Below are 65,781 nucleotides of genomic sequence, written 5' to 3'. Positions count from 1 at the left end.
CACAACGACACGAGGTGGTAGCCGTCCTTGTCCGACGCAAACAAACTAAGGTGATCTTGGTGTCAGTGTACGGAAAACCCGGGAGTGCACGGCTTAACTTCGGCTGGATCCAGCATCTCTGTCGGCGATACCTACATGTGCCAGTTCTGGTGGGTGGCGACTTCAATGCCCCGCACACAAGCTGGAGTTACGCCAACGACTCTGGTCGAGGCCGACAGGTGTACAGCCGCTTCAGGGACTCATCTTACGTCCTGCTGAACGAGGTCCACGTCTCCACTCGTCCGCTCACGGCTCCTAATACACCGGATCTTACATGGTGGCAGGGACATGGCCTTCCCAGATGGACAGCGGAACCGGACTGTTGGGGCAGTGATCACACGCCTATTCACATTCACCTATCCCATCATCTAGTCAAGAAACAGCGCCGTATGACTAAAGTGATTAACTGGACGGAGCTTCGAACCTCTACCACCTTAGAAGGTGCCACGGCGGACTGCATTATGTTGGAACTTAAACAAGTTGTGCATAAGCATACCACCGAACAAACAGTGGATCAAAATCAGCCAAATCCGGATCTTCACCTCATTCGTCTCTGGGACCAACGTAAGCAGGCGGAACTCCAAGCCCGCTCAATTCCTCACAACAAGCAGCTTCAGTGGGAGGTGAATCGCTTAGCTGCTGAAGCAAAAAGTATGAGACGCAACTGAGCGGACAGCGATGGAGAGACTGGTGTGAATCCTTTGGCTCTTCCACTTCCTCTAAGAAACTCTGGCGCACATGCATGCCATGGAAACCAACAAGGCTGCCACTCCTCGGCCGTGTAACATACAACTGGCCATGGGATTATCCAACGAGGATTTCGCCAGGCATGCGGCCATGGCCTTTTCCCACAACATGATAGCCCCGCAACCACATGCCCGGCTTCCTACGCTGTGGATGACTGCGGCATAACGTCACCAATTACCAAGGCCGAGCTCATCGCTGCAATCGAGGCAACTAAGAAGAAATCCGCCCCGGGACATGATGGTATCACTTATGAAGTGTTCAAGAACCTTGAGGGGCCGGCGGTGGACAACCTCCTAGGGGTCCTAAATGAAGTATGGACGGATGGGGAAATTCCACAGGAGTGGAAGCATGCTATCATTGTTCCGATCCCTAAATCCGGGAAAGCAGCTAAAGGCCTCACAGCTTTACGCCCCATATCGCTCACGCCTACCATATGTAAAATATACGAGCGCATCCTAGCCTCACGCATCAACTGGTGGCTTGAAACGAAAGGACTCTACCATGAATCTCAAATTGGCTTCCGACAGCTGTTGAGTGCAGAGGACGGCCTACATCGACTGGCCCAAGACATCACAAAGGTGCCGGGACGCATCCAATGGATATGCAGCATTGTGGCAACCGACATCTCGAAGGCGTATGATAATATTCATCATGCCGCCATCTTAGATGCTCTGGTCAACTTACAATTCCCACATGGGATTATTAAGGCCATCCTCAACTTCTTGACCAACCGCACCTTCTCGGTGCGAGTGGCAGGGGAAACTTCTGCTCCCTTTACCGCTAACTGTGGGGTGCCCCAAGGCTCTGCCCTCGCGCCCATTCTTTTTAATATTGCATTCATCCAACTCGCATGGAAATTGGCACAACACAAGCACCTCAAGTTTCTAATCTACGCTGACGATGTGACGCTTTGGGCCACCCATCTGGACCACACTCAACATCAAGATATACTTCAACGAGGGCTGAACACTCTCCACCAGTACACCCAAGCCATTGGCCTGGAATTATCCCCATCTAAATCTTGCTACATGCGCGTCTGCAATAATGCTGCCCGCAAGAAGCTAGGGACAGACGACCTCGATCTGAAGGTGGGTCAACAAACACTCCCCAAAGTTGAAACTATGAGAATTCTCGGCCTCCAAATCCACAAGACCGGCAGTGCCAAAGAGTGGCTCGTATCCATAAAGAAATCAGCCCACTCTATGCTCCACCTTATCAACCGCATCTCCCAGAGACGTGGAGGTGCTTGTTCTGCGATTGCCACGTGCCTCGTGAAGGCCATTTTACAGCCTAGGATAATCTACCAAGCACAATTTCAGAACCTGACAGAGACGCAATGGAACTCGCTGGAAACTGTCAACCGGGCAGCGATGCGCAGCATTACCGGCCTCCCGATGCATACGCCTATTAAGCTGTTACAGGAGCATGCTCACCTGAATACACTACGACAATTATGTGATCAACGCACACAAGCCCGGGTTGCCAAACATCAACTGTACGCTTCAGAATGTCATAAGAAAACGTCATACATTGAGAAGATACAGCAGCTTCCCCCCTGGTGTTTCTCTTGCCTTACCACCAATAAGACCTCCCGCCGTAAGGCACGTCAAAATCCCAAGGCCCATAATCCAAACCCTCCTTCTCTGGATCACTGTATCCTGTACATGGACGCTGCATGTACGCAAAACGGAGGAGCTACTGCATTCGTCAGTCGCACTCATCCCCACCTTGACGACCAGAAGAAGTTTGCTACATCGGACGCACCTCCTTTGCTGCTTGAGCTACAAGCCATCTATGAAGCCCTTCTCGCAGCCTCCAAAGATCACTCCATTGATCAAGTGACCATCTTCACTGACTCCGCTCAGGCCATTAGGCACCTGAAACAGACCGAACAAGCGATGAACATTGTTCAAAAGATCCATCGTTTACGACACCATTTCGCGGGCATGGTCGTCATCGACTGGGTGCAGGGCCACGGCCCTGCAGAGGGCAACATAGCGGCTCATGAGGCGGCCAAACGGGCAGCCCAATCAGAGGACCTGCAGAGCCACACCCTCCCCATGGACATCGTGGCGACACTTCTGGCCACTAAGACCAGGATCCGGACAAGCACGCGAGCTCTCATACCACCGTGCACCACCCGGGTTCCCCCTGGTCTGTCCCGGCTCCAGGAGGTGTTGCTCCGGCGCTTTCGCACTGGATGCGCTATCACACCGGCAGTCCTCTCATCCTGGCGAGGGGACCACAGCCGCATCCCTCCCGCCTGCCCCCACTGCCCCGCTCCGGCGGACCAGGTGGATGTTCGCCATCTCATCTGGACCTGCCCGGGGATACGGGCGGATCGGGAGCACTACGTCCTCCAGGCGGGGATACGGTGGGACGATCCGGAGGCCTACAAGACATGGACGACCAACAACGCCTGCGCTCGAAGCCTTCTAGACTTCGTCCATACCGCCGGCATCCCCGCTTTCCTTTAATTCCTTTCCCACTTAGGCCTGCGGGCCTTTCCTCTGGGCAATAAACAACAACAACAACCTTCAGTGAGTCAGTCAAGCACGCGCGCTCATGCAGTGCGAGCATCGTTTAGGGGAACGTGCTCTTGCAAGCTTCGACTCCGCTATCAAGTAAAGTGAAATCTCTACCTCGTTGAGTGAAACGCACGTGCTCGCAGAACCAATGAAAGAAAGCAATACAAGTATTATAGCTAAAGGAACGTTTAACGAGACACTGTGGCCGCAAGCTGAATTTTTTCTTCTTTTTTCTTTTCTTCTTAGACGTTTTGGTATCGCGCATCGACAGTTGCTGATATTGTCACGGGTGGTGACCAGTAAACAAGAAATAAACAGGATAAAATACACGTTTAATGTGGCGAACTAGTGCCAAAAATAAAAGGGTACAAAAGATAATAAGAGAGCGTCGCGGGCGTCGAAGTCGGCGTAACAGCAGAGTCGAACGCTGGGGCGAAACCGACTCCGCTCGCCTTGCGGAATCCCTTATGTACCCTCGTGGGTTTCTGGATCGTTCGGCGTAGAAGGTTCGGCGCGTGGAACATTCTAACCTCGAATCAGCAAGACGGTTCTCGAATTCACCAGAACCTTACATTACAGTGTCAACAAAAATGCGCCTCCGCGGCCAGGAATCGAACCCTGGCTTTCAGCGTGGGAAGCAAGCGCGATAACCGTTAGGCCACGAGCGCGCTGCCTGCTTGGCCAGCTGCGCGCGCGGCATTACTCCCCCCATTAAAACGTGCATCGACCCGATGCAACCCAAGAACAAAACAAATAAAAATAACGGTAAACTAAAGAGTCCTTTGGAACATATAAGGTCCACAGTCCTATCTAGCGTAGTACGGCTTCAGTCGCACGACGTGGACGGCTTCCGGTCGTGGTGGGCGGCGTGATGATGTTCTTGTTCCGTCGGGCATCACCTCGTAGTTCAGGTCCCCGAGTCGACGAAGCACTTCGTAAGGTCCAAAGTAACGTTTCAGGAGTTTCTCGCTGAGACCGCGGTGGCGAATCGGTGTCCACACCCACACCCTGTCTCCGGGCTGGAAGTGGACGTCCCGACGACGAAGGTTGTAGCGGCCAGTGTCGATACGTTGTTGGGCTTGAATCCGGAGTCTGGCGAGCTGACGGACTTCTTCTGCCCTTTGGGCAACCACCTGGGCGTCGTCGCTTGCGTCGACAGCCGGTTCGTGGGGTAACATAGCGTCCAGCATTGTCGTTACCTTGCGCCCATGCACCAGTTGAAAGGGTGTCACTCCGGTGGTTTCTTGTACGGCCGTGTTGTAGGCAAAGGTGACATACGGCAACACCTCGTCCCATGTGTTGTGCTCCACGTCGACGTACATGGAAATCATGTCGGCGATGGTCTTGTTGAGTCTTTCCGTCAGCCCGTTGGTCTGAGGGTGGTACGCCGTGGTGCGACGATGGCTGGTGTGGCTGAGACGAAGGACTTCTTGTGTCAGCTGGGCCATGAACGAGGATACACGGTCTGAGATCAGGACTTCGGGAGCGCTGTGCCGGAGGACAATGGATTCAATGAAAAACTTGGCAACTTCCACAGCAGTTCCGAAAGGAAGGGCTTTCGTTTCGGCGTACCGCGTGAGATAATCTGTGGCGACTATGATCCAGCGATTTCCTGACGTCGACGGCGGAAAAGGGCCAAGTAGATACATTCCGATCTGCTGGAAAGGTGCCGTTGGCGGAGGAATTGACTGCAAGAGTCCGGCCGCCCTCGTTGGAGGTTTCTTTCGTCGCTGGCATTCATGGCATGATCGTGTGTATAGGGTGGACGGTTTTGGGGAGCTTGGGCCAGTAATACTTTTCACGAATACGGGCCAGTGTCCGGCTGTAACCAAGGTGTCCGGACGTCGGGTCGTCGTGGCAGGCTTGGAAAATCTCCTCTCGAAGGTCGGTCGGGATTACCAGCAGCCACGTGGAGTTGTTGTTGCCGAAGTTCTCTTTGTAGAGAACTCCTTGTCTAATGGCGAAGTCGGCAGGGCTCGTGCAAAAAACGCGTGGTATGGCACTCCCACGCCCTTCCAGGTGCTCTATTAGTGCACGCAGCTCAGGATCGTCTCGTTGACGTCGGGCCATGTCGTCGCTGTTCACTACGCCCAGGAAACACTCGTCGTCATCGTCGTCGCTGTTGTCGGAGGGTGTTTCGACGGGAGCTCTGGACAGGCAGTCGGCGTCGCTGTGCTTGCGGCCCGACTTGTAGACTACGGTCATGTTGAACTCTTGTAGTCGGAGACTCCATCGCGCAAGGCGTCCTGACGGGTCCTTGATGTTCGCAAGCCAGCAGAGCGAATGGTGGTCCGTGACTACGCGGAACGGGCTTCCGTATAAGTACGGACGAAACTTCGTGATCGCCCAGACAACCGCAAGGCATTCTTTTTCAGTCGTGGAGTAATTTCGTTCCGCCTTGGACAATGTCCGACTTGCGTAGGCGATGACTCGCTCGGTGCCCTCTTGTACTTGAACCAGTACCGCGCCAAGTCCTGCGTTACTTGCGTCCATGTGAATCTCGGTTTCCGCATCCTGGTCGAAATGTCCAAGAACAGGAGGCGCCTGCAGTCGTCGCTTCAGCTCGTCAAATGCCTGCTGCTGCTCCTCGGCCCATTCGAACTTCTCGGCGTCCTTCGTGAGGCTTGTGAGCGGTGCGGAAATCCTTGCGAAGTCTCGAACGAAGCGCCGATAGTAGGCACATAGCCCAAGGAACCTTCGCACGGCCTTCTTGTCCTTCGGCGCTGGAAATGCTGCGACGGCGCGAGTCTTCTCTGGGTCGGGGCGAACGCCTTCGTTACTGACCACGTGACCTAGGAACTTCAGCTCGTCATAGGCGAACCGACACTTTGACGGCTTCAGGGTGAGTCCGGCGGTTCGTATGGCTTGGAGAACAGCTTGTAGTCGTCGCAGGTGCTCGTCGAAGTCGCTGGAAAACACTACGACGTCGTCGAGGTAGACGAAACAGCTCTGCCACTTCAGTCCTGCCAGTACGGTGTCCATGACACGCTGGAAAGTTGCTGGCGCCGTGCACAGTCCGAAGGGCATCACCTTGAACTCGTACTGCTCATCCGGCGTGCGAAAGCTGTCTTCTCTCGGTCCCGTTCGTCGACTTCGATCTGCCAGTAGCCGCTCTTCAGGTCCATCGATGAAAAGTATCGGAAGTGGCGCAGCCGGCCTAACGTGTCGTCGATGCGGGGGAGTGGATAGACGTCTTTCTTCGTCACCGCGTTCAGTTGCCGGTAGTCCACGCAGAACCTAAGTGTTCCGTCCTTCTTCTTAACCAGTACGACTGAAGAGGCCCAGAGACTGCTTGAAGGTTGGATTATGTCGTCGTTCAGCATCTCTTGAACTTGCTCCTGGATCACTTCCCTTTCTTTAGCGGAGACTCTCTACGGTGACCGATGCACAGGCCGCGCGTCGTCTTCGGTAACGATGCGGTGCTTCGCAACGGTGGTTTGGCGTACCTTTGACGTCGTGGCAAAGCAGTCGCGGTATTCGGTGAGGAGGTCACTGAGCTGTCGTCGTTTCAGGCCCAGAAGCTTAGGGTCAATGTCGAGCTGCGCTGGCGACGTACTGTCTTGCTGAGGTGGTGAGGATTCGTCAGTAATGGCGGCGATAGCGGCGGAGTTTCGGAGTTCCTCGACCTGGCCCACGGCTGTACCTTTTGTGAGGCGTTGCGCTTCATTTCGGAAGTTCGTCACGAGAACCACAGTGCGGCCATCCTGAAGTTTAGCAACTCCTCTTGCGACGCCTATTCCTCTTCCAAGAAGCAACTGGAGGCTTCCTTCGAGCAGAACTTCGCCGCAGAAAGCTTCGGTGATCCCGACGGGTACGAAAACACTCGACCGCGGCGGTAAGTTCACGTGGCTTGCGAGGACTCGAACCGCAGACGACGTCGCTATGGGTTCCTCCGGTGGTGAAACAGGTTTTCGTAGCGTTAACCGGTTTGCTCCGAGGTCGATGACGGCGCCATACTCGCAGAGGAAGTCCATTCCGAGGATAACGTCCCTAGAACAGTCTTGCAGAACGACGAACTTCACAGGGCACGTCTCACCGTGGATCTCGACGCGAGCAGTGCATCGCCCGACTGGTGTGATGAGGTGCCCACCGGCGGTTCGTATTTGAGGGCCTTCCCACGGCGTTGTCACTTTTCGCAGGCGGCGAGAGAGCCTCCCACTCAAGACTGAGTAGTCTGCTCCGGTGTCCACGAGTGCCGATGCGTCGTGGCCGTCGATAATGATGTGTAGGTTGTTGGACACCGATGCAGGGACGTCGTTGTGATGCGTAGCGTCGAGAGAGTGGGAGCGCTCCGGCGTTCTTGGAGGCTCTTTACGTCGGTCGTCTTCGGCAACTGCACCTCCAGGTGTTGCCGCGCCTAGTTTCCCCGGCGTGGAGCGAGGGGCGACAGGCTTTCACGTCGGGGTCGGTGCATCGGCGAGGCTGGACGTCGTGGCGACGGTGACCGGAACTCTCGGCGGGACGCTGGCTCAGGGGACTGAGGTCGTCGCAGGTACTCGTCGATTTCCCGAGGGCGTTCACCATAACGTGGCCGCGGGTCGTTCGGGTGGAACCCGTGCAACCCGAGTCGTCGGTACGGGCATCGGCGGTAAGTGTGGTCTGCTTCCCCGCAGTGGAAGCACAGGGGGCGTCGATCGGGCGTCCTCCACACGTCTGTTTTTCTGGGTGCGGGCTGTTCCGGACGGACGTACGGGACCCGCTCTTCTTGTCGTCGGAGGTAGTGTGGCGTTGGGGCGTCTCGTCGAGGCGGCGGCGTGTATTGGTGAGCAGTCGGTGGTGGTCGTCGCGCTACTGAAGCGTAGGTTACCACCGGTTCTTCTGGTTCAGCGATGTCGACAGGAGACTCCGGTTGAATGGCACGCTGCACTTCTTCTTTAACGAGCTCGGTGAGTGAGAGCGCAGCTGGTCGTTCTGCTGCCGGCACCAACTTCCTAAGCTCTTCGCGGACAATGTCTCTGACCGTCTCACGGATCGCAGTGGGGTCAGAGTTGCCGGAACTGATGCTGCAGGTAGATGGTGAAATCACGGTGACGCCATTATACCGCTGGTAATGGCTCGCCCTTGCGAGGAGCGCCCTTTCAAGGTTGGTTGCCTCCGAGATGAAGCTTTCCACCGTCGACGGAGGGTTACGGACAAGGCCGCCGAAAATGTCATCCCTGACACCTCGCATGAGTACCCGCAGCTTCTTTTCATCTGTGGCCTGCGGGTCGGCGCGGGCGAAAAGGCGGAGGACGTCTTCAGTGAAAGATGTCACGCTTTCCTTGCATATTGCCGCGCGCGGCAATATGCTAATGTTCGAACATGGCACGTGCAAAATCGAACGCTACACCACCACGTAGATGGTGCAGCCAGCATAACATGGTCGCGTTTTGAGGACGCGCTCGCGCCCCCTGCCCCAGAGCAACGCGTGGCGAGCCGCAGTTAGTCTCCCCCAAGCGTTCGATCCTGGTGCTACGCCGCCATCGACGCCCGGGAGGCTCTACTGTTATCTTCTGTTTTTCTTTCGCTCTGGGCACAATTTCGCCCCATTAAACGTTTCAATTTGTTTTAAAATTCATCTAATTACACAAGTGAAGAGATATCCACCTGACCTTTTTCTTAATAGGCTCATGTGATTGGCAATTGCCTCTTCACCTAACGTAAATATAATGACAACCTAAACTTTGTAAACTATGCTGATCTCTTTTTCCGGAACCTCGGAATACACACATAAAATTGAAAGAATAAAACACAGAGGACAAGCACAGGACAACCATTTTCTGTGCTTGTCCTCTGTGTTTTATTCTTTCAATTTTATGTATTCATGTTTAACCCGCTCGCCTTCACCAGTCGGAATAAACTTTTCATGCAATTGCTTATTTATTCTTTGTCGTGTGATTTGTCATTTTCCTGTTAGAAGGCAAGTCTAAATGTAGCTCTTTTCCTCTAGTGAAGTAGTGACAGCTGCGTCGGACATATTTTACCCACACTCTTTGCCCCAGATCAAATGCACGGTCTGCGCCCCTGTGCTTGTCACATTGCTGTTTCACGTTCAGCTGTTTTTCAGTCATGTCTTTTACAAAGTGGGGCTTGCTGAAAGACAGCTTCACTCTTGGTTGTCGTTTCAAGAAGAGTTCAGCTGGAGTTTTTTCAGTCACCGAATGAGGGGTGTTTCAGTAACTCATCAAAAAGCCGTCTAGCCCTTCTTGCACTGCTTCTTTTTTCTTCGACCCAGCGTGAGACAGCACTTGCTTTAGCAGTGCCCGCTTTGTAGTCTGTACAAGAGGTTCGGCAGCCCCATTTGAAATTGGGTGGTAGGGCGGAGTCTTTGTATGTGTAATGTTATTTTTCGTCAAGAAACGTTCCAGATCCTGAGATACAAACTGTAGCCCGTTATCACTCACAATTTCTTCGGGGAAGCCGAAGGCAGCGAAGGCACTGCGAAGTTAGGTGATTGTTTGAGTTGCAGTGGTAGTGCTCATCAACCAAGCTTCAACCCATTTGGAATACGCGTCCACTAAAACAAGAAATTTATGTGGACCCTTCGCCGCGAAATCAATATGGACCCTCTGCCATCACCTTGAAGGGTGTGGCCAAGGGTGCAGTGGTTTAGGCTGCGCCGACGGCTGCACGACCTGCATCGGCAAGTCCTGTCCTTCGCCGTTCACAGTCACCACGTAGTCTTTCTTTGTTGTCGAAGTCGCTGTGCAGTTATTCAAAATGTACTCGTCTTCCTCTGATGACTCAGATACTAGATGTGTCGTCAGTGGTTCTTGGTTTACTTGACACATCTTCTGAAGATGGCCTACTTTTGAGCATCGCTTACAGGTGTAGGTCTTGTAGCAGCAATTATCTGACGCATGTGCCTTGCCACAGCGGTCACATTTCTGTTTTGTGACCTTTCGGCACGTCGAACTCTTTGTCTTAAGTTTGGACCTCGCTTCCGTTTTAACGATGTTCGCAGAGGTGCTAACAGCATCGCTTCGGCTTCCTACTTGTAAGGCAGAGCTTTGCTTGGCGGCCAACTCCCTGTCACGAGCGATCTTGCAGGCGCCTTCAAATGTTAAGTCATCCGCCGCAAACAGAGCTCTTTGAGTTTCCTCACACTGGATACCTGCCACTAACCTGTCACGCAGCGCATCCTGAGGGAATTCTTCATAATTGCACTTTCGAGCGAGGTGTTTCAACTCGACAATGAAGTCCTCCACACTCTCGCGATCTAATTGGACCCGTCGGTTGAATTTGCACCTCTCGGCTATGACTGAAGTCGTTGGGGTTTAGTGGTTCTTTAAAAGAACCTTGACTTCTTCGTACGTCTTTTGCCCTGGAAGTGCGGGAACTGCCAAGTTTTTTAGCACTTCGTAGGCTTCTGCCCCAGTTAGTGTTAAAAGCACCGCTAGTTTTTTTGCTGCAGCTATTTCTTTTCCGTTGACGAAAAGTTCAAAGCGTTCCAGGTAAGATTCAAGGTCTTGGATCTTTGAGTCGTATTCGTCGAGTCTGCCTAGCCGCGACATGACTTTGATAGGCACAAGAAATGTACAAGTACTAATCTTGTCGCTGCTTTTCCCGACGTGTGTTCGAATTCCACTGCTGACGTCTGGTCCCCGGTTGCGTTCTCTAAACGTTGACGGCTTCCCATACCTGCTGTCGCTTTCCTTACGCGACGCTTGGCAGAGCAGTGCAGGTGGATCCCATCCTCGTCGCCAGTGGAATAACTACGACGAAGCACGACGATCCAAACCAGAAGAACATTTATGGCGTCCAAGCTCGTTCTTAGGGCTTACAAAACGATCGTGTCCCATGACGAACACAGCCCATGTCGCGAGCGCGATGTCACAGCCCCTCGCGCTACTCGGTCAGCGCTTGATTCTTGCGCTAGAACAGAAATAACAACGACAAGTACACATCTAGAAATTCTTGTGAAAAATCATTACATTAATAAACCTCCGCATCATTATAAATCGAAATGTCTTAAAGAGCAGTGGCAGGATAAAGAAATCTTGTTGAGAAACTATTGACCCTAAAGAATTGAAAAACTATAGAAAAGAGGTAAGCTAGGTTAGGCGGTATGGAGGCATGTTGAACATAGCAGCGTACAAAGGACGAGGACAAAGGAAAGGAACGCACAAGACACACAAGCGCTGACTCATAACTGAAAAATAATACGCAAAGGAAGATGAAAGCATCGAAAAGTACCGCACTAAGAGCGCGTCACTGAAACAGTTTTAAAGGCAGAGTACACAGAGCTTAAAATGCAGGGTACACACAAGTGTTCTAAATCAAAACGGCATTAATTTGAAAGTACAAATTAATTATATTACACAAGGACGCATCCAAAAATACAGTTTTCTCATCCAACAGTCCCGCAAAGTGCGGGGGGGGGGGGGGTGATGGACAGCAGTATTTCGACAAAGGGCACCGCGGGCCGAGAAGTCGGTGCTCAAGCGGCTGGTGCAGAGAGCTCTCCTCGTGTCAAAATACGGCGGCCGCCCGGTCGTACACGCCTAGGTACGCTTAGGTCTCAACACTGCACGACAGCCAGCACAAGGGGTACTCTGGCCCCCCTTGTATTGTTTCCTGCTTTCGTATAGAACATTACATCTCTGTAGTTTAAAATAGGTGAGCGATATTAAACACAAACAAGGCCGGATAGCCAGATGTTGATAGCCGCTAATCTCGCAAGCGGTCGGCACCCGACTCGCGTTGTTCCTTTCGCCACCAGCATGACTTGCGAAGGTAACTCGAAACCGCACGCTAATGTTACTTTGTTTGCACTTTTCACCTCTGCATCCTAGCCACGTCCCCATATATTAACCGCACGCCTCTGGTCAGTCGTCGTGACGAAACATGAGCGTTCGGATGCCCCCCACCGAAGAAGGTTACCGCCTAAGTTCGCAGTCATTCCATGACGGGTCCCACGATCGTCAGCCACCAAAGACCATCCTGCTTGACCCGCATCCTCATAGGCGTATGTTCGTCCTCCCGAAACTTCGAGCAGCGTCCGCCGTACCGATTACACGCCTGTGGCGGCTGACGGTCTTGTTAAACTTGTTACAGAAACCATGTGGCAACCTTCTTTGACGACGGCATCCACACATTTCTACCGCGTCGTATTTACTGGCTATTTACGTGCGCTGATTATGTTGAGAAGTAGCTACATAAGCATCTACATTCCGTGCATATTACACATTTTATATGACACCTCACTTTTTTTTATAAAGCTCATTGAAAATTTTAAGAAATACGAGGACAGATAACCACTTGTTAAGGGTTGTGAATGCGAAAGCATGAATTTCGTTCTTCTACTCCCTTAGTTCGTCTGCGGCGTACTGGCGTGGGTGATTACGTTTCGCTACTGCCGAGGTAGCGTCCGACGGCCGAACGCGCACACTCGTGAAGTGGCCGCGCCCCGGTGAGCTCGGCCGTGCAGCCCCTTCGGAGTTTGCCCGTGCGGGCTTTGCGGCCAGGCGCCCCGCCCCATCTTACCGGCGGCCGGGCAGGCCGCTGCGTGCGCTGCGCCGCCATGGAGAGCGCTTTTGTGGTGGCGTTCCTTGGAACTACGCAGCGCGGGAGCCAATGGGAGCCGCGCGTTCCTTGAAACTATGACGCGCGCCAGCCAATGGGAGCCTATCCATCAGATTCCTGCGACAGGCGACAGGCTCCGCTCCACTGGGACAGGGGAAGGCGCCGCTTGGCGTGGCTTCAAAAGTTGAATCATGACGTCGGTTCACTCCATCGGATAGTTAAGGCTATCGCATTAAAAACAGCTCTTATATTATAAAATCGATATGCCAAGACAAGTTGCATATTCGAAATCTTGCGACAATGTAGAGCAAATGAGGGGTCAAAAATATGCTGTGATCATGAGATTGGAGTATATATGCGCAGAAGACGACGCCAAAAGGTTTGAAATGACTGCAAGACGATACGGCGAGTGAATCCATAAAGGTCAAACAAGCAGGTGGCTTTCAAATTTTCTAGCGCTGCGTCTTTCTCAACTCCAAAGGCCTCTCTAATCCTATTGTGCATTGATATTGTTTTCTAGTTGAAAACAAAACATCCCACGTGTCGTACGACGTGTTGGAAAGCCGGAAACTGCAGGTTTGCCGATGGCACATCGGGAAGTTCAGAGGTTTTGATCGTGGATCATGGTTTTCCGAGCTTCCGCAAAGCTAATAAATATTAAAACTTTTGCAGTAAAAATTGTTGCCGAAATCACAGCGCATATTGTCGATGAAATGCGATAGCATTTTGCTTCTTCATATAAAACGAAACCTTTTTTTTTCATCTGCTTGTCAACGCAGTTGAGCGCTGTCGTTTGCTTTCGCTGCTTGGTTTTCGTGGGCAATATATCAACTAAGTAATCGCCGGGATTCATCGGCGCCACAAAAACAAGGAATGTAAAGGATGCTGAAACATTTATACCCGTTTTCACTTTAAAAAAAAAACATGTTTTACGCATTGTTCATACTCGGCGCGATGTAGTTACGATATTTGGTTGTCGGAGGAAAAAGCGATGCTTTTTTTGTGTTTGGAATGTTTACGTCTTGATAATATACCTTATGTTATGTATAACCTAAAATTTACATACATATTTCTTCATTATTTACATAGAGGGGGAAATTAGCGGAAAGCAGACTTTTTTTTACTATGGTTCTTGGAGTGAAAACGGGTATGATGTCGTTCAATTTCTTTTAAGTGCGAGTTGAAAAAAAGAATACAGATGTTTACGCTTCTTTATAATGCGAAATTACAGCGCAGCTCTTTAGGTATTTGATTTTGTGATATACCGTAGTAGAGAATTTGGCAGATAAATATAAATATATATATATTCGATTTTTTTTCACGTTAGGTTAAGGAAGACGAGGAGGGTACAGTGGGAGCCCCTTAATCCAACGCGATCTGTGTTTGTTTCAAAGTGAAACATTCTTGGTTAGTTGCTCCGGATTTTGTAAAGCCGCATCTGGTGAAGCCGTGGCCTGCGACGTCACATGACATCCCAGTTTCCCCGCTAAATTTAGCTGGAAAAGTGACGCCACGTGACCTCAACACCAATTCAGTCTCCCAGCTATATTTAGCGGGGAACATGGGGTCACATGACTTCGTGTCACATCATCTATAAACAAATTCAGTTTCCCCGTAAATTTGACGTGAATATTTACATCACGCAATCTCAACATTTCGCATTCAGTTTACCCGCTAAATTTAGCGAGGAAACTGAATTGGTGTACAGGTCATATGACGTCAGTTTTACCGCTACATTTAGCGAGCAAACTGAATGCGCAGTGATGCATTATGGGGCATCAGAAACCTACACACGAATTAAGTTTTTTCCCCTAAATTCAGCGGAGAATTGAACTGGTCTATAGGTCTGGGAGGTCCCATAATGTAACGCCCGCGTTTCCGCCGAATCCGACGCCCGCGACGTTTTCTAATTCTCTTCATTCACCCTTTCAGTTGTTAAATTTTGTTTTATTTGGGGGGGGGGGGGGGGGGGTCATAGTTGTTTGCTTCATTAAGCGTTCATTTTTGTTCATTATTCACCATCTATTTGCCTTCGTTCATGAGAGTATGATATGAAATGGCTATGCCTAATAAGTGGCATATTCGTAATATTGCGGAAATCTGGAGACAAACATGGTTCAGAAGTATGCTGTAATGAAAGGAATTAAGCATACCAGTTGTCCCTTCCTAAACTTAACTGATTTGTGTTCACAAAAATAAGTGCTAGCTAGATTTATCCTGTTCGTGGAGTGTGGAGGTAAGTCATACGGCCAGGCAACATGGTATAGGATGCTAATCGTAACTATCAGTCGGCTAATTAACCAAAATACGTTAATTAAAGAAATATTGACAATGAGCGTATGGTTCTAGTCAGAAACATGCTGAGCGTCATTAAGAACCACTAAATCGCTCATTGTTTGTAAGACTTATATCACGAGGGAAGATGGTGGAGCGCTACAGTTACCGCACGTGCAGCAGGAGCAAGGCCATCCGGGCGATAACGCGCCCTCGCAACTTTCCCGTCTCTTCTAATAGAGCCCCAAATGGCAACGTTGGCGCGATACTGCATTTCCCACGTGCTCAATGTCTTTCTGAAAATTAATTATTTCGTAGTTTTCGATGATGATCAGCGGGTGTCTAATTGAAACCATATGTCTGTTTTCACTAATTAGAAAGTCAATTAACAAGTTTTAGTTAATCACTCAACCTATCGTGACTATTAGCACCTATATTATCTCCCCCTGGCAATATAACTATCCCGCAAAAACGACACTAGTTTATTTATGACGTTTTTTTTTAAACAAATCTGTTAATCTTAAGAAACAAACTCCCGATCCGTGCACAGAAGACGCCAAAAGGCTTGAAATGACTACAAGATTATGGCGAGCTATTTGATAAAGGTCAAACAAGCAGGTGGCTTCAGATTTTTCCAGTACTGCTTCTTTTACGCGCAAAAAAGGTCTCTCGAATTCTATTGTGCGTCAATACCTTTCTTTTTTTCCCTTTTTTTTTTCTCCTAGTTCAAAAGTGTCAGTGTGCTTCACGGACAATATATATGATCTACCAAAAACCCCACGTGTTGCACGACTCGTTGGAAAGCCCTAGACTGCGGGTGTGCAAATTTCACTTCGTGAAGCTCGGAGGCAATAATCGTGGATCATGATTTTCTGAGCTTCCGCAAAGCTAATACATAATAAAAATATTCAAAAAACAAATTTGGCCGAGGTCACAGCGTAGATCGTCGTTGAAATGCTGTATCATTTTGCAGCTTTTTGTGCAGCGTAAACGCTTGCAAAATTCTGTGATAAATCTAGAAATAATTTTCGTCGGTGTTCATAAAGTCTTCTATCGCAGAAAACCATTGCACAGATTTTTCCAATTTATTTGTCTACTTCCCACGGTCGGGCCTCCCTCAAGCAACCAACGACTTTCATTGTAGCATGAGTGTAATTCAAACGTGTTTTTTTTATGTATTGATAGAAACATAATATGTATTTAAGCTTGTAAGCGCTCTTAGTATATGAATTTGCTCTTCAGAAGCTAATATTTGCGACTCCAGCGGAATCGAAGCCAAGAAGCGGCAACGCCGAAAAGCTTCGGCACAATATCGTTTCGCCTCTTTCGTCTTCTTTCGTTGCATGGTTTTCGTTTGCAGCATGGATATCTTTACGCGCTTCCTTTCTTAGAATAAACTAAATAATCACGATTCATCGGTGCCACAAAACAAAGGATGAAAAGAACGTTAAAATATTTAGTGGTGTTTTATTTTGTTTTTCCGCGAGATCAATCACGACGCCATCATACGAAACATGTTCCCGTACTAAACTTGTAGCGGGACCCTGGCACTGTAGTAGATTATTGAAAAATGGATTGCCACAAAAGTCACCTCAACAAAAGAGCAATATAAATAAATACTTAGACACCGCCTCTTTTATTATTCGTTAATCAAAAAGAATATCAGAACCCCGTGAATTTAAGATATTATTCAGTTCAAATGTCATAAAATATGTACTCAAATTGTATACCGATTGCGTGTTGATGGACGCAAAAACTCATTATCAAGCCTGCCAGATCCTAATCTACGTGGACCTAATTTTCTCGAATCCCCTACCACTAGAAAATATTTGTCGTACTACAAGCAGGCAAGACGCCTTTATTGAGCAAACAATATTGCAGTCTCGTTCAGCGCTAGTTTAAATTCGCAGAAGCACACATCCACAGGAATTCCGTCTGGGATTCATGTCAATAACATCTCAAAAATCCTTTAAGCCGTAAGACAGAAGACACGCCTGCCTGAAAATCTTTGTAGTACACCTTTGCTGAGATTCTTCGTTTGAGTGCAGTCGGGACGAATTTGCTCTTCCAGCTCTTGAGACTTGTTGGCATAACCATTACAATCACGCCTGCACTTCCTAACGAAAAATCACGTTTTCACCGTGCCGGGAAGGTCAGAGTCTAGGTGTTCAACCTGGCCACTGAGTATTGCACAATGACGACCTTCGTTAATTTGTTCAAAGTCCAAACACGAAACATCCCGTCAGAGTCATTAAGGACTACAAGAAAAAAAGAGTACGCCGAAAAAAAAAAGCAAGCGAACACCGGCTGGTCCTATCAACTGCAGAGAGCACGCCATGACATTGTGCCTCTTTTGCTGTTTGATTGGCCCTTTGGCTCATAACATCGGCCGTGCTCGGACCTGAGCTGAAACGAAGTATAGTGTTTTCTGCGCCTAATAAGCTCATGGACCTGTGCAAATTATTCAAGCCTGTCGTGCGTGCCAAACACGGATCTGAAAAGAGACACAGAACGAAATTTGTCGACTGTACAGATGGTGTGCTTCATCGCATTCCGTTGATTTGTGGCAGGCACTACGTCGGGCAGACGTAGTGCCACCGTGCAGAAACAACGGTGGCTATCTCGACTTGCATTGAAGGATTTGCGGTTGTACGCCAGTGTTGGATCGTTGCGTAAAAATTGTGAAATGCACATCAACGTTAACTCGCAGAATTGTAGACGCCGAACGCATTGATTATTTAGGAGACACGTGTGTTGCTACCACGTCGATTCCGTTATCGGAGAAGGAACTGGTTTTCCTGCAAACGAGATAGCGTTTTTTAATCCCAATTATGCTCTGTGATGGTTGTTTCCTTTGCTTTTTTCGTTTTGTTTGTTTTGTTTGTGACGATGGTTCAGACTATAAATACCGGAACACGTGTTTAATAAAAATCAATTGAAAGTTGCGGCTTGTTACGTCCTGTTCTTCCATTTTGTCCTCGTCCGTGCTGCTCACAAGATTGCATAAGATCAAAACCCCCTGTAGTCCCGTAACCGTTACCTCTCTTGCCTGGGTATAACTCTTGCAAGCAAGTGATTCTTTTATAAATGCATTTTTCAACTCACACTCTATGTCCAACCTTCACCTCCCAAACACTTCCGACACCTTTGCCCTTAAAATTTTTAAAGCGGGAACACCTTGTAGTAAAGCCAACTTACGAAACTACTTTTTTGCCGATTCGGGTACACGTATCTGTGTTCGAGCAATTTTAGAGAAAGTTCAAATTATTGGGAACAGTAAAAAAATATGAAATAAATTAGATTAACTTTTTAATTAAAGTTGGCGCAAATTAATGCTAAATTAATTTTTTTATGACAAATGAAATATTTATGTAAGTTATATTGTGAACATATATTAAACTATTGTGGTAACCCTTCGATGGCACATGTATAGACCGAAATGTATATAGTATTTCGTAACCAAAACGTATGATGAATCGAAAGATACAACGCCCCGAATATGTCACCAAGACTTGGAAGATGCGAAGTTTGCCATATTTTTATTTCAGGCATAAAACACATCAACGCAGTCTGAATGCAAAAAGAGCCATTTATTATACATTTACCAGAATAATTACTGTATCACTTTCGTTTTTTCTACGTGTTATAATAACCGACAAAACTGGGTACAAAAATCAAGCAGCCTATGTTTAATATGTTGTCTTGCTCCACTTCAAATTTTTTATGGAAAAGAATAGTTTCTTCAAAGAATTTTTAAAGGTGGCTTTATTGCGGGAATGGGACTAGAATGCATACATTTTTCAGATACGTAACACTACCCCGGCGACATGCGTGTTCCAAATTAAATTAAACCACCCCTTTTATATTTGCTTTTAACTTATATTATTTCACCAAGATGTCGTTGCATCTGAGAAGAAAGCTTCAGAATCTCCAAATGGAGATTCTGAAGTTTGGTGCTCTCAGCGGCGTTGACAGTGCCGAACCGCCGCCATGTTTAAAAAGCGCTCCAACAATGGTGGCTTCTTGGTTTGCTTCTGAAGCTTGATAAAATGAGAGCGCCTGCAGTACCATACCTTGAAATACAACTCAGATCTACGCAGTTTTGGTCACCTCCGACCTTTCTACAAAGTTCCGCACAGGGTTAACATTTTCGAGCAAATGCAGTTCTTGAAATTATTGTTCTCCTGCCTCTGGGTGCACACGTGTACTAAATTATTGACTGCAAAACATGCTTTGTTATCGACCCAGAGTTCTTTACAATGGTTGGATTGCAAGTGCTTACTTTCCGCGACATTTAGAAACATCCGTATTTTTAGCACGCTACTTCCTCGGAGTGGTGGCGACGAACCTTGCAACGCGAAATTAAATGTAATCCGCGACGCACTCAACACAATGACGCTTTCTTTACAGTACAGTTCTGGTCACAACTAAAATTGATGTGGCATTCAAACGTTCTGGAAATTTCCCTTCTTTGCGCTGTTTTACTCACTTAAAATATTTGATTGGGGTAAAGAAATTCATTGCATATTATATGCGGACACAAACTAAGAGGCAAGAGGGACGGGATAAGAGCGTGCAGGGGTACCAGAGCGCCTAGCTCTGATTGGCATTAAAGATCTGCTCCGTTAAGGAACCCAAACATAGAAACTCGTCCAAGTTGGGCAACTTTTCGGAACGCCGTAAACTTCTGCGCGTGCGTGATATAATTGTAATATTGGTGGATTTAGTAGTCTTGGAAGATTTACGTCAAGTTTGTAATCGAAGCCATACCTTTAAAGTTAATAATTAGCAGTAAAATTACTAAAAATAATTAATTATCCAACTCTATTGATCGCCATTAACCTTTATTAATGGGCCCTTTGACACAGACCTCTATATCAGCAATAATTGTTTTCACGTTGCATTGTTTTCTTAGGAGCAATTTGAGCCGAGTTTCCGAAAACACCCTCTATATAGCCAACCTCAAGGATATACATTTTCGTTGTAATCTAATTTTAATGTTTCGTTACGGCTGGTTTTCACGAGCTGGAGGTGTATAATTGTTTTCTATAACGTTTTTTATTGTTTTCTTTCTAGTCGTAAAAAGACTAACATTTGGTAGTCGTGCTGTTTACTGCTGTTTACTCTCCCTTTAAGCTTTGATTTATTTTGTAGAATTACCATATAATATTTTGTACATTTTTGTCATTGTGTAACTGTACTGAGCTGCTGAACTTTAAGATACAAAGGCTTTGTCAGGCTTCACGCCCGGGAAATACAGTGGTAATTCCCGACCAAGCCACAAGGAAAGTCCTGCAATTGCTTCATGCCAACCACCCAGAAATGACAGCAATGAAAACGTCGGCCAGCGCGTATATTTGGTGGCCTAAAATCGATCAAGCAATCGAGGACTTTGTACGCCATTGCCAACAGTGCCAGGAAAACAAACAGAGCGATCCCAAAGCACCTGTTCACTTTTCGGTAAAACCAGAACAGCCCTGGAGCCGCCTGCACGTAGATTTTGTTGGACCTGTTCGAGGTGAAAGTTTCCTCATTGTGGTAGACGCATTTTCTGACTGGACCGAAGTCGAGATTATGCCGTCCACAATATCAGCTGCAGTGATTACGGCGCTGAGGAAACTATTCGTGACACATGGGTTGCTCGACGTAATTGTTTCGGACAACGGAACCGCCTTCAAAGGGCAGAAATGAAAGAGCTCCTGAAACTTAATGCTGTCCGTTTCATCTACACAGTCCCGTACCATCCTGCGAGCAATGGCAGAGCGACACACAGTGCAAGATTTCACTTTTTTTTATTTATTTTTTTTTTTTTTTATTTAAGCAGCACACGACATTTCATGCGCCGGCCCACGGACCCCGATGCCGGTTCAAATCATGTTCGAGCTGGCTGCAATCTAAAGGAAGCTTATTAGAAAGGAGGCGCTGTGTTATTAAGGATTCGGTTGCACGCTAAAAGATCCCCAGGCTGTCAAAATTAATCCTCAGTCCTCCACTGGGGCGTACCAGAGGCCCCTTTTTGGCTTAGTACGTAAAACTCCTAAATTCACCTTTGACTGTACCTTGACTGCTTCAGACTTTCCCAGCCTCAAAATTTCAAGATGAAAACCATATTTTGGCCCAAAGAACTGTACTATTTGGGAAAGCCATGGAGAGTCGCTTATTTTGATCACCTGGTCTGTGAGGACCCAACTCTCTACCATTCTCGAATGGGGGTCCATAGACCCCAAAAGGGTCCGCGAAGGCATTCTAGGGGTCCACGAAGCCCAGCCTCATCAGTCAAGCCCGGAAATATAAGTTGTCTTTTCTCAGATTGTGGAGAAACGTTTCAATTTTTTGGTAAGTTTTCTCGTAAATATGTAAAAAAAAAAAAAAAAAAAAAAAACGTTTACTTTACATTAACTTTTACTTATATTCATTTATTAAATCATTATCATATTTAACCTATACATTCCCTTCCCCTCACCACGAACGAGGTCCTCCATAATCTCCGCCGATCCACAAGGGGTCCGCGAAACATCAATGGCTCATAACCACAAGCGACTGGTTCGCCTCCCGTTCCAAGAAGCCAGGCGCAGTGGCCGGCAAGTCGACGTCGCTTCCCGCCAAAAGATAGAGATGAGACACCGGGGCGCACTCGGTGGACTCTCCGGGGTTCTGATTTCGGCGAAAGTGAAAGCGATAGCTTTCTGGGCTGCTGATTGGATGTGGCACCACAACTTGCGCGTAATCAACCAGTGAGACATTTTTGGCCCATTAGCGAGTTCGCAATAAGGCAATATTGTAGTGGGAACATCTCACCAACTGCGAATTGAAAAAGAGGCCGTGGGGCCTCCCCTAAAATGATTCTCATTAGTACTCCTTTACTCACCGGTCGATTTCAGCTTGTGTGAGGCACCAGACCAACTTGAGGTTAACCAACGAAGCGTGCGTTGTCAATGGCATCCAATGTGAAATAGCACACGATAGCAATTACATCTTGCTTTTGATCTCACTTCGCATCGGCGCTCGGTTTGTAGCAGACGATTAACCTTTTCTCCAGTTTCTTAGCAGGTCGCGTACGGCGTTTTCTTCTTTCTTTTTGCTTTAATTTTAGTTGGAAAACGGCGCTTCCTAGCAGACGAACCGCGTTCTTCGCGCACGTTAACAGACAAAACAACTGCGAGCTCCTTTTGGCCTCACTCCGCGAGAAGCTAATTACATTTCCCTGTCGTTCTCGCAGTGACCACAATCAGACCCCAGGCGGCGAAACCGCTACCAGAGAAGCTGAACTATGCGTTCTTTTCAGCCATACCTTCACGTCCCCACTGAAAACTGTAACAGGAAATCTGAAGTGACCAGGAGTTACCATAATATTATGGCCAAAATACCGACGAGAACAATCAAAGAAACTGTCTAAGCTGTAAATTGCTATTTTTTTTTTAAGATCGCGCTACATAATTATTTGGTACACTACTCTTCAAGAGTAACAGAGACATCCCTGATTGTTTGCCGGCAATGCCGTCACAGCTAGAAATATTCACGCATATATTGAAAAGCTGAGCAGAAGCGAACATTTGGAATTTTTCGCTACAAGCATTACTCTGTTACATGTGCCTCTATTCTTATTTGTATAGTGTGTTTGCTTTGTATTTACTGGGTCTACGTTTAATTCGCTTTATATGTCTTCAAACAACCATCGTTTTATGTAATACACTGCCCTAAGGCCTTCACAAGACAAATATTTAATAAACTAAATAAATATTTAATCAACACAGGTGGATTCTTGAACTGTGTGAGGAGGACAATACCACGTGTCGTAAGATGCATCTTAAGAAATAAACAAAAATATTCTTAAATTAATAAAGTTATTTAAATAAATTGTGAATATGTGAAGACATTAAGGTGAATACTTAGAGCCGATTTGCAGGAAAGGGTAGGGTGGGTGAATTTCACAACTGTGTAAATAAAAAATTGATTTGAAATACAAGATGTAGCATGCTAACACGGCTATTACATTTATAAACGCCAATTTTGTAAGGAGTGTTCCTAGACGACATAACAAAACTATTTCCGATGATAAGAACCGGTAGGATATTTCTGATCGCCGAGGGTTTTATTTAAATGTCATCTATAAGAGTCCAACTCCCCAGAACACAATTTACGGCTCGAAATTCGTGTCTTTCCGTCCAAAAAGGTAGGCGAAGAATTGGCTGGTTTGAAGCGCGCTCACTTCCTATTCCGTAATCACGTGCCATTCAAATTAGCGTACCAAACATATTCATTGTCGTCGGCCATCAAAGGCACAGATTCAATATTGAAGAAAAACACAGATATATGTAACCAAAAGCTTACAGTTGGCTTATATAGTCAAATATTTGCACTAGCCGGGTCACGCTGACAGACCGAAGGACACAGAATGTGCTATGCTACCATACACATGAAGTGAGTGGTTGAGCTAGCCCCACACGCGTCATCCCCTTTCCCTGTCATACATAGAGAAAAAGCGCAACCCACACACCTTGTGCTCATGGTATCTCATAAATTCTTCATCCCGCGGTCTTTGTCGGCATAATCAAGCATGCGTAAAGTTTCGAACGAAGCAGGGCCGAATAATGTGGAAATTAAAAATGATACTTTAAGGAGTCAAACATTGCTTTACACACACACACACACACACACACATATATATATATATATATATATATATATATATATATATATATATATATATATATATATATATATATATATATATATATATATATATATATATATTAGCAGGTATTGATATGTTACAAAAACACCTTCTTTGACAATAAGTTTTTTTATCATTTACTTCCTTCCAATATTGCATATTTTCGTTGCTTACAGAAGATGTTTAACCACAGTCGATTGGAGGCGGAGGTTTGAATCAAACAGAAAAGAACTGATCTGCTCCCGAGTGCAACCACTGCTCTTAGAAAGTAACACATGTGCTTGGCGTCGTTACCCAACGTCGAAACAGCATATATGCTCCGTTTCATCGTAAGATCGACCGAAGCGGACGATCCCAACCATACAAGCTAATCCAGCGCTGTGAACTTATAAATCACGTGACTAAATGTAACTAAAAGCAAAACAGCGCAAAGACGAAGACAAAGTAAAAAGTAACCGACGAGACAAAGCGCTGCGTGCCCCTCCCGTCACTTCGCCCTTCCCAAAAATCACGTGATACTCTCAGGGCAATGGCATTGCTTGGTTATGATGGCTTTGAGCCATCACTGAGTCATCACACCAATTCAATGCCAATTCATCCCAATCGTTGTTGTCGTTGCTTTTCAAGCGGAACCGAAACAGCTGGCTGATGAGAAAACCACGGATGTATTTACCACTCTAGGTTCATTGACAGGGGGCAGTGACGTCAACTGGGCGTCATGCGGTACTTTTTCCACGTGTTTTCAAAATGATATTGATTTACGTTAAATCGTGTGCCTAATTTCAGTGGGATATTTAAATACAACTTGAAATGAGCGACAGAAGGTCGCACCGAACGAAATTCGTCTGGAAAAGTGGCAGCCTTCCGCACAGAGGCTGCTATTTTGAAAGGCACATGCATCCTTTGCGTGTAGCGCAAACCGTGAAAATTATTAATATGTGTTTAGACAATGGTTATAGGGCTCTTCCTTATGTGAAAAGGTCAAATGTTTGAAGAAAAAAAATGAGCAATACAGAATACCAATCTCATGTGACTTGAACAGAAGCGGAAATAGAAAGTAAAAAAACATCGCAGAATAAAATTCACTTTGCTATATTTTATTTACTATTGCCCTTTAGAAAACGGCCTTTAAATGAAGTTTAACACAAATGCAATACTTTTTATGCGCAAATATTTACGTTCTTATGACCCTCGCCTAAAGCTACGCGGAAGTCCGGTATCCTTCCCTATATAACAACCAATTTTGGAAGAACGGGAAGATTTTGACTTGTAGGAGGCTATCAATGAGTCCACTGTGCTGGGGTTTGTGCCTATGGCTATGGTTGATGTGCACTGGCGTGGAATGCGTGCCGAAAATTAATCTAAGCTCAAGAGACCAAGACGACGGTAAGTCCAAGATTTTTGTTAAAAGAAAAACGTACTATTTCTAATGCTGTCATGATGGTATAAAGGTTTTTCTTTCTCAAAAATACGAACATTTTAAGCAAGTTTTACTTTTTAGTCAAAATTATTGCTTGCTCTAACAAATTCAGAACAAGCCGATTAGTAAGAGCAGGAGTGCCATAACATTTCTTAGAAGTATAGTACGGGATATGATTAAAACAATTTGTGGCAAGTAAACTATTGTAAAATGTCACGCAATAGTTTGTATGTTATAATTGAAGGCAAAAAGACGTTAACTAGGCAAGATGCTTGGCGAAAACAGAATTATTTTAAAGATATTAATTTTTCTATTCTACGAAACCAAACATGCACTTAAGGTATTTTTTTTAGAAAACTTAGTATATATTTAAGATAAGTAAAATATACACCTAATATTCGTTTAGTATACTCCTTATTTTATTCGGTAGCCGCGCTCGTATATCGCTACATATCGCTGGCACAAATTGCCTAATACTTCTTTGAACGTCGTGAAAGATCTGCTATCTCCGTGCTTTCGATATTTTTAACGCATTAAAAACGTGGTTTTACGGTACTCTTTAACTTAACGAAGCATGACGTCAGCACAGGAGAGTTCTGAGGAGTACAATTTCCAAGCTGAACGATCCCCTTTTTTTTACATAATACCACAATCGCTATATAGACCATTCCATTTAGCGCTCTCAGGGCGGTGCCATTTTGTTAGACCGCAGCGCCCTCTCCGCGCATCCGGGAAGTTCAGCAGGTTCGGCGGGGTAAAACGAGAGAGACGGAACGCGCACGACTCTGCTAGCAGACGACAAATCGGGAGGTAGCCTCACACTTTATACACAGTTCCTAGTGGAACTGTGTATAGGTTGTGAGGTTATCAAGACGATGCGCACGACATCTCATGTCAAACGCCGTACTGACCAGAAGGTACCTATGAACAGGCTCAAACTTTGCAGGTGGTTACACAACGACCTAATTCATCAACAAATGCACGTTTTGTAACATTACTAGCCGCGTAAAATGCGCATTGTCGGCAGTTTGGGGATTGAATTCACAAACTTTGTATATGCCTCACCAGGGACCTCACAGTAAGTTAAGTCTGCACAAGGAGGAGTTAACGCGAGTGATCGATAGCCGGAACGGTAGAATTGCCGCACAGGGTGCTGCGTTTTCTCAAATACACCAAAGGAGCGAAAGTGGTAGAACCGATTTCACCTTTCAATCCTGGGGAGGCTTCGGAAGACTGTAATTATATGCACACAGAATATTACTGGATCAATACACTCATCTATAGACCTTTCCAGTTCAACGTTTTAAAAACCACCAATGACAGTAACACAGTACAGAAAAAAAGATATTACCCTCTACAAGTAAGTAAAAGAAGACCCCATATCCTCAGCTCAGCATTACTGACAAAAGCCTGAAACTGCAGTCACACTGGTCAAAAACTGTGTGCAGAAATGTTCGAAGCATGCGTACGAGTAAAAAAAAAACATGTTTCAAACATGTTTGACATGTGTCCGTAGATATTTCGATTATCATGTCTGCAGCGAATGCCATGTATTTTACATGATGTATGCGCAGTGGGACTGCGAGCTGAGAAATTGTAGTAGCTGTTTTGGAAACGAGGTTTGAGAACAGTTGACGTCTGTCGACCTCCCCCTGTGCTACAAAGATGGCATTCGCATCAGGCAATCTTGTTTCCGTTATATTTGCGCAACTTCAGTACCACGGGTCGCCCTTTCGTTGGCCCGGCAATCGATCGTTCGCTCTCATCCATTTTGGTGCCGACTCAAAATTATCACAAACTATATCAATATATCTGTAAGTTATGTCTATCAAGGATTTTCACACATATCAAAAAAAAAGTGAAACCTAAGGCTCAGAAACGTAGAGAAGTGCTCTTTCTCGGCGGGCATGGAATATCAGGGAAGCAATATTACTGATTAGTGGCAGTGATAAACAAGGAAGGGCGCTGTTAGCTGAAATCATGCTTAACATAACCGATCCTTCAGAACCCTTCAGTTTATAGCGTAAAGAAGCAAGTCTATCAGAAATGCAGGAGCACAGTCTTTTCAGGCAAGAAATAACACTGATACTTAGTATCAGGCGATTGACCCAAATATAAGTGAGAAAAAAAAGCAAACCAATATTTGTCGCGTTTAACAGAGCTCAAGCTGACCTAGAAATGTACAACCTTGTCATAGAGGGAGACAGCAGTGTCAATATTTTCCATATGGGTACATTGTCGTAGAAATATAAAAAAGTGCAATTCATTCACATTTATTTAGTTTTTAGCGACAACAGTTTCCTATTTATAAGAGATGGCAAAGTTGTACCTTCCGCTGCTCACTGAATCTCATCAGTAACAGTGATACCGCAAATTTTTTTATTGAAATTATTTAAAAAATTAAATTCTAATTAGCGTATATTGTCTGATCTTAATGAAGCTGCTAAGAAGCAAGACTTCTAAAGGCAGTCGGATCTCCAAACAAGCAACTACTTCTCGACGTGTTCAGATGCCGTATTTAATACGTGAGCTATAGTCTAGCTCAAACTAAATGCTTATTTAACGCAAATACTACTGTAGAGAAACCTCATGCAGCATAATCACAATATTGTCACGAATGACGATGTGACGAACAGGGAATAACTGATGAAACTGAAACGTTTAATGGGGCGAACTTGTGCCCAAAATAAAAAGGAAACAGAAGATAACAGCAGAGCGTCGCGGGCGTCGAAGTCGGCGTAACAGCAGAGTCGAATGCTGGGGCGAGACTGACTGCGGATTGCCACGCGGAGCCCCTTATGTACACGCGCTGGCTTCTAAAACGATCGACCTAGAAAGTACGGCGACTAGAGCATTCGTACCTCGAACAAGCAACAGCGTTCTCGAATGTACCATAACACTAAAACTACGTTCACACTCCAACGTAACGTCGACGAGCGCGGCGCGCACACAGATACTGATTGGTCGCAGAAACCGAGTTCGAGTGCCAATAAAAAACGCGCGTCCTGCGCTACGCTGCGGTCACTGCGCTCAACGTCGGAGTATAAACAGCCCTTACATTACAAGAATAAATAAAAGACCCAGGAATCGAAACCTGACTCTTCGCGTGTGAAGCAAGCACGATAACCGTTAGGCCACGGCCGCGATGCGTACTTGGCCAGCTGCGGGCGCGGCAATATACCACGTCATAAAAAAAAAGAAAAAAACTCATCGCGCATTTTTACTGCTTTTTTCTTATGTGAATGATCAATCACTCGTTTTTATTACGCGCCAGCTAATCAAAATAAAATACTTATGATAAAAAATGCACTGATACGTGAAGGCCGTCCCGTCATCCAAAGCACATGAGGAATTCAGTGATTTGCTCGCGCTGGTGTAATCAAGTTTTCGACCCATCAAGCAATCTTCGAGGATGTCACGGCCCTATATCATTAGCTACACTGTGAGTGTTATGACTAAATTTAATGAAACTGCACTTGTGACCGCATCATGTGCTTAAACGAGTGACGCGTGTTTGTATGTTCTTGGTTTTTGATATGTAAACATATTTATTCATTTAAAGAATACTTCTGCTCCCATATGTGAGCCATAGCAGGTATATCAAATAAGTTATTAAATTGTTTCTTAATAAACGTACCTATCTTGAATATTACAGATGTAGCTACAGTTACGATGAATTATATCGTTGATGATAACCTCATTACTGATGATAAGAAGCAAGTGGAAGCCTGGTTATCATACGTCACGCAGAAGGTAAATATACTTCATCAGATATATCTCATTTCATAATTTCCTAATATACCTAGTTTTGCTTTAAACCTTTTGGTGGGAAGGTCAATGCATGGCATATACTATGCACGTGCTGCTGATCTATATCACACGAAAAAGTTACACAACAATAAAACATTTTTTAATGCGCGTTCCTGCAGCTTACTTTCGCTTTTTTTTGTATAAAAAGTCAAACATCGCTGATTATTAAGAACGCTCTTATTTCCGATAACTTTCGAGAGCGATTCCGCTCACTAGATCCTTTTCAAAACGCGCACCGTCCAGTATAATTGTTGCGTCGATTCTCCATGGCCATCATATATTGGGCATGCACATGAGCAGGCATTGGACACGAGTGCTGTGCCAGCGTTCGGCACGTACTCTGGTCAAAATATATTCGACTACAGCTCTCACGACGTGAACTCTAATCCAATCACCTGTTTCGCGCAGAAAGCAATGTCCAAAATATGGCGGCCGCCAATGTTGCTCGATGAACTTTTGCAAATGGACTCTTTTTGTTAGTGAGAAAGCAATGCACAAGGGGTTAGTGTTGTCTCTAAAGACAATGGGCAAAACATTATTGTACATTTAGCTTTGTTGAAACGGAAAGTAAATTGGGTGTCAAAGACTGGTTTCCGGTAAGCCAGAAGACCGGCTAGTCGCCTCTATTTGAGCGGATAGAATTCTTCCAAACTTCAGTTTTAAATATACGTACCCGCTGGGAAACTCACCTCCTGCTTCTTGTTGTAAGACCCGTTGTAAGACTTTTAAGGACAAAAACAAACCTCTATTCTTGCCGTCGTGGCTCGTGCTTGTGTATTTTTCGTATTTCATTTGCCGCCTTGTCTGTGGTCTTCAATATTGAAGAAAAGGCTGTAGAATTTTTTTTGAAATCACCCCCTTTCTGGAAAAAAGTCTGGTCGTCACACCCAAACTCATGCGCATCCGCAAAAGAGGTGTAAAGTGCCGCCTTTTTTTTCTGATCGCACACATGATCGATAAGCAAGAGAAATCAGCCTCTGTACTTACCTCACTCACCATTTTGTCATTTCAGTGCTATGCTAAAGACTTAAATAAGTATGAACTATGGTTTACATTTTACTATTAAAGTATTCTTGATCTTACTGACTCTCACGTACCGGGTATATAAGGTGCCAAACTGAAAAAGAGCAAGAAGCTATAGGTCCCTAGCGATTTTCGCACGATTTGTAAGCAGTGGAGTTTTATGCACACAAGTGCAGAAATAAGTCAGCGGATGATTTCTCCAACCAAAAATGAAAGATGTTTACAATGCTCTGTAATGCCGAATTAGAGCGCAACTCTTGACGAGGAAAAGGGAAGGGTACGTAGGGGAGGGTATGCCCCTGCTTTCTTTCCGTACCCTCCCCTCCTGCTCTCCTTCTCCCTTCGCATTTAGGGAAACATTTTCGCTTAATTTTTCGCTAAATTTAGTGAAAATTTCTTTGCTATATCTAGCGGAAAATTTTCCCCGCTAAGTTTAGCAAAAACATTTCTCCACAAGATTTAGCGGAATTATTTCCCCGCTACATTTAGCGGAAATATTTCCCCACTATATTTAGCGGAAAGTTTTCCCGCTAAATTTAACGGGAAAATTTCCCCGCTATCTTGGACAACGAGGACTTGTAGGAATTGCAAATAAAGCTTTCGTACGTATTCGTATTTAATTCCACAATCGATTTCTTGATAACTATTCGGCACCACTCGAATCAAATTCGATTCGCGTAAAACTTTTATGCTGTTCGCCCAATTGTAATCTTATTCTATCTAGAAGTTTACGTAGTTAGCTTGTTCTATGTAAAAGATAACGTAGTTAGCGCAATGTTGGCGCAGCCAACATGGTGCTAACTACGTCATTGCCGTTGAAATGGTTTGCTTCTTTTGTGATTTTTCAGGCAAAATCACCAGGCGGCGCTAGCAGCGCACTCATTGTTGTCACATGATTCGCGTAACACGACATGCTAGGTTACTCCCGTGCCCTCCCTGCGCTGAGCTGCGAGCATTTCTTAGTAGTTGAATCTGAGCTAGTTGGTTCATGATGCTTACGGAAATGGTCATAGTTCCATAGATGGCCCATATATTGAAAAAGGTTGCGGGGCGGCAAAGGCGTACAAGTGGTATGCTCCGCACCGAATAAGGTTTATTCCACGTGCCGCAAGATGAACCAGGAGCGAAGAAGCAACAACGCACAAGGTTGTGACACAGCTCACAAGTCAAACTACGCCACGTGCGAGAAAGAGGTGGTGAACCACATTCAGTGAATTTGCGGCCGAGTCTATATTGGGCAAACCGGGTGATGCATTAATGATCCCACGGGAGAGCACGCTGCCCAGGTAGAAAAAAATGTCAGCAGGTGGACATTTACCTATCATTTGTCATGCTTGCAAATGTTCTGCAAGGTTCCACAACGAGAACATCCTAGCAAGAAACAAGACACAACTTGCATGTGAAACCCTTGAGGCGCTTGCCACTGAAGAGAAACGCGACAGCTGCGTTAGCGCACGCTGACGCAGTTGTCGCGTGAGGCATTTCCTCACGCTGCAAGAAAAAAAACTTAATTCTGAGAAGTCCACGTCGGGACGAATTGAGGTGAAGAAAGTAAAGAAAAAAAAAAAAGAAACTTTCGCACATAGTGGTTTTATGGTAGCAGAGGAAGATAAAAAAAACAATGTTGTTAGTCCAGGGGTTTACATCTTTCTTTTTTCTTCGCGAGTATGTTTAGTTCCCTTTCTAGTAATGTTTAGGTTTATTTCCGTTCAGCTGGTCATTTACATAAGACGTGAGCTGTTGCTGCTGCTCCGTGCTGTTGCCCCGTTCAATAGAACATTTGGTAAATTACCCAAATACCAGGGAGCGTACTACAAGTTTAGTAACAAGTGCTCCACGTGCTTCCGTCTTCAGCAGTTACTGTTCTAAAGTAGACGCCTAACACGAGTGGCATCTTGCATACGTTTTCGGCAATATTTCATTTTGGTTGTTTACTTCGAATATTTTATACGGGAAGGCCATCGGGCGCGGCGCGTAGACTTACATTCCCGACATTCTCGTTGATGCTTGGGTAATTTGGCAATAGGTCTATTCAGCCACCCTTGAAGAAGACACCGTAGTTGCTTTTTTAGTGCTTTGGTTAGAGTACTTTTTTTTACACTGTTGTTCGTCCCAACCAGACATATACCTTTCACTAATGTTTCCGTCTCAATATTAAAATAATGAGACTTTCTCATTCACTTCATAAAGCACTTTCTCATTCATTTCATAAAGTCCGGTATTACCTGGTAATGTTTATATCGATTCAGCATTTAATTTTTACTCTGCCTGGTTCCTTTTTCAGGCAATGGTTGATTTCCAAAATGTTTTTCAATTCACTCTTAATCTCAGCTACACAATCACATACCTCGTAAGTATTCACATCGTTATCCTAGAGTTATAAATTATACTACCAGCCGTTTTAGAAGCAAGAGCAATTGACTTAACGAATGCAGAAAAAAACACCAGTGCGCTCAATATAGAGCTCAATATTTTACTCAATTTCGGAATTTGCTCAATATGCTTTTATTTTAAATAAGATTGTAAAAACGGAACGATTAAAAAACCATAGACACGTATCTTTCTTGTGCCAGTTCGCCAAATTTTATAAAATTGTTTTGATTAAACATATGTTGAAATTTTTTTAACGATATTAGTCCTATACAACATTTATTTGTGAGTGGGAGATCCGTAGACGCAAATTCAGTGTCATTTTTGAACTTTGTTCCCCTGTTGTTTGTCAGGGTGGTCAGGTGGATACAGTATATTTGGATCTTTCAAAGGCTTTGACTTGGTTAATCATCTGTAACTTATACACAAATTCCGATCTTATGGTATGAGTAGTGCGCTTTGTAGATTGTTTCTGGAGTTATTATTTAATCAGAGAAATTTCAGGCGTGTTCACGGACGGTACTCTTGACCTTATGTTTCCCTTTCTGGGGTGCCGAAGGGTCTATACTTGGACAAATGGTTTTTAATATTGTCTTAAGAAATCTACAAACAGGTGTTGAGCATTCAGGTATACTAAAATATCCAGATGATATCAAACTGTTTTGGCCTATCTTATCTATGAGGAGCTGTGAAATATGAATTTTAAATCAGTGCATGACTGATGTTGTATAAACATGTTCATTCTTGCTCCAAAAACTTTCCTTTATCTAGGATGTTTAAACCTAAAAAATTATTGTTAACAGCTTATTAATTTCCCATTATGCAGGGTCCAGCGCACGCGTGATTTTGGCATATGCCTGGTGTTTAGGAGAAGTCTCGAAAATTCCTAAAAGTGAGGCTTCCTAATAAAAGGAGCTCTTTGGTGGAACAAACTGCCAGCCACGCGGGACGTCAAGTATTGCAAAATATATTCTAATAGCTAACCAATCAACAAAAAATTACAAATTAACTTTTTTATTAGCGGAGTTTGGTGGCCATACAAGTCCTTCTCGTAAGCACTGCAGAACCAGAATATCTCCAGCTTTTTCTGCAGAAACCCGAAACGAAACGCCTGAGAGGCGCAAGAAAGCACGTGCGAATGGAAATTCCGTCATGACGACCAAAAAAATGCACCTATTCCACGGTGTGCAGTTCAAACCGCCTGCGTCATTTTACCGTGGATCTCTCCACGCAACAGGCACTTGCATTTGCCGCGTCCCTCGGTGCACAAAAAACAAACAACTGTTGTCAGTGGACTCCTTTTTTTTATTCGCTCTTTCTCGCTTGAGTTAAACGTGGTGGCGCAAATGTGCGAATAGCCATCAATTACTTCCGATTTTGAACTAGACGGCGGGTTTTGCAAGATTTTCGAAATCAAATATACAGGCTATATTCTGCAAATGACAACTTACAGGAATCTCCGACCTAATTCACTATTATGATAAAAGAACGATGAGTAAAAAATTATGAAATATACATAAATCGGAAGTGGGCCGGCCGAGTCTATACCCAATAGAGGACGCCACTGAGTTCGTTGCCAAACGAAAAATGGCGAATACACCAACTCAACTCTCTTAATTCAGGCACCTACAGTGGCGCTGCTCTCGGAAGTGGGCATCCGCAGAAGCATTACCTCATTCGAATCTGGTTTCTGCACGCGCGCAGTTCCCTTACCGGGTGTGGGCACTGCGCATTTTTCAAGGAGCAATTCCCTTTTCATTCTCTTTCTTTTTTTTTTTCTGCACCGAGTGACGAGGCAAAAGCAAGCCCCTGCAGCATGCCGAGCTCCACGGTAAAATAGGGCCGACAAGTTGAACGGTTCGCCGTAGATTCGGCTACGTTTCCGCACGTCACCAGCTAAAGTTTTTTTTTCTTTTTTTTTCTCTTTTTTCGCATGATTGCGTTTTTTATACGTTGTGTATCTGGTTTCCGCAGAAGAATAAGAAACACTTCGTATATGTGCGCTGCAGTGCTTATGAGGACATTTTTTTTTATAAACGGGTATGGGATCGTTTTTGTTTGCATCATCAAACCTGTCATTGCTACTGGCCACCCAACTGCTCTAATTAAAAAGTTATATTACTAAATTTATTTTATTATTTAAATAATTATTATGACTGTTTTTCCATCCCTGACATTCGCTGTGCCTGGCAGTGTGTTCTGGACAAGATTTTGTTTTTAACTCATTTCTTTTATCATTTAAGTTGTATCCTTTAAAATCTTACTGTAATCTTATTTACATATCATCATTATCAAGACATCAACGGTTCATGAGCACAAACTAATAAACAAACGCATGAATCAATAAATTAAGTCTAGGTGTGGCTAAAATTCCCCTTTTTTAATACCGTACTAATAAACGCAAATTAAAAAAAAACATTCCATTTTTAATAAAGCAATACGAAAAGGAAGGGCAATGACAGCCACGTACAGTCGTCGTATTTTTGTACTTTAATTTGACTATTTTATTAAGTGCGTTGCCATGATTGTAAATATATTCGTTGCAGTTCACTGCAACGAATATTTGTCTAAAATAAGTTAAAAAGTGTTTTCTCAATGCGTCTAACAAACGCCCAATAGTTTGTAGCACCAACAGGTTGCATTCACACCACTTATTAATGCGAAAGCATGAACTGTCCCATGAAGCGAAGCCGGCGTTGTCTGTGGCAGCAAAAAACGGCATCAAAGTTCCCATTGGCTGAACGAAACGGCATCTAAAGTCCCATTGGCAAAAAGCACAGCAACGCAGGTGCATCGTCAAGGAAGCCGTGGAGCCGGCGGGGCTGCCGCACCTGCGCAGTGCGAGTGCGTGAGGTCACCGCCGGAGCGCCGTCTGAAAAAGGAAGACGCGGCGCGCTGCTTGTAGGAATGTGCTGCCGTGTAGGAATGCTTTCCCATTTCTACACGTAAGCAGTCTGAAGTAACTTCGTTTAATTTTTCTCAACACTGCTACGTGAGTGAAAAGTTATATAAAACAAACATGAATATCTCGGAAATTAGAGGCGGTTTGTAGTAGTTTGCAAGTGATCTGTTTTTTCATCGTTTGTTATGTCTAGATCATTCCTTCAAATGTGTATGGATGCCTCTAAAATTATAATTTCTTTAACGTTTAGGCGGACCGGAGTGACCTAAATTCAAGGTTAGAACAAGTTGGAGGATCCTATCCTTGGCCGGAAGAAGCGATTTCAACACTTACTGACTATTTTAAGGGCAGGCCCCATTCGGATATTATTTGCCTCGTAACAAAGTAAGAAAACACCGCTACATTTTTTTTTCCTATTTCCACATTTAAACTTTACAATATATATATATATATTGTTAGGAAGGTGAAGACGACGACGGGGCAGTGGCGCGCACGATTATCTCGCGCCAGGCCCCACGGCCCGGCTCGGCCTCCATAAATCGTATGTGTGTTCTGTCATCGTGTACTGTCCTGTCCCTTCTGCTGCCGACAGCATCACCCTAACAGTATGGTGGAGGTGCGGAGCCACCCTCATCTCCTTCATTGAACATCGGCGCCGCTATGATCCTGTGAACCCGCCTCGTTGAGGCAGTCATCCGCAGCAGCAGACCAAACACCAGCCCATGGCCCCATCGCCCAGCCCCCGCCCAGACGCCATGACAAGCCAAATCAGACGAAGCCGCACCAGACGAAGCCGACAGACGATCCCCCGCCCCTATCCCCAGCCCCCGACGTTCCGACGCTTCTCTGTGACTTGAGTCCCCCAGCCCGGACCGTGCCGTCGTGTGGCTGGTGCAGAGGTCTGCGACGCTGCGGAAGAGGCCGAAACTCAACGTCTCCATCTTCATCCTCACCCTCGCTGTCGGCAGCCGTCCTTTCTTCTTCTGTGTGTATGTGGCTTTCTAAGTGTGCTTCATGTGTTCATTTATTCACCGGCCGGGTCGGCCGTTTTCGTCGAAGGGAGTACTGTTAGGAAGGTGAAGACGACGACGGGGCAGTGGCGCGCACGATTATCTCGCGCCAGGCCCCACGGCCCGGCTCGGCCTCCATAAATCGTATGTGTGTTCTGTCATCGTGTACTGTCCTGTCCCTTCTGCTGCCGACAGCATCACCCTAACAATATATATTTATTTATGTATTTATTTATTTATTTATTTATTTTATTAAAAACATTGACGACTGGTCTACTGTGAGACATGGGTATGGTGAGTGCATTTCAAGTTATTTTGTTTTAAGAAGTCGCTTAAAACTTCCTGAAAAGTAATTGAAAGGGCTTCGGTTATTGAGGTAAATAAATGGGAATTACGTTTTAGGGGTCACTGCAACAATATTATTTCTAATGTACTTGAATTTTCTCGTAAATCTTCTCATTATTAAATATAATTGCTATTCTATGCTAACTTCTTTTATGTTATATCTAATTTACATTCATTTTTGTGAATGTTCTCATTGTAAACGATAAATGTGTTTTTGTGCTAACGTTTTATCTGGATAGATTTTGTTTACTGCCCCAAATACTAATAGCTAAATATAATTTAATAGTTAATTTCTTATTAAATAAGAAATCCAGGTTCGCCCCAGATTAGTATGCATTCCGTCTCACCTGGTATATGATAAAATAATGGTTTTAACAAATCGTAAATATTAAAATAATCATCTGTAAACTACCAAAACCTATACTATACCGAAAATAATTTATACGCGGAGGAAAGTTATACTATTTTATTTGTTTAGATAATATTAAAACTAAACGTTTATAGACATTCGAAAGCCCCAAAACATCTAGAAAGCGCAAATAGGCTGGATAAAATAAGTGTTTTAAATTTATTAAATTATAATTTAAAAAAAAATTATGTTTGTCTCGCAAAAAGTTTCGTGGGGGTTCTTGGCATTATAATGGCAGCTTTTATGGGGAAAATGTACAATAACGGTATTGTGCCCGTCCTCCTTCAAACGTAATGTAAAAGTTCAACCAGGGGTCGGCCACCCGCGGCCCGCTGGCTGGGTGCAGCCCGCGAGGCAATAACTAGGCGGCCGCCGGCACACTACCAGAAAATGCCCCCCCTCTCTCTCACACACACAAACACACACACACACACACACACTCCAGGACCAACGGTGTTAAAAGTATATTTGGTGGCAGATGTGAAGTAATGTGAAGCATACATTTCCAAATGGCACGCCAAGGGGTTAGCGTATTATTCACGTTCATCTATCGTCAATTGGTGTACATCACAATGATGCACTGGGAATCAATAATTCAGGTATGTCTTATGCATCATGAATGTCCTCCGGAATCATGACTCGTAGCATGCATCTTTCATTTCAACAGTTTTGTCGCACCCAGAGGTTTATTATGGGGTTGTCTAGCACTACAAAAAAAGCAAGTTTTATTGTTTTAATATTAGCATTGTAGAAAGCCTCCTCGGAAAGCTTTCCTGATTTCGATTGGTTGTGCGACTTGGCGTTGTGGTTGGCTGATATCTCGCACCACTCTAATGACCGGAATGTAAAATTACAAAGGGAAAAGAAACCCGTGGTAGTAAGTCTTAGATGCAAACTTTTTCGAGCTGAAGCTCAGGGTCTCCCAACTCCAGAAATTTCTATCAACAAAGAATCCATAAAACTTTCCTTTTTGGAGAATATTTATAGAGGGAAAGAGCACACTGTTCTATAAAGAAAGCATTTGTATGATAGTATCTGAGTTGCAGGGTCAGAGTCGGACTCCCTGATTTTTGCAAAATACTCAAATGGCATCTAGATTTTTTTTTTTTTTTAATTTTGCTCACGACAGACTTTTCGGACAAGTTTAGGAGGGTTACCAGACAAAATTCGCTGATCATCTTATCCCCAAACAGATAATAGGTTGTAGGATGTATTTCAAGCGAACGACTTTGTTCATTTTTCCTCTGGCGTTCTTGAGTCAAAACTTTTATATCTACGAAAGCTCGCAGCAACTTTAATTGCAGTGTTCCTTATAATATATGCATCGGTGAAGATATTTTTTATATAGAAACCGTAAATCCAATCATGTGTTTAGGAACGACCAATGCCCCCCCCCCCCCGTTTTCGGTTTTTGATCGTCCCGCTTCGTCCCTAATTTGCGCCGATTAGGCCCGCTGCAGCAAAAGGTGTATGACCCCTGAACTAAGGTGTTAGGGGATAGCGTAGAGCATAAAACTAAGGTACATTAACGAAGTCGTTTAAAGGGATACTTTAACGGAATTTGAAATATACCCGTCGTGTTCAGAAAAAGTTTACTAGAATGGAAAGTTGGGCGCGTTGGTATGAATTCATTTTGAAAAACAGCGCGAATATCACACGGACAAGAAGGAGGAACACACAGGACGAGGCGCTGACTATCAACTGTCTATTCAGAATTCACGCGAGGTCGGCTTCTTCTTTTTCCTCTTCCAGTCATTCGCCATTAAGCACGCAACATTGTAAATCATATCAAATTAAAACACACAAGTGCATTAAAACACACCAGCACAGGTATAGGTCATCGCGTCTTCCTCTTTTCTTCTTTCTTGGATCTTCAATCTCGATCTTCAATTCTCAGGTCAACCCATGTCCAAAAAAGTCTAGCGACCCATGTACAGGTCGCTAGACTCAGAGACTTTAATTTTCCCGACTCAGTTATTACTTCAGTCTGCGATAAGGTGATTCGGTATATCAAGATTGATTCCAGTAAACCTGACAAAGACAAAGCCAAGATAGACAAAAAGAACGTCGCCATTATTCCTTACATCCATCGTCTTTCACACAGGTTAAAGGGAGTCGGTTCGAGGTATGGGGTCAACGTAATTTTTTCAGCGCGTAACAAACTGAGCAGGATTATAAACGTGGTTAATAAGCGTGCTGACAGGAAAAGTAAGCCAGAACTGTTTGGATGTCGCGTCAAGCATGGCATGAAGTTCGTGTCCTGTGCACAGGGGACCGTTTATGAAATTCCTTTCTCATGCGGTCACTCATATATAGGCCAGACGGGACGTTGCCTCAACATTCGTCTACGCGAACACCACAGTTCATTAAAAGGTAACGCGTACTCCCATTTAGCTGTCCACTGCCGTGATTGTGGATGTGAGCCAAAATTTAGTGACACAAAAGTGCTGTTTAAACACAAGGATCAGCTATCGAGGGAGCTAGTAGAAGCTTATCATATAGCAAAACGGAAACCCGGGTGCGTGAGCCAACCATCCATTAGCCTAGTGGACAGTGAGGTAATTTGTTTGGACATGGGTTGACCTGAGAATTGAAGATCGAGATTGAAGATCCAAGAAAGAAGAAAAGAGGAAGACGCGATGACTTATACCTGTGCTGGTGTGTTTTAATGTACTCGTGTGTTTTAATTTGATATGATTTACAATATTGCGTGCTTAATGGCGAATGACTGGGAGAGGAAAAAGAAGAAGCCGACCTCGCGTGAATTTCTATGTATGTGTTCTGAATAGACAGTTGATAGTCAGCGCCTCGTCCTGTGTGTTCCTCCTTCTTGTCCGTGTGATATTCGCGCTGTTTTTCAAAATGAATTCAGAAAAAGGCTGAATATGATCCACAATATCCGTAACTGATAATTCCACACGTAGCAGCGTGCGTTCAAAACTACAAAATACACAGAAAGAATGAAACAGGCAAAGATCAAACACAGACACACACAGTTCTATGAAAAACCTGTGCGCGTCTGTGTTCGTCCTGTATGTGTTTTATTCTTTCTGTGTATTCTGACCATTGTACGTTTGAATTTTAAGCCTGCTGGCTGTATTTTTCGTTATAAACGGCCCACTCTGGCACGCGCTCTTATAGCAGCCAGCGGAGAGCACGTGACATCTGGCAGAATCGTGGAGTGACCTGTCTCAGGACTAGCTAAGCTGTGGCGAGGCTAACGTCACCAAAACTATTGCAAGCAGAGAATCTGGCCGCCGCAATGTCTCTACTTGTGCGGGCAAGTGCGGGCAATTACAAGCTTGTCAAAGATACGTTCACGCGCACGCTGTACATGCTTACACACATGGGCCACCAGTGAGGCTATAGTTCTAGGCGAGACGGGTACCATCACTACCTGTCAAATTTCCTAGACAGGCATAACAAACGAGGCTTTAGCGACATCCACCAGGTATCATTTACTTATCGTTTAATTCGTTTTAAAATTACTTTTCGTGTCCTATTCAAGGAGACAAGAGATTGGGGTGTCGGATGTGAGACTGCTCCCTTGAGCACGAATAGACTAAGAAATAAGCGCCGAAATTTCGTTGTAGTATTCCTATAATAACTTACTTAGAGCCTGTGTGGTGAACTTTCTTTGGCATTAACTTATACTGGGTTAGTAAATAACCTTTAGTAATTTAGTTGCGCTATCAACTCATGTGTAATTGTAATTTATTGGGCCATTCTTTTTTTCTTACTTCTTCGCACGCTTTTCTTTCTATGGCGTGTGCCCTGAGCTTTGTGACTGGTTCAATGTCTACTGTAGTTTACGCAGTAGCACTGTCCGTGTTTGAAACTCATTTTCAAAGTGTTTTATACCGACTTTCAATATAGCCCAGAGGTCAAATCTGGGACCACTGTTATTTATTTCCTTTGTAAAATATATAATTTCATGCGCCAAGCATTCGAATGTCATTCTTTTTGCTGACAATATCAAACTTTTTTTAGATGTTAAGAGCTATGCTGACTGTACTTCATTCCAAACTGATATTGGTGGGATTTGAGAGTGGTGTGGAAAAATCTCTTTGTCACTAAGTTCAGCAAAAAATTAAATTGATATGTTTATAAAAAAAAAACGCAGCCTTTTCTTGTTCCCTTATGTGCTTGGGGACATTACGGCAGATCAAGTATCGCATGTGAAATATCTTGGCGTCTAGACTGATATATATATAGTACTTTTTTATTTACTGAGCATGTTTCTCAAATCGACGGTTGAGCGGTAAGAAAGTTGGGAATGATCGCTCGTTTATCACGTTCTTTTACTTCGCCATTATCTACCGTGCGTCTGCTCTGCAGCCTCGAACGCTCGGGACTTGAATTTGGTTATATTACTTGATACTCATCATCTTTAACCAAAGTTGCAAGGATTTAGATTGTTCAGACGAATTTCAATCGAATTAATTACAACCGCTACATAAGTCGGAAATGATTTTAGTTACGACTCATTACTACCGTTATTTAGACTTGAAAGGCTTTCAACAAGGACGGCTATAAGACAATATGTTCTTCATAGGTAGTGCATGGTACTGCAAAATCTCAGAGTTTATTTGTAAGCCGGGATGGGCAAAATACATGCAAATATGTACGAAATACAAATACAAAATACTTCGTCAAAAATGTATTTAATTACAAATCTAATTACATTTCCCAAAAAGAATTTAAGTACAAGATACAAATACAACCAAATGTATTTGGTCTTCTCCAAATACTTTTTCCAAATACATTCCTCAAAATTTGCGTCAGCGACTTCAGGGCACCTGCAACGGGTTTCTGGGTATCTCATTTTAATTTTGCATTGCACACTCGGGATTTAGTGTGCGAGGCTCTAGTAACGTAATAGAAATATAATCACAAAAAAATGTAATCAGCTTGGACCTAATAGGTGAAAAAAGTACAGAGCTTCAAGCAGCTTTTTTTGTCGATTACATTTTGGTATAGACCAACAAAGAACCGAGACGACCAAGACGCGCAGCACTAGCTAGAGATTTTTTTTTTTATTGTTGCAGTTCGCACCAATTACGAAAATATGGACGACCCGCGCATTTAGAATGTTCCAGGCAAAAAATTGGATGGAAATCAGGCTGGAAAGCATCACAAGTTGTCACAGGCACTTATTTAGCCAGTCTGCCTGTGAACGTCGATTTCGTCACTATTCTTGCCCTGGACTGGCACCGTAATCACAAAGTCACTAAACGCTTGTGCTTCATTGAGCGACACTGCAGTCGGTGCAGAACGTAGTTTTCTTCCTGCTCTGGACAGTGACAATAAATTTGAGGGATGAATTTTCGCCCACAAGATTGTATTCAATTAAAATTGTGTTTGAAATACCCACGTTTTAGTATCTAAATACACACGTCAAATACATTACCCAATATGTAATTAAATACAAATGCAAAATACACAAAGTATTTGAAATACGTATTTCAAATGCTTGTATTTGAAATACTGCCCATTCCTGTTTGTAAGTATTCACTTCCATGTACCACAAAGCGCTGGTCGTCATTTCTTAAAAATTTACCCCCATAAAATGTGTGAATTGTCACTATTATATCGAATGCAGTTCGTTTTTAATAACACAGGAAATGGCGAATTATATATTTTTTCTTGATTTTTGTAAACTTAAGCCAGCCTCGCAAAAGTGTTTTCATCTCACTCAGAGTTTCTGCACAAGTAGTATCTGCCTAACAACCATGTACCCGTGTGTTCTTCCATGTTTCTATACATTTTAAATTGTGTTGCTGTAAACACAAACTATAGTGCACCACACAAAAAGCTCCATAGCTGTTTGAGGGCACTAAATAAAAATTAAATTATTAATAGTATTAATTTTATTATTATTATTATTATTATTATTATTATTATTATTATTATTATTATTACGTTTGGTGAAAGTGTTTGAAGTTGTTGTTTATCAACTATTCAGCCGCACTGATTTCAAATTTCAGTTAAAATTACAACAAACTTTTATACTCTTGTCACGCTGGAGCTTTCTTTTTAAACTCACTGACTGGCAAAGACATACGTGCAGAGGGTCACAGAAGATTCTCCGCATAGAGCAAGAGAACCTTCTACGGTAGGGACTGATAAAAATAATTGAAATAATTTGGTTTGGATGGGCACTGTGCGCATCTTATCACGGGCCCTCTGAGCCATTTTCCAAATAGTCAAGAGTCTAAGTCTCCAATCAACTCTTGCAGTGAATTCTAAACAAATATATCGTACTCGCAACTCACCTCGCATAAGCTATATTTAAAAAAAAAATTGTGTGACAAATCTAAAATAATCTGTAACAAATCCTCGGGAACCAACTACAAATTCCTCTCAATGCAAAAAAAAAAAATTATCATATCATCTTTGTTGAATTTGGCTAGGTCATCAAAAAACATATGCAAAGTAGTTTAACTGCTTTCTCTCACAAATTTATAATTGTGAAGAATTTACTTTTTGTGTTATAGTAATCATTTAATTGTAATTGGACACTTTTAGAGCGAAATAGCTATAATTGTAATTAGATTACGTTGCCCAAGTAATTTACCGAAGCATGCATTGGCTTGAACTCCATATTTTAGGTTACTACGCCCAGGACACTCTCTGTGAAAACGGCTTACCAATATTGCTAGCGTACGCTACCGGCCAGGAAGGATACTCATCCCACATGCTGCTCAGTATTATAATAAACAGGTGGGTATAAGTCAGAATAACGATAGTTTATTGCGCTTTCACATCGTTTAATGCTGTTGCGGTTTAAATAGCTGTCTGGATGAGTTTTGAAAAAAAGATTTCCTTGTGTTTGTTTGTTTATTTATTATTTTAACATGGGATGTGTTTCATGGGTCATCTTCTATGAGAAAATTGTCAGGAACGAGCGTCATAACGAACGTCCTAGCGAGCATCATGAACGAGAGGCATGCTGGCAGCGTTACAGACGTTCATCAATCATTCAATCAATCACGTGCTTTATTTTGGCCCAAAACGCTGGTAGGCCTTAGAGGGGTGCACGTACATAAGGCTAAACAAAAAGGTATAACTGGCTAGAAAACATGCGTGTTAATAAAGGGCAAGGTTCTAAGTCAAAAGGGTAAAACAAGCCGTGGATCTACAGTGTGCTCAGAAAGCGTGCCCACGAAACCACAGCCGCATGATACAAATTATTTTCTTGGGGCAAAAATAAATTATCTCAATGAAAAGCCCTCCGTATCTATTTTTTTTTTAAAGAAGACGTTCATGGAACCCTTAAGAACTATTTTAATGTAGGACAAGTATGTCATGAACTAAGTGTGTTCCGACGAACCCCAGGGGATGAAACTTCGGTCAATTGAAAATCAATTTTGAGCTATACATTTATTGCTGCTGATTCAGTTCTTTAAGCAATTCAGGGGTTTCTTTAAATAACCAGGGGATGTCAACTTAATATTTCAGCATAACCCCAGGTTTAGGAGAACATGTGCTTAACATCCCATCAGATAAACTTGAAGCCGTGAAGGACTACTTAAGGTACGTGGATCATCATTACTGTAATAAAATCAATTGAAATATAAACAAGTTTCTTTATATATTCTGTGAAATGTACTCATACACTGGCATGATATTTTATTGTGTAAGTGGAGCTCAACGTCTACTCTGCCACAGTGTGTACTTTCATGAATATATTATGTCACGCACGTTAAATCTCACAGTAGTGATGGATTTGTCAGTTATGTATGGTATTTTCTTTTCGCTTTAAACCAATAAAAAAAGCGTGTCCTTTTTTTATTTGATATTACCCGAGGCGATTAGCATTTTAAAGAAGTTTGGCACATTTGAGGGGTATTTGAAGAGGGGGTGTAATATTGGTCTTAGGACATCGTACAGCACTTTCGGAATTTCAAGTTATCTTGAGAATCGCCCTCTCTTACGCTGAGGCAGAGTTTTAAAATAAACCAGAGGTGGCAGTAATGACATCACTGTAATAAAATGACAACTACTTCTGGTGGTAATGAGGAATGTCATTAAATACATTTCTAGGCTAATGATTTAGTAATGCGATAAAGTATCTTCAGGCAGTAATTTCGGAAAAATTACCCGTTACTTTTGAAATTACTCTTGCCCAAATGAAACACAATCAGTTTGTGAGCATTACGATAAAATGAGAAAAGTTATTTTGCATAATACGTTTTCGTTAAAAACAAATTGAGTGAGAGTAACGCTACTATTGAACGAAGCCATCTGAACGCAAAGCCTCGTATGGAACACGATAGACGCGCAAAGACTGACTCGGGAGGCAAATCAGATGAAGAAAGGTTTTCATCTGAAGCCGTCGCTAGAGGGCCACGGCTCACGAAAACTCCAAGGCAGATTCACAGCGTCACATCATCAGCACTCTTCCATGCCACAATAGTTCTATGGGTACACCACCATTGAGGTCAACGCCCTTTGAAAGATAAGACGACAGAACAAGCACCTCTACAGCCTTCTTTTTCTTTCGTCAAGGAAGATCAAACTGTCAAGCTTCGATTACTGCGACCTAAAGACCAAATGACCGGAATCAAGTTATCTCAAATTCCTTGTTAAAGAATCCAGAATATTTCGTGTTTAGCCTTGACCTTGACAAGTAAAACTGCTTTTTTCTCGGAAAAGACAAAAAGTGAGCAAAGAAGGTGCCGCTCGCGATATGCCTCTCTGCCTTTTACAGCGGTGACTGTTAGTGGCCCGTTCCCCGGTTTTCGAGACGGCGTGAGCATAAACAAAAAGTTTATCCGCTGAATTCGGCGGGAAAAATAGCACGTGATCTGACGTCACGGGATTTACAGAAAACTCAGGTTCCCCGCTAAATTTAGCGCAATAATTTGCGTCACGTAACCTATACATCAATTGAGTTTCCCTGCTAAATTTAGCGCAAAACTTGACGTCACGTGACGTGACATCACTCAAGCAATGTCACGTGACCTGACGTCATGGGACCCACAGACAAATTCAGGTTCCCCGCTAAATTTAGCGGAAAAATGTACCTTTTTTGATCTATGCGCCAAATTGGTTTCCCCGCTAAATTTCGCAGAAAGCTTTACGTCACGTGGCCTATGCACCAATTCAGTCTCTCCGCTACATTTGGCGGAAAAACACTTCACAACCCTAAAATCATTCATTCATCAACAACGTATCGACGCTAAATGAACGCAACGTCATTTCATTATCAGATCATCGTATGACGCACTATCAACGCAATGTCACATCGATCGTCAGCTTTATATCGTCGAATAAGCAGCCCACCTGTCGCTGTCTAAACGCACCACGTCGTGTGATTGTCGCTTTAATTTTATTTGTTTTTTTTTTTGTTTTGTTTTGTTTTTGTTTTTGTTTTTTTGTCAGGAATAGGTAAACGCAAAGATCGCCATTCTTTCCTTTTGAAAGTATACATTTCAGGAAGTTTCCGACATCCTTTTCCTCCCGTGGCAGAGCAAGCATCCGGCCCCTTTGTGTAGCAACACACAATAACTTGGTCTTTTTGGCGGGTTTCGAAACAACTCTCCCCGAGAGAAATTCCTAGGAATGATTCAACTAGTGCTCTTGAGAAAAATTAATTAGACTGTGCTCGAGTCAGAAGGGAAAAGTTTCATGTGAAAACTAGTAGGAGCACGGACTGTCATTCCCCTGCTTATTTTACTGTCATGGACTACGATTTATACAAAGTCAGAGAGACAGAATCACATCAAATTTTTTGATTGAGGACCTTCATCATTGAATAAACAACGCAACCAGTGAACGCACTTTCTTCGAGTCACGTGTACAAAAAAATTACGTCATGTTTAATTTTTCTGTCGTATGCGTCAGCAGGCGACTGTTCAATATGAATCACTTCGAGGCGCAGGTGGTTGTTGCACTGCAAACACAAAGACCTAAATTCTGGTACATATACTGTAGATATATTATGCACGAAATACTGCCTGAAGGGATTGAAAAGTAATGTCAAAGTAATTTTATTGCTTTTAAAAAAATAATTTTAATGTGACGTCATTATATTTATTCTACGGTAATTTGTAATGTAATTTAATTACATTTTTGCTGTCGTAATTTACCTTAATTACTTCTTACAAGGAACTTCCCATCTTTGCAATAATACAGTATTTTGAGTTTAAAATTTTGTCTTTGCTTTCTTTTGAAGTATAGGATTTAGTTTTTTTTTCTTTTGGAAAGGCTAACTTTTGTAAATGTGTCGGGGCACTTTCTTAATTTATGTCACAGCAAAAACTCTCAAAACTATGAAATATGAGTTGCCAGAACTTTGCCAGTACCTGAATTATGCAGTGTTTCGAAACATGGTACGGTTATCTTCTGGCCTCCGCAATTCGCTGATTGACCAGCTTTAGCTTTTGTAAATGTAAAACCACTTGATTAGGAGGAAAGCATCCAGTGGCCGTGGTAAATGTGGAGATTTTTTTTCTTTTTTAAAGTGAGAGTAATAAACCAAAAAATGGGCGCGCATCAGTCAAAGAAATTTCGAAAAATAAGTATTTCTTTATTACAACCATATAAACTAGTTACAAACTAGATTGTAAAATTCAAGGTTCCCTCTGATGCTAAAGCGAAGTCGAACAGGTCGACACTTCCGCAGTTCGCATTTGTCCATGCAAATTTCGTCATTCTCATAATATTGTAAACGTCTTTTTGACAAAACAACGTGCTTTGTTGGGGGCTTATCTTAGTGCATTATAGCCCAAATGTCTTACTTTTCCAATTGTCTCAGTTTCATATGACATTTGCAAACTCCCTAGTACACCACTGACCTAAGCGCCACCACTCGCCACTAGGTTAAAACTCTATAAAACTCAGAAAACGGTGAGCACAACGAAGATCATGTTGGTCTTTTGTTGAATGCAAACGCCGAATATGTTAGCTAGGAAGTACGGTAAAGTTTTCTATATAGTGTACGTATATTTCACCAAAAAACTGTTCAAAACGTAAAAATATCTCTTAATTGAAATCATCAACTTGAAAGCGCTAAACCCTGGATCTATATATGGGCTCGTTGAGATTGAAACCGTGTTCGAGGAAGACCATCAAGCAACGCGTGAACAAGACGAAATAGCAAACATAGTGAAATGTTTACTGTTCTAAGACGGAAAAGGTACACAGATTTTCGAAAAGGTCTACAGCAAAATTCAGGTAGTATGAATGTAAGATTGACGGCGCGCCACGGGTTAGAAGAAAAAATCAAAGCGCAGACTGCAGTCGCGCGAATTTAGAATAAATCAGTTGACGAGCGGATATCGGACTGGTCGGACGTCCCTAGATAGGCAAACTAAAATTAACAAAATCCGAACCACAGAAACGGCAAATTTTTAGTACCGCGGAACAACGCTTTGGATTTGCTGTGGTCACGCGGGGGGGGGGGGGGGGGGGGGGGGGGGAGGGTGGAATGTGCGGAGGGATGGGCGTAACCCCGCCAGAGGGTGCATATCCCACCTCAAATTTGTTGTTCACACTGACGAGGAGCCGACAGGAGGAATGTGAGCGACATCGGTGCAATTTAGCCATTTTCACTCTTGACGCCACCGCAGACGGAGTTAGCGGGCTTTACCCTTGGCACCGATGTGTTTGACAACAAAATATATTAAAAACAAACTGATCCGCCGCCATACCACGATTGCTTGCACCGCACGAGATGCCCCGTTTCACTCTCCGCCACGGAGCCGACGCCACAGCGCAACATCACAAGAGTCTTACGTTTTTCTTGCATGGTGCCCGCACTGGGGAGGAATCCCCCTGTATTCTAATTCATGCGAGTACCGCGTTTATGACGCGCGAGGGATATCGTGTATTTCTAAGTCTGGTACAAATCCGTGTGACTATATTCTCGCTTTCAAAATTGACGAATTATATCTATTAGCTATCATCACAAAATAAGAAAACGGTCAGAACACAGAGTCAGCTTGTTTATTTTTACCTGCGGTGTCTGACTTTTGAAGATACGCTCACTACAAATCTAATTATGCTATATAATAATTCATTATTTTATTATTTTAAACATAGAAAGTGCAAGAATGGACGCGAAGACGGGTCAACACCCATATCTCCAAGTGAACCAGTTTCTCCACGTAAGTTGACCGTTTCTTATTACAAAATGCGTGACGAGCCAACTATAATATGGAACTACATTTTCCAGGCATTTCCCACCAAAATATTTATATTTTATACAATATAATGCACAGTTTGGCCCAATAAAAGTAAACATTTTTCTTTTATTGAAGTACCTCTTATTCTACACTTAATATGATTGTGTATGGTTCAGTAAATATTTCTATGTTTCATATTATGTTTTAACCTTCTGGCACACAATTTCTTTCCCGTTCGACAGCACAACTCGTTCAACTTTTTATTTCACGACGTTAGAAACGGGGCGAAACTACTGGTTTACAATATAACAACGAAGATAAATGACGCGCCGAAATGCACCACTTGTACGAAAGCCAGTTATAACTTACTATGAAAGCGAATCCCATCCAACCTAGGCTAAAGGACAGAGCTAAACGTATTTTCAGTTCTAAATAAATGTAGTGACACCACCTGCACGTTTATTTCTTTTACTCGCAATTTTAATAGTGTCGTTTTTTTTCTTCTTTCTTTTAAGTATACCCAGTTTTAGGCTGTATAAACATACACACAATCCAATTTTTTTAGATTCTCCGCCTCCAGCATGAGGTCCTTGTCTTCCGTCATATCCTCCTATATACCGACAAAGCCTGGCAGATTGCCACGAGAAGCGGCCGCCGAAATGGAAAAGATGGAGCTGCAGACAACGGATGAGGGGAGAGCCACGTAACAGGCGCCCCGCTGCGGCGAGACGCCGAAACACACTTCTCCCGAGCGAACAAGAGGGTTTCGGGTCCTCGCCGCTGCAAAAGCTGTGCGTTGACGTCCAGGTTCCCCGAGCAATGGCTATTTGATGCTCGGTGCTACCAGGTCCTCGAGCTCCAAATCTGCAACCGGGCACTCTGTGGCTCCGTCGTCGAACTGTCAGGCTTTGCGAGTAGAGAGGAGGCTATGCTTCCGCATATCTTTGGCTGCCCGTGCAACGAAGTGCTATCAAAGAAAGGAAGCTCGTGCTCAAGAGGGAGCGTCTGCTGGGTTCTTAAAGGGCCATTTACGTAAAAATTCAGCTGTGATCACATTTTGTGTCTCGAAAGCGATACCAGTCATTGATTTCGGTTCGATACTAAAGCTGCGACTAGCTGCTCTTTAGCAGGCGGCCAGCGCGTTGGCTGTTAATCAAGCAACACTGGGCGACGATGTAGCGTCGGTGCTTTGGTTCTTCTACGATGCCTTTCATTCGTTGTGTAAAGTTGTGATTAAAACTGCTCTTCGCTTTTTTTTATTCTTTTTTTTTTCGTTTTAGTTTCTCGTTTTTTCGTTCTAAATGCCGTATTTTGTCGAGTGCTTCAAAATCGATAACCGCAGAGCGCGAATTGTCTCAGGATATCCGTCGCTACAGGTTGCGCCCTTGACGTCATCAGATCTATCGGGGCCAAGCGTATCCTAGTTATGAGCTCTGCCCCTTTTTTCGCCCTCAAAACCCGCATAAGTTATTGTCTCTTGGTGTACCAACTAGATGCCAAACAAATTTAGATCGTCTCTTATGTATACAAAAGCGAGCATTACAAGCAACTGGAAACTTACATTGTTTTAGGAATGCCCGCACCATACTTTAAAGCATACCAAATAGTAAGCTTATTAAAATATCTACACAAATATAAACTATTCCTCGAGGTTTGGTGGCAATTTCATACTGGCAAATTTTCGTTCCCTGCAAACTCCCCGTGAAAATTGGCCCGTACAATTTAAAACAAAATGTAACAGTGAAATCTTGTTCACGTCAAATTATAGATATCAGAAGCTAAGTTTTCAGATACCCCATTTTTTTAACCAAAACCCAACCATTTTAGACCTTCTAAATAGTGCCACGTCACACCTTAACTATAAGAAAAGTGTGAAAGAAATTTTATTTACGGATGAATAAAACAACGAAAAATATCTCCTGAACTTCTGGAATGATGTGATAGCGCAAAAAATAAGTAATGTTTTAAAGATCTATTGAAGCAAATTGTAATATTATAGATAACTAGCCCACCTCTCTTCCCACACCTCTGGTTGCTGCTTATTTGTTTTCTTTTGTATTTGTTTTTTACTGTTTAGCAGGGAAAGCATGTCACTCTTGTTGCCTTGTTTTGCTATCGCTGTTGCCAAAAAGGGTGGCGTGGCCTCGTCAGGCACTTCAAAGTGCCATTAGCCATGTCCCGTGAGACTTTCTTTAAGTCTGTCTCAAATAAAATCATACAAACAAACAGAAAAAATTTTTAAGGTGTCCAAACGTTACAACCTTGCTTTGTCGAGGACCGAGGTAAGCAAGGGCAAAACGACCAAATGACCGCTCCATCACCATCGCCACGATCGCGTTCGCAGACTGCTAGCGTTGCAGGACCTGCTGTTTTGTGTGGAATACCACATAAACAGGAAGATCATTACTACGATGACGACATCTGCCACCTACACCGGCGCCGGCTCGCTTCTAGCGAGATCGCAGTCACGCGATGCGGTTATTCGGTCATGCCATGCTGTTGCGTAATCTGCGTACTTCTTGGCGCCTTTGCGCTCCTTTCGTAGTAAGTTCTTGACTACAAAAATGATTTCCCTGCATGCTGTGTACACCGCGCAGTCAGCGCTGACAGCACTGCCTGCGCGGTGTGGACAGCGTGGTGTGTCAACTATCTCACGATAGTCGATACACGACGCTGCTGTCTAAGCCCTCTGCCGCACAATAGAACGGTGTCCCGCAGTAGACGTACAGAATGATCGCGAACATTTGATATGTCCAACGAAGCAAACAATATTTCCGAGGGGGACGGCCGCCAGGCCATCACCTTCGTGAACACGGGAACGGCTCTGGGAAGCTTGCTGACGCAGCCCAGCTTGGCCTACTCAACGGTCACCTTATTTGCCAATCTCTCGTTCACATGTACCATCCTGATTCGCATCCACTAGTACGACGTACTACCGCGGCGCAGCGCTGCTCTTACGGGGCCAATGACGATTGGGCCCTTCAAAAAAGCTTCAGGCTTAACCGCTAGGTGAAATTAGTAAATCGTTTAATTCCTTTTAGAAATATTTTTCCCGCGTTTTCCGACCAAGTAGTAGTGTTTCTGAGGTCTTTAAATTCGGTAGGCCGTATTTATGCAAAGAAATAAGCGAAAGCTTTCGCTTCCGTACACCTTTAGCAACCCATTTGACAGACTATTCCCTAACTAAGAAGACAGTTCCTAAACCTCCGAACTATTTTGCTGTAGTCACTGACAACTGAAGTAACTCAGCGCGTGGATAGTCCCTAACATCTTATTATCACTCTTCAACCAATCAGATTCCGTCATTAGCCATTAGAATGCCGGACAACCAATCACAAAGCGAGGGGCGTAAACATAATAAGCCACACCCTGCGTTCTCCTTTTTTTTCAGGCTGTTAGAAATTGTTGCCTATTTTGAATTAGTCATTATCATAAGGACAATAAACAAAATTAACACTTCCCCTCTTTCGATCACGTTGTGTTTTTTTTTTTTGGGGGGGGGGATCTTATAGACGCTTTCAGCGCGCGCCAGATTGAGCCGCCATAGCTGACCTTCTCTTGTCTTACCGAGATGCCGAGCCACTGAAGCGGGCATTGACCAGCCTCCACAAAGGCCTTGGTTGGGGAGAAGGACACTGTAGCACCTAAAGTGGCAGTAACCTGTTTTGCTGTCGCAATGATGAAGTGAAGCGAACGGAATAAGAGGAAACAAAAACTGAAGGTCGGTTATGGCGCCGCCCATGCACAGCTGCCTGAAAGCGTCTATACTGGTGCTCCGTACGTCGGACAATATTATCGGCTAATTTTTACGCCGCGGTTTAGCCCACGCCAGAAAGAGCACTGCTCCGGAAGGCCTTCTTCCCGTATTCTTATAAGGCTTAAATATTTCAGCACAACCACCCGCACCCCCGAATGAGCCTGCACAGCCAGCGCCGCCAGAAGGACCTCCCACTGCTTCTCCCGAAGATCCAGAAGCACCACCACAACCCCCACCTGGACCTCCGTCCCCACCCGGACCTGCGCCTCCACCAGAAGCTCCGGTGACAACTACAACAACTACCAAGGCCCCGATTCCCGATTACTGCTAAATTGCCCGGTGCATTTCAGTGGCATGGGTTTGGTTGTATGGGGTTCGTGCGCCCCTGCTTGGACTTTTAATGTTTTAATAAATGTGTTTTTATTGCAAAGTGGAGACACCTATTCTTTTTATGATGTCGGGGATGAAACGGTACTGGCCTTTTTTTTAAATCATTCAGTAACACGACTGCAGATACATTATTTTTCTTTAATTATCTACTAGTTTTCGACAACCAATTATCTATTTAAGTGAGACCCATAACTTTCACGTAGATAATTCACGTACCTGGCCTACTCAGTATGGCACACAGGGATCAAACGCTGCCACCAAAATTTCTGAATATACCTCAATTGATGCTCCTCTGATCATTACAGTTCAGTCATTATTCTTAACAGGACACTAACAGGGTATTCATGATCCCCGAGGTTTTCATTTGAACATGACTTATAGCAGATCAAATAACCAAAACACAATTTGCGGCTCGAAATTAGTTTTATTTCCACCCGTAAACATCTGGTTGAGAAGTGACCGGTTTCAGTCGCGCTCTCTCTCTCTCTCTTCCATGGTCACGTGGCGTTCAAACTATGCGTACCAAATATATTCAAAGTTGCGTGTCATCTGAGGCACACATTTAATAATAAAAATAGAAACGAATATGAACCCCATTTTTGTACCCCCCAAAAACACCAAATACGTTGATGGAAAAAGAAAAAGACGACATGTTGCACAGATCACAGGAAGTACATGTGCACGTCATTCTCAATGTGGCGACGTACCACAGGCTGGATGGCGCGATGGAGGTGCACGACGGACCAACTTTGCGACGGACGTTGGGCCACTACTTGGGAACTGTCGTTCCTGATACCGGACAATCTATCTTCAAGCGCAGAACATCGATCGGAAAGAATATAAGTGCGAAATAATCGCACGATAAACGGTGCATGCACCCTCGTCGTCGTCGTCGCCGTCGTCGTCGTCTGCTTGACACGCCGGAGAAGCGTACAAAAGAGAAAACCGCGGTTGGGTATAGCCACGTGACTTGCGGCAACTCTCTCCTTCTCTATATGTTTTCCTCCTCCTCGGTACACATCGTCAACCCAGTACCACCTAGAAGACAAGGTCGTAGTGCTGACATTTTTGCGCCAGCAGTGAAGGCCAACCCATTGACACAGTCTGGAAACGAGTGCTGCGCCAGTGCTGGGCTTCGAGTCAAGTTTGAGATGAATGTTGACTCAATCGTCGTCTTCAATCTGTTCCCAGCGTTGGCCTTTGCCAATGGGGATATCTCTATCAGCAGTACGGCACAGCCGTATATATAGAGAGAGTGGCCATTCATTGGGAAGTATAGGAGGCAAAGGAGGAGGCGCCATTGGCCGATAGCGGGCTGGGCGTGTTCCTGGGCGTCTTCACAGATTCGAACGTGGGCAGCCCGAAGCCGCAAATAATACCCTGGCGGTGGTCGCGAGGAACAAAATTAGCAAGTTCGTCGAAGTAACTCCCGGTGACTAAAAATATGGTGCATATTATCTTTTTATTTTATTTATTTATCTTTTTTTTTTCTTTTTTAGTTACGGTAATGCAAAATTAAAATCTAGGAAAACGATCGACGTGATCTGTACGCCAGGCGCCGAGTGCCAGGATTATGCCTCCGAGTCCCGTCCGGGTGGTTAGACCCCGTTTTTGCATGATCATTATCCAAATGTCACATGACTATATTTTTAACCCAGACAAAGTTACTCTATTTAACCTTTACGCACTTATTAAAAGTGTCTCCCGCTTCCGCCGTTAGGAGGTTCTTTTCGGATTCTGGTTGGTCAAAAGAACATGTCAAGCGTCTCGTGCACGCCTTGGCTGTGCCTGCTCCTCCCATTGACCAAACTCTCCCTATACACGGCTCTGCACTACTGCTTTGTTGTCTAGGGAGTGTTGGTCCGCTTGTCTCGGCCATGATACTCCGTGCTCATGTTTCGATTTCGGTTTCCGTTTCGAGCAGTGGAGATGGCTTTATTAGAAATATACGTGACTCCAGCAAAACATTGATTGGCTATAGTCTCCGGCTGAAAGCAAGTTCGTTTAAGTTGTTGCATAGGGGTTGCGATGATGTCAGAGCGCCGAGCCCTTATTGGCGGATTGAAACAATATTGGACTGACCTCAAGGCATCTAGCTTTGAGGTCTACCCATTATCCTTTCAATCAAAGCCAGTCGGAGCTCAGGGTCGTTCTGACGTCACCGCAACTCCTGCACAAGTAGCAGACGACTTGCTCTCCGCATAGGTTCCATTTGTAAAATTATCAATTTCTCCTTTTCTTGACAAAAGATTGCAATCCCCCATGACTTTAATTACCTGGGTATAAGGAAACGCACATCAATTACAATTTTAATATTCTCTTTATTTCTTAGAAGAAATTGAAGACGTTTACAATTACATGTAGTGCCGATTTAGAGCGCAGCTCTTGTGGAGGAGGAGGGGAGGGTACTGAGGGGACGGTATGCCCCTCCTCCTCATCCGTGCCCTCTCCTACTCCCCTCCTCCTTTTCTCCTACTCCATTGCTACTTCCCTCGTTCTCTGCTCCTCCTCCCCTCCTTTCCTCCTCTTCCTGCTCCTCCCTTGGGGTATTTCGGTTTTGCGATTTACCGTGCTAAACAATCTGATATATATATATATATATATATATATATATATATATATAATCCGGAGGAAGGAAATGGAGAATGTCTATTTCCTTCCTCCGAACAAGCAGCGAGCGAGAATACCAATATATATATATATATATATATATATATATATATATATATATATATATTATATATATATATATATATATATATATATATATAGTATATATATAGTATAATTATATATATATATATATATATATATATATATATATTATATATATATATATATATATTCTGGTATTCTCGCTCGCCGCTTGTCCGAGGAAGGAAATGGAAATCTCACGTCTGGAAGCTCCACTCCAAGTTCTGCCGGTGCCAGGAAACAGGACAGCAGAAGCAAGTCGAGAGAATGAGACAGCGTTAAAGTCAACATGATGACGAAGCACGTGATATTCTCGATGTCATCCTACTCTGTCGAACATCTTTCAAAGACTGCTCGGCGTTTTTGATCTCCTCAGCATTAGTCTTGAGCGTGCTCCCCCGAGATGGCACAGCAGAGCAGCGAGTGCACGTCCCTCGGGGCCAATCGGATGTTTTCCTGCGTGACTGGTATGAAGTACTTCTTTGTCTTGCACGAAATATTTGGTGAGTCCCGTAGACGAGTGATACAGAGCTACCACGAGCAAGCCGTTGTGGATCTTGGCGGCACACAATTTACCAACTTCGTCTCACGTGCAACAGAGATCAATGGGTACAGCACAGACCCGTACCCATGTAGATGGCCACTTGGATGACGAGTACACCACGTCTTCATACGTGCCTCCCTGTGATTTATTAATGATGATATCACTTGCCTGCACAACGGGTAGCTGGAATCTTCCCTCCTCCTCCTCCTCTCCTCCTCCTCAAGAAGAAAACGCAGTGCTCAACGAAGAAGGAGGAGGGAAGAGGAGGAGGGAGGAGGAGTGGAGGAAGGGGAGAGAGGAGGAGAGCAGGAAGGGGAAAACGTCCCACTATGGGACGTTTCCCATAATGCAGCGCGTGGACCCTCGTGACATCACACGTGACGTCACGAGGATCCGTGACGTCACGTCACGGACCCTCGTGACGTGAAAATAAAATTATCACTCTTTTGCAACCGCAAGACACTTATTATTTCATCCTGTTTTTGTCTTTGAAGTTGCTTTCGTTTTTTCACTTGGAGCACACTCCCATTTGGATGGAATTCGCACACGGCGTAAAAGTTAAAGACGAATACGCCACATGGGGGCACACAAGTGAACAACTATAGGGTGTTTCAAATGCCGAGTAGCCATCTTAAATTTGCCGTAAAAATCGGCGCCTGCACGTAGCAATCTAAACGTTTCGTCTATGGTGTATTTCACATCTAGGTCGGTTTTACGTTGTAAAATAACAAGGCGTAGCTATCTGTAAGAAAAAAATAGAGCCAAAACACTTGCTAGGGTCAACGTCGGACGAAGACGCTGACGACCGAGTCGAGTGGCGGGGCGCGTTTAGGCGCACGTATTGGTATATGGCGCTACCCCCTTCTTCCGGCTGGCTTTTAAAAAATATCGAAACTGCTTGTGTCCCGTGGAATATCAATATAAACATAATCTATTTGTAATATATATTTAGTTTAAAAATAAATGCGGACAATGAGAGCAAAACCTGAAATTACCAAAATTAAAAAAAAAAAACGCGGTTGCATAACGGCGGCGCTTTTGCTGCCGACGGATTTCTTGAGGGTGTCGTCTGCTTTCTTTCGCTGGTCAGCTACACATTCCGACGCAGCTTCCGACGCCATCTATCAATACGCACGCCAAACGCGCCCCGCCGCCACTGGACTCGGTCATCTGCGTCACCGTCCGCCTTTGACCCTGAGAAGTTTGTTGACCCTATTTTATTACAGAAAAAGATATATGCCTTGTAGTTTTGCAAGGGAAAACTTACCTGTGAAATGCACCTTCAAACGAAAAGTTTAGATCGCTACGTGCCGGCGCCAATTTTTACAATCTTTTTTTTTTTTTTTTTTTAGATTGAGCCTCGGCATTTCAGACACCCTATGAAGCCCCTGTCACAAATTTCTGATCATGATGAGGTTCGGGATGATCACAGCATGCTCAGAATTCGTGGAGCAGGCCACTTTTTGTCAAAGCTTTTTTTTTTTTTTTTTGTCTCATCATTTGCTTCAGCTTCCACGGCGGGTGGTATTATTCTCGACTCCAGAGTAGTGATCCACAACTATCGATAAATTGACTATCGATACTATCGATAGTTTTTCCAAAACTATTGATAGTGTCTCAGAACTATCGATAGTCGACTATCGATAATACTATCGATAGTTTTTCGATAGTCGACTATCAATAGTACTGAGTAAAACATACAAAATAGCGCAACAGAAAGACAAAGACAAGAAGTATACAGGACAGGCGCTAACTTCCAACTATTTTTATTCAGGAAAATTGAACACATATATATACACACGACAGGCAAAGCAGGAACACGCAAAAGTTGATTAATTTTTCACCCGATCACTCAAAAACTGAAATTCATTACAATGAAGAACATTAGAAGTGTCGCTGAGACATGCCGTCCCACTTTTTTTTATAAACAAAGCTTCCAATAGCTCTCGAGCGGCCGTCTCTAGGCTTCTTCCTAGTATCCGTATCTGCTGAAGTCGCGGAACACAGCCACACGTGTTGCAATGTATTGGCAAATGCGAGCCATATTTATTTTTTACTGATAATGCGGGCCGTGCTCGGTCGTTGATGCACCGCCCCGTCTGGCCAATGTATACCTTTCCACATCTCAGTGGGACTTCGTAGACCACACCCACTGTGCAGTCCACGTAAGGGGTGACGTGTTTCTTATCACACGGTGCTTTTGCCTTCTCATCAGAGATGCCGGCGCACAACCCAGCCAACTTCTTTGGGGCAGAGAATACAACGGGAACATCGTACTTGCTTGCAACTTTCTTCAGATTGTGGGCAACCTTGTGGATGTACGGAATGACTTCTGGTATTTTTGTTCTCTGCCTCGTTGGGACCTTTCTTTTCAACCCCTTCATTTTTTGTAGGGCGGTCTCCGCCACAGAAACCAAGACCGAACACGGGAAGCCAGCCAATTCCAGTCTAGAAATTTTATATTTAAAACTAGCATCCGCCTGATGGTCACAAGATAGTACTATCGATAGTTTTTCGATAGTCGATACCTTTTTACTATCGATAGTCAGATTCCTGGCGACTATCGATACTATCAGTAGTGCTATCGATAGTTTTGCATCACTATAGTCCGTTACAACTCAAGAATGTAGGGCGAAGGTAAGACGGGCCGGGGAGGGGGAAGCAGACGGAAAGCTAAAGAGAGACGGAGATTTTCCTCTTCTCCAGCATTCCGTCTGCTTCCTCCTCCCCGGCCCTTGTTACCCTCGCCCTACCTTCTTGAGTTGCAACGGACTATTAGCCCCGAGAGCGAGCACAAGCGTCGCTGCGGTCGCCGCGCCCGGATTGGGTGAGGTGTACTGTGACGTCAGGGGGAGTACTCCGCTCCGCGATCTCGCATCGGCTCGCCTCCGAGCACCGGTTTCCTGGTTTGGCGTTGTGTGCCGCAAGCTCTTCGAGTAGCTGGACTTTGTTTACCCGGTGTGCAAGACGTTGAGTTAGGCCGGTATTAACGTGCTTCCGTACATTTTATAAGCCTGCTTGTCCCTTTTACCTTTAAAATTGGGTTACAAATCCCGAAAGCTTTCGGCGGAGGCAATTCCGCCGGTGAGCCTCCCCGTCCGTCCACACGACACCAGGCAATCTTGCGAGAGGTCGGTGAAGCGATGGCGCAAGCGTTTCAGACGCTGGAATTCTGTTCCTTGCACGTTCATGATTTAAGACGATATTAGATCCCGCTTTCAAGGCATTTGAAGTGGCATTTATATCATGGGCCTTTGGGTGGTCGGCAAATTAGCTCGCGACCCTGACTCTGCGCTGCCACTCTGCATGCGCTGGTTCGCAGATGTTTTAAAGGCCGTGCGTCTGATGATCTTGAAAGTGCTTGTGGAACAGGGTTGTTTTACATAAATGTAGCTTCTTCGCGAATTAATTATATAGTTTATACAGGTATGCAGGCATATTTCTTAGAACCTGCACAATTACTGGAAATTAGTTTGTATGGTAGCAGCAAAAACGGCCGAATTGCCCCCAGTTGTCTGTATGATATGTATTGAACTGCAAAACTATGCACCGCAATAGTGCCACAATATGGAATGTTTATACTTTTTCCTGACATTCTTTATTCCAGCCTATTCCGAAAGTACACCGTTTAGTCTGAATTGTCATTTCCAATTAAAAGAGACACTGCTGCAGTTCCCCAAAAGCTTCCTCAGCCTCCAAACTCCCTACAGCTGGACTCTCTGACATCAGAGGAGAACAGGAGTAAAAGCAAGTATTCGAACGTCTGTCCAGTGGTAGATGCAGTACTAGCAGCAGAAAATGTGGAACCTGTGAAGGGCGACAGTCTGCGTGAGAAAAGCTTCTGGTATTTTAGCTTCAGGACAATTCGATTTAAGTAAAATCTCAATTTAAGGGCCTGAGGGGCTAATAACGAGCTAGACACCTTCGCTTACGTTTGTTATACATTACTTGAGGGTTGATATAAACAAGTCCACAGATACCACCCGTGCAGTCCATTGAAATACTATCCGAATCCAGCAAAGGTCAAATGCAAGCAATGTATATAATAAATGTTCCTTTTTTTTTTTTTTTTTTACTTTTCTCCTGCACTTGCGCTGTCTTACTTGTGGTTCTTTCTTGATGGCCCAGACTGTATTTAGCATGTTGTTCGAGCAGCATGCAGCTTTCCTGCTTCGGCGGTCTTGTTTAAAAACAGAGATACAAAAAAATAGTATACATAACCTGCCAATTCATTCAGACCATTAGCAGCATTTATTGTGCGAGATGTAAATCTATAGTGATGCTCCTGCAATTGTGACCATATTTCTTTATTTTCATATACCAGCTGCGATTCATGCGTTGCCTGCCCTGTCAGCCATGCTTCAAATGTTGGTTGAAGTTTCGCCTGTAGCTACAGGCCATACCTAAATGAAGGCTCATATAAAAATTTACACTTCCTACGAAAAACACGCCTAAAAAAATTAAATAGAAACGAGCGCGCCGACAGCTAGCGTCGTCACAGCCTCCACAGGGCGAGCGGGGCGAGTCGGGGAAAAATTCTCTCCTCGCCGTGACGTCACCCCGGTTCGCCGTAAGGGGGCGCCACGCGAACTTCTCGGGGCTAATAGCGAACACAGTTGCCGCACCGTCGCTCGCCTCCCTTTCTCCTCTACTCGCCTAAACTCTCGTCTTCGTCATCACTGAAAGCTGAACCAAAGTTGGGATGGTAAGTACCTGGGATAGTCGGTGTCCCATGTGAAAAACAAAAATAAAGCGATAAAAATAGAAGAGGGAACGACGCAAACTACTAGTGTCCCAAAACTATCGATAGTAAATCGTCGACAGTACCATCAATAGGTTTGCGATGGTCGACTATCGATAGTTTTCCGATAGGCGATTAACAATAGTTTTCCGATAGTCGACTGTTGATAGTTTTCCGATAGTCGATTAACGATAGTTTTCCGATAGTCGACTATTGATAGTACTATCCATAGCTTTTCGAAAGTCGACTATCGATAGTACTATCGATAGTTTTTCTATAGTCGACTATCGATAGTAGTATCAATAGTTTTTCGATAGCTTTTTGATAGTCGACTATCGATAGTACTATCGATAGTTTTCTTATAGCCGACTATCGATAGTAATATCAATAGTTTTTTTTACTATCGATAGTCAGTTTTGCACCACTACTCCAGATACCTATAGGAATCGCCACTATTGGGCAAATATACCGGTCCAAAGCAGGTAGCACCGTGTCATGTGTCAGCTCAACACGAGCAATGATCGGATTTCAGCAGGCAAGCATCGGACTCAGAATGGTTTGCATCGATTTTTATTCACTGCGTTTCAAACCAGCGGCAATATTTTGGCGTAAGCAAGCTAGGCTTGACCTTCTTCGCGTAGCGATGGAAGGACTGCTTACCGTCCTTCTACCATGCTGATGAGCGAAGGGTTGGTTCGATTTACCTGCACCTCCTAAACAGGTGCAGAAAAGTGTAGTGCGGTGTACTTGCGGTCGTATGTCAATGCCACATACCGGCAGTAACACTTTCCTGCACTTTTCTGCATGGTACGAGAGGGGAAGGCAAATCGAGCAAGCCTAGTGTCTGGTTTACGTGGTAGAGTCAGCGCTCAAGGAGATCTGGGCAACACGCTTACACGGCAGTAACGACAGAGTCACCGGGACAACTGTTCCACCGCGCCAACCGCCGACACCAACCGCCGACAACACGAAATCACAGAAGCCACAAGAGACAAACAGAAGTCGCGAAAGGACCTGTTCCGTCCAATTCAATGCTTTCCCGCTAGGTGCCGCTTGTTTCGCTGGAGTCGTGATTTTGGTTTTAACCTGCGAGTGTTCTGTTGCAGAACGCTATGCTTTAAAAGTCAGGAGTAGGTTTTCGTGTTCAAAAAGGTGTATTTTTCATAGAATTCGGTGTGGTTATCCGGGGTTCGTTTTATGCCAAAAACGTCGGTGTTTTTCGTTGCCCATTCTTGATGTCAGGGAAAAAAAAAAAAAATCAATGCTTTTCGTGGCTTATGCTGGAGCGAATGGGACGCAGGAGCTTCATACCCCAAACACCAGGGGACATATATCTTAACGTCAATCGAATACTTGGAAAACGTGCCGGTGAAGGACCAAAGAAGGAAGCAAGACAAGCTGCTCTCACAGTTTTTAGAGCGCAGCTCTTAGGGGCCCGTTCCCGGCTTGAGCGGCGTCGGCGTCGGCGTAACCAAGGTCATCCCAAGGTCACGTGACCCCCAGAGGTCACCCCCAAGTCACGTGACCCCCAGGGTCATCTGACCTCCCCGCCGAGGTCACGTGACCTCCCCCCGAGGTCACGTGACCCCCTTAAGGTCACGTGACCACCCCCAGGGTCACGTGACCCCAGAGGACACGTGACCTCAACGGTGGGTCACGTGACGGGGGAGGTCACCAGTGACGTCACTGCGGGGAGGTCACGTGACGGGGGAGGTCACCAGTGACGTCACTGCGGGGAGGTCTTTGCGGCTCGCGGGGAGGTCATCAGTGACGTCACGGACGCGTCACTGATGACGTCATCAGTGACGTCACTGGTGACCTCACCGGCATCCGCATCGTCATCGTCATCATCACTGATGACGTCATCAGTGATGATGACGATGCGGATGCTGGTGACGTCATCAGTGACGATGACGTCATCGGGGAGGTCACTGATGACGTCACCGGCATCCGCATCGTCATCGTCATCATCACAGATGACGTCATCAGTGACGTCACCGACATCCGCATCGTCATCATCACTGATGAAGTCATCAGAGCCCGCATCGTCATCGTCACTGATGACGTCATCAGTGACGTCACTGATGACATCATCGGCATCGTCACGTGACCCCCCAAGGTCACTTCACCCCCCCAGTACCCTTCCCCCCTCCTCCTCAAGAGCTGCGCTCTAATTCGGTGTTACAGGGAGTTGTAAACGGCTTTTTTTTCCCCTTGTTTATTCCATTTCTGTATCGAAATGAAAAATAAAGTTCCTTAGTAAAAAAGAAGTGCGGGTGGTTGCGAAAAAACAAGCAGCCTCCCGGACATATCAGTGGGAGACTCTGTTCCGGGTTAAAGGCAAAATGAAACTATACATTCATATTTTCTTTCCGTGAAGCTTGGGAATTGTCTTATTCAAGGACTACTTTAAGTAGGTTTTTTTCGGTTTTTTTACATTTTGATGACACGGGCTTGGGGTTTTTTTCGGTTTTTATTGGTAAATACCGAAAACCCGTAACCCTACTCATAACTTATAAGGGTAAGTGTGACATGACACTTTGTTTAGGCAGACCGTGTTCAGGACTATGCGTCGCTGCATTTGAACATGTGAAGCATGTTCGGAACAATGTACAGCATATAAACAAACGCTTTTAAAGAAATTTAGACGGTCCACAAAAATCGGTTTCTCAACATACCGCGCTGCGATTTAATACAGAAATGCAAGCAGGTGATGGGAAGCTTGCAGTGAAAAAAATCAAGGAGCAAATTTACCTCCTTAAGAGGCAGAAACCTCTTCCGAGCAATCTACACTGCCACTCTTTTGCGGGATTGTCTGCTAATCGGCCGGCGTGCTCCCTCGACGCGGCGCACGCCATCTGTCGGCGGCACGTCTCACTACGCGTGCATCGTCCGCAAAGTGGCGTCGTAGATTGTCCACAACAGGTTTCTGTTTTTTTTTTTATTTTTTTTTTCTTCAACGAGGCAAGTTCATTCCTTGCTTTTCATTGCAAACTTTCATACCTGCTTGCACCTCTATAGTAAATCGCAGCCTGATAAGTTGAGAAACCAAATGTTTGCAGGCCGTCTAAAGTGACTTAAAAGCGTTAGCTTACATGCTGTATATTACATATGCATTGTTGATCGTTGTCCCAATATTCTTGTTATTTTCGGCCTCTTATATACGATATAGGTCACTTCCAGGAATATAGGCTAACAATATTTTTTGTTTGTTTGATTGTTTGTTTGTTCTGCGCACTCGCCAAGTGAACAATAAACTTGTTTTCAAGCTTCGATTGTTTAACTTATTCTTTACTTCAAGTATCTGCGCAGTTGATATGTTCTGACATTTTACTCATTTGGCACGTACCCTTTAGTGAAACGCGGTGAAAGCATCGAAGCCCAGTATTCTAGTTCGTACTACGTGTACAGCGTTTTAGCGTGTAAAAATGGGCCGCGCGAAAAGTGCATGCGCCGATGCCGACAAAGCAACTCGCCAATGCAACTTTATAAATAGTCGCCGACAACTGAAAAAACGCAGGATGTAGCGAGTCCCGCTCGTGTTAATAGTTAGTCTTAGTATTACATAAAATGTCTCTGGGTTACTTGACTAGAGCAATATTAATAATCTACAATATGGAAACTAGTCGCAATAAAATAACAAAGTTATCTATTTTATAGGCCTTTAAGGGCCTATAAAATAGGGCCTATAGTTCAGTATGATTTCCATGCTGATATATTGGGGAAGCGTATTCTAGCTTGGATTTTATCAATGTATGGTAGGCTAGCCGTTTTACTGAGGGTGTCGCTAGCCTGAGGTTACGGCGCAATAAATACGAAAGTACGGTTAGCGTCAGCAACAACGGTGGTTATATTAGTAGTTCATGATTGATTTGAGATAAGATAAATTTTCAGATATTTTTGACAAAAAAGGCATCACTATAGTAATAGCAAGGGGATATAGAAATGACGTAACAAGGGAACGGCAAGAAAACGAGAAGGATTTATATTTATTGAATTTTAGAGTCATTTACCATTTTGAAACCATTGAGTTACCAAGGAGAGATCGTTCTGCTAAGTTGGTTGATCCTTGAGTTAGGTTTGTCTCTTACATAATCATTGACGAATACGCGCACGGAGGGAGAGATGTTATTACGCAGTTCATTAATTAATATTAGATACAAAAGAAGGTCAAGTAACGTTCCTTGAGAGACGTCAGACGCTACTGTATTTCAGGTTGTTAAACCGAAAATGCTTACCTCGATTAATAAGGAATTCAAAGATCCTGCAGATGACAACTGAGGAGTGAATATAAAGTTGTTGTTTCTAATCTTTAAATAATGTGGAATTTCAGACAACCTTTGAGAATACGTCATAGAAGGAAGTGGAGGAAATATTTTAGTGTTTTTGTACCGTTAAGTTAATTTGGTCAAACTATTAATTACAGGACATCTTCCGTTGGTCGATTGCCTTCAGTACCCCGGCGCGGT

The 65,781-nt window shown here is 44.2% G+C and overlaps 1 protein-coding gene across 1 annotated transcript; it reads left to right on the top strand.

Moving 5' to 3' along the window:
* Positions 1-25,049: 25,049 nt before the first annotated feature.
* LOC115328664 (wiskott-Aldrich syndrome protein family member 2-like) lies at positions 25,050-53,274 on the top strand. Its single transcript, XM_040208474.1, has 10 exons — positions 25,050-25,152; positions 28,773-28,781; positions 28,842-28,939; positions 32,304-32,369; positions 35,542-35,676; positions 36,556-36,595; positions 43,667-43,778; positions 44,517-44,591; positions 49,104-49,168; positions 53,078-53,274. The coding sequence occupies exons 1-10, from the start codon at positions 25,050-25,052 to the stop codon at positions 53,272-53,274; spliced, it is 900 nt and encodes a 299-aa protein (XP_040064408.1).
* Positions 53,275-65,781: the final 12,507 nt, after the last annotated feature.

The sequence above is a fragment of the Ixodes scapularis genome, unplaced genomic scaffold (genome assembly GCF_016920785.2).
Source record: "Ixodes scapularis isolate PalLabHiFi unplaced genomic scaffold, ASM1692078v2 PGA_scaffold11__112_contigs__length_91849675, whole genome shotgun sequence".
Lineage (NCBI taxonomy): Eukaryota > Metazoa > Arthropoda > Arachnida > Ixodida > Ixodidae > Ixodes > Ixodes scapularis.
The sequence above is the reverse complement of the archived record's forward strand: the minus strand, read 5'-3'. Positions and strand labels throughout refer to the sequence as shown.

Coding starts and splice junctions, on each gene's coding strand:
- LOC115328664 (XM_040208474.1), top strand. CDS start 25,050: ATGAGTCCACTGTGCTGGGGTTTGTGCCTATGGCTATGGTTGATGTGC. Junction 36,596..43,666: donor TACTGTGAGACATGGGTATG/GTGAGTGCATTT, acceptor TCCATATTTTAG/GTTACTACGCCCAGGACACT. Junction 49,169..53,077: donor AAGTGAACCAGTTTCTCCAC/GTAAGTTGACCG, acceptor TAAATATTTCAG/CACAACCACCCGCACCCCCG.